The following is a 72,089-nucleotide window of genomic DNA, read 5'->3' as shown; positions in this document are numbered from 1 at the left end:
TCTAGGAAGACCATTTAAGTGCAACATTAGTTGCTATTATTCGAAAATTAGAGAACGAAACCTGATGGTTTTCTTTTATAATTTGTCACAATATCTTGTGGAATTCTTTCGAGTATCTCGCCTATATAAACTGTATCGTTTATTATAGTGTTGTAGGGTATTCAACGGTCGGCCCCGCTCGACTGTAGCCTTTGCTTACTTGTTTTTTTTTTGTTATTTTTTATTACTTTTTTTTTTTTTTTTTGAACCCACAATTATAGTATTGTCTGCTTTTGAGAAAATTCCATTTTAAAAAATCATCTATAATTTCAATTTTAAATACTAAACTTAACCCATTTCCCCCGCCAAGGAACTTGTTCACAAATGTTAATTTGTAAATATAGACATGCAAATCCAATGTTTTTTTTTAATATTAAATATATGTGCGTGTACATATTTGTTTTTATTATAAACTTAATCACATGTGTGATTTATAGTCAATATTACCGAAGCAGATGTTTTATAATTTTTGTTGGATTAAATTTTAATGAATTTCTATTTAGGAGAAAAATGTTATACGTTAATATATACATACTTTGTGAATTATTTAAAATATGTTTTGTTGCAGACTTATAATTTGTGTTTGTATTGGTTAAATATAGGCGCAAATCGATACACACACAGAATGACAAGAAAGAATTAAAAGCTAAACTAAATTAGATGTAAAATTGATTTAAGACAGTTTAACAGTTTAAAGAAAAAAAAAAAAAAGTAAAAAAGCTGCTAAGTGCGGTCAAGACGAACTTTTAATACTCTCTACCATTCGGAAGGAATTTAAAATTAAAAAAAAAGAAAGAAAGTCTTAAAGTCGGGCGGGGCCGACTTTATGATACCCTACACCACTTTTCTAATTTAGTAGAGCTGCCCATAAAAATTAAAAGTTTTTATGGGAGAATTCAATCATACAAGCTATGATTATAATTATAATTTAAAGTTCAAAGGACTAAATATGCCGAAGCATTTGTATCTATTCAATTAGGACTTGTATTGCTCATTTCGTGCACAATTAATTTGAAATCGGATAAAAATAAATATATAGGAGCTATATCCAAATCGGAACCGATCTCGATAAAATTTGGCTAAGATATTTCTGAGCTGTATTTTATATATTTCCCTGAATATCGTTGTTAGGGAGTGCATATTACGGCTGTGGGTAACAAATATGACAAATCGGATAAAGAGTTTATATGGGAGCTATAGCTGTATCTGAACCGATCTTCCGATCCAAATTTGACATACTAGCTTCTAGACTCAATTCGGCCGTAAATGCCAAATTTCATTCAATTTGGGCAAATATTAGACGTTTGGTGCACAATCAAAGGTAAATCGGACGAAGTTATATAGCTCACATCTATATCCAAATCTGAACCGATCTCGATAAAATTTAGCAAAGCTATTTCTGAGCTGCATTTGATATATTTCCCCAAATATTGTTGTTACAGAATGCATATTACGGCTGTGGAGGACAAAAATAACAAATCGGATGAACAATATATATGGGAGCTATAGCTATATCTGAACCGACTTCGATCAAATTTGGCATACTTATTTTCAGGTCCAATATGATCGTATGTGCAAAATTCCATACTATTCGGGCTGATATTACACGTTTGGTGCACAATAAAAGGCAAATCGGACGAAGATATATATGGGAGCTATATCTAAATTTTGACCGATTATCTCCAATTTCAATAGGTTTCGTCCTTGGGCCAAACAAATGATTTGTGCAAAATTTCATCTGGATAGGGCAATTATTGCGAACTGTACTTTGTTTACAAAAATACATGGACAGACGGACGAACGGACATGCATAAATCGACTCAGAATGTGATTCTATGCAGATCATCAAAAAGAACTATGGGTCTATCTCGTTTCCTTTTGCCTGTTACAAACAAATGCACAAAGACATAATACCCTGACCACCTTGTGGTGTAGGGTATAACAATTCTTTCGAAAAATACCGCATACCGTAGTACTGCATGACAACCCATACTTTCCGAGTATAGGGAAGTACGGTAATATGGGGGCTATACGGAAAGGTGGCCCTGCAAGGCCCATTTACGTACTGAACCTTCATACTGGCAAAATACATATATGTTAGCCTTCTATTTTAATATGAAGGAACCAAAAATACCGATCAAAGGAAAACCGTTATATGGGAGCTATACGAAGACGTCGTCCTGCATAAGTTATCGTTTGTCATTGGCTGTAGTTCCCATTACGAACCTTATATATACGAATTTTTAAACAATTCCAATGAAAATGTCGCTTATATTATCAAACTTGAAACAATTCCAATTAATAATGTCGCTAATATCATCAAAAAACCGAATTACGGGATGTTCCGTTATATGAGAACTATATAAAGACGCGGACCTACACCGACAATTTTCGGTCATAGGTTGTAAGTTTAAATAAGAAATTTTTTAACAATTTCGGTGAATAATAAAGTTAAAATCATCCAAATATCGAATATTTGAAAGGATCGTTAAATGTGGGCTTTACGAAGACGTGGACCCGCTTACGCATTTTTTTCATAGGCTGTAGTGCCTATTACGAATCTGATCTAGAATATATAAACTTTGTTAGGTCTAAAATTATTATTTCGATGAGTTCCAGACGGAATGACGAATTTGATATATCTTCCATATTGTGTATGGTGCAGGGTAGAAAAAGAAACAATTTTATCAAATTGTTAATTAAAACTGCAAAAGCCCCCTCGGGCGTATACGTAACATTGAAACAATCCAAATAAATCTTGAATATTGCTTATACGCACTATTGTTGGTTAAGGGTGAAAAAAGTCTGGTTGGGTTAAAAATAGAATGCATTAAAAATTAAAACAAGGTCTCATATATTAGAGTCAAAAATGGTACAACTGATCCAAATGTATTGTGATCCTAAAAAATGTTGAAAGTATTATAATTATTAATCTTTTTGCATATTATTAAAAAGTAATATAAGAAGTAAGAAATCACGAGAAGAACAAAACTATTACAAGGGAAGTGAAAGTTTAGAGATAGTTGTTTGTTGTACCTATCATTTGTTTTGCCTAGGTAACAATCTTCTCACTGAAAATGTGTTAGGGGCGTCAGGGTGTTGCAGTGTTATTCAAAAATCTGTGGCAATAATACACATACATCGCCAAAATCCTGCTGTGTTATTGAACAGATAAATGTTTGACTCCTGTTGTAAATGGATCTCCTGTGATGTGGAAAATGACTCTTTTTCTGTTTACACCTCTGAAGCATCAAAGCGTATCACAGGCTGGTCTTTAATCTTACAAAAACGCGATAAAGTTTTCCTTATTAAGAGATCTCGGAATTAGCATATTTTCCGATAAAATTTTAAATACAAAGCAAAAATATTTCAATCACAATTTTTTTTTAATAATATTTATTGGTCAACGTTAAGATTTTGCTACATTTAAGAATTTCGGATAAATTTTCCATTTAATTTAACCGTGGTTTGACGTTTTCAATTCTATGCGCTTAAGCCTACCTAAAAGAAACGTTCATTAAATGTTTTTAATTTGATACAGACTTTCTAATTATTCATTTTAAGTTCATGTTGATTGGAAATTCGTCCTACAAAATAATGTTAAAAAACCCAATGTAGGCTAAGGTTCCGGGGAAGCCTTAATAAATTATACAGGTTTTGGTATTTTCAAAAATCTTTCTGCATTTTGTAATTGAATGGCTACAATTGAAGTTTTGGCTTAGTACAGGAGTTTATACATTAAATCGTTTACAGGTTTTGACTAATCGCTTATGCAACGGATATTGAACAATTTTGGGCCTTGTAGCAGATCAATTTACCTATTATATACGTTTTGTAATGCAGGATCGTGCTTAAAATGTATATACACGCAGCCTAACCTACCAGAGTTTATAGACATACAGAAGAGAAATGTGCATCATTTGTTGAGCGAAGTCTTCAGGTCATTTTTACTCAGTTTGACTATATCCGTCCATCTATCTCTCTGGCTATTGGGTACTAAAGTTCGAAGCGAGTGTCTGATTTGGTCGAAACGTAATATTTTTGTTCAAAAGAGCTGATATTTATTTCAGTTACTTTTTTTTCTTATTTTCTCAAAAATGCTTTGTTTAAAACAAAAGATCTTGATTTGAATGGAATGTGGTTTCAAAAAAATGGGCCACATGCCATCCAGGGCGCCTGGATCGAGCGATTTAACGCTTTTGGAATATTTTATTTTTGGGAGTATGTTAAGGCTTACATATTTAAAAGCGACCCGGATTTAATTTCACATTGGAAGACAACATTGAAGCATTTATTCGTGAGATATCGGCCGAAATGTTTGAAGGAGTATGCCAAAAATTGGTCTAAGCTGATGGACTAGTTTAGGCGCTGTTGCGGTCAACATTTGCAAAAAATAATCAAATCACGCTAAATTATATGGACATTAAATTATATCAATTAAGTTGAAATAAAATAACTAAAAGAGCTGTAATTTCGGTCGGGCCGAACTTTGAATACCCTCCACGAAATTGGCAATTTCCAAAAAAAAAATTCGTTAAAATTCTGTTAAAAATCTTAAAAATACCGAATGTAGCCATTATATTAGGGTCTAAACGACGACGTGGACCTACATCATGAAAATCATCAAAATACCGAATATAGGGAGGTACTTTATATGGAGGCTATACCAAACCGTGGACATGCACCGACAATTTTTTGTCATAGGCTGTAGTATCCTTTACGAACTTCAAATACCAAGTTTGAAGCAATTCCGATAAATAATGTCGCCAAAATCATCAAAATACCAAATATCTGGAGGTACCGTTATATGGGGGCTATACGATGACGTGGACCTGCACAGACAATTTTCTGTCTTAGGCTGTAGTATCCATTACTAACTTCAAATACCATTCAAATTTGAAACAATTCTGGTGAATAATGTCTCTGAAATCATCAAAATACCGAATACGGGGAGGTGCCGTTATATGGGGGCTATAAGAAGACGTAAACCAATCTTCTGTCATAAAAACAAACTTCAAATACCAAATTTGACACAATTCCAGTGAATAATGTAGCTAAAATCATCAAAGACCGAATATCGGGAGGTACCACTATATGGGGGCTATACCAAAACGTGAACCTACATTACCCATTTTCAACACCTAAGTCCTGCTGAAATAATACACATTTGATAATACACATAATACTCCATAGTATGGTGGAGGGTATACAAATCTTAAAAATCACCCTTTTGCGTTTGGGTAAAACGCGAAGATGGAATGTTAGGTACCATAAACTGGAAAAGCTATTATAAATAATATATTTTTAGGGAATTATACCAATTGACTGTATTAGTCCCCTCTATTATCCGATGGCAATCCAGTGCTTCAGAAACTTTTCCATCACAAAGATTTCTGTAGAATTTTTCCTTTTTAAAATTTCCCCGTTTTTAAAGTCACCATCCTGGATGGTTATATTACCTTTGTTCTATCCTGTTACCTCTCACTGCTACGACTTTAGGTTGGAATTTTATGCTCGGCGTCAATTAAGACATCTTGTCCGGAATTTCGATAATTTTGATTTGACAATTTCCTTTCTCCAACTCGATGTCATGCACCTAACATTTTATTTAACTAAATGCCATTTGTTCGATAGAATTCAATCTTCAACATTATAATAAAAAAATTATAATTTTCTTCGCACATACCTCGTTATTGCACAATATTTTACATGATTGAGTACTCAATATTAAACTTGTTAAAATATAATTTATTTGTTGTTATCAATCGAGAACATAATGATTGTAGTTATAACTCCTCGCTGACAAATTGATGGTACTTTCGAATAATAACACAAAATCAAAATGTAAATTAACCTCATTCCCCGTACAGAACGATATACATAGTATAGAGAATATAAACATTACGACAATACCTGCATGTGTGTAAATGCGCCAGTGTGTGTTAATTTGTATTGTATCACATATACATTTATGCTAATTAAATGTGCCGCTTATACCATCAATTTATATACATTTCTGTCTCTCTCTCTCTCTCCACTAACCGCACACAATCAAATTAAACAACACATTTACACGATATCATATCACAATGGTGCACACACACTCACACAAAATATCAGATAATCATACAGACACACACACTTTCACATTCCTGTAGAAAATATGGTAACTGTTCTGTGTAGCTATCATATAATTTGCGAATACGATAATAACTACTGCGAGCGATACTTGGGTTTCTTTAGTTGTTGTTGTTGGTTGTGTCATATGAGCTTTTATCACCCACCAGGGTATAATATTCCATCGCTCTCGTTTGTTGGGGATGTGAATGTGTAGTGTGTTCTGTTTTTTTAGAGTTTGCTTGTATGTGAGCGTGTGTGTGTGTTTATGGTTAAGTGCTGTCTCGTTATGTGTTGTAGTAATTTAAAGTAAATATGGCATATGAGATTTAACATACACTTACATATGTATATGTGTGTGTGTCGTTGCAACTGCTCATGAATATCGTACATATTATATGTCAACCCATTTAATGTGCTCGTAATGGCATGTATCCGCAGAAATGATTATGGACAAAAATATAGCATCGTTATTTTTGGAAATTCTAATAAATCTTTGCAGCAATGGTATTAAAACTAGATTTCAAACGGCATACACTAGATCTCGAAGTTCAGACCACTAGCTTTTAAACCTTTTTTTGAAACGGTAATAAAGAGCCTTGAAAATTACGAAATTACGCTGCTCAATACAAAAAATGATGATAAGAAAAAATCAGTAGATTATTAAAGTAAAGCCAAATAGGGAAAGTGAAAATTTACATCGCAAAAAAACTCAAGTAGAGGGAACAAGTCACGCCCTTCCCTCACTCTACATTTTTGAAAATTTTCTTATTTAAATTGAAATTGAAAGTTTTCTTATAAAATTATTGAAAACAAAACCAGGATTATTATGGTCAAAAATGTTAACTATTTTACGAGAGATAAAAAGAGAGAGAGAAGGAGAGAAAAAGTCACTGGCTTATGAAAGAAGAGTTAAAAATAGAAGACACGGGTATTGACGTTTTAAAATTTAACATTGCAAATCAACCTAAATAGAGGGGACAAGTTCACCCCTTTTTCCCACTTTTGGAAAATTTCAGATTTTAACCCTCACGTGATTTACTAAAGGTGTCTTCTTCATCCTTTCTCAAAACAATATTAAAACTCCCTTAAAAAAGTCAAAACATTTTACTTATTCGTCCTAAAAGTTTACTATGGGTTGCAGAACACATCAAAAGTCAAAATCTTGTGCAAAAAAGCCAGGACTTAGAAAACATTTAATGGTTAAAACCGTACTTCAAGTCAATTTAGCAAAAGTCCTGTAGGAATTAGGATCAATCTTAGTGGAGTGTAGGATTGGATGAAGTTTTTGAAATATGTACTTATGTTCATGAAAAGTACTAAGCGGTACTAAATTTTGTACAATTTGGATTTGAGTGAGTTCTGAAATTTAGAAAAAAAGCTGGAATTCTGAAATTTAGAAAAAAGATTACTGTCGGAGTACAGAATTGACATATATAGGCAGATTTGGAAATTTGTACTTGTATGTACTAAAATATACTAAATTAAGTATAAAATTTGGAATTGAGATTACTGGATTTGGAAATTGGTAATAATGTGTACTAATAGTAAAAATTGGAATTGTTATAAACCGATGGAGCTGGAGTTCTGAAATTTGGAATGAAAGTCACGGGTGGAGTGCAGGATAGACGCACTAAAGGGAACATTAAAATATTATTATTAAAATATTGGGATTCGTAAGAAAGAGGTGATTTTAGAAATGTGTGCTACAAGTGCACGAAAAGTACTAAATAGTACTACGTTTGACACAATTATTTCTTTGGTTAAAAAATATAGTCTTTGAAATCTGAAATTTGGCATTAAGGTCATATGTAGCCTACACATATGGAAATGATTGCGGATATGTGTAATTTAATTGTAAGAAATGTACTGAATGGTACTACATTTGGTATTGATAAAATTTTTAAATTTAATATTTACATTACTGGTGGTAATTAAGTTTGAGATTTGGCGGTGGCTTGGAAATTCGTCATAAATTTGTACGAAAAATACTAAATCCTACCAATTGAGATATATAGGTAGTTTTGGAAATGTGTACTATTTTACGAAAATTACTAAACAGTACTATATTTGGTATTATGTGAAGGAATATAGCTGAAATGTGATAAAGATGTCATTGTTGGTGTGAATGGTTAATACATGGATATGGTTTGAGAAAAAAGTGTGCTATAATTGTCCGAAGAGTACTGAAATATACTATTTTTGGTATTGGGTGAAGAAATTGAGATACAATTCTGAAATTTGGTATTTAGATAATAATGGTATATTTGCTTTATATTTCGCTTTGGTTTGGAAATGCATCCTATATTTGTACTAAATGGTACTACATTTGGTATTGGGTGAAGGGATAGGGCTGAAATCCTCAAATTTGATTTTGAGGTCTTTGAAAACGAAATCGACGTTGTTTTGTAAATGTGTGTTCGTCTCTTTTTATACCCTACACCACAAGGTGGTCAGGGTATAATGTCTTTGTGCATTTGTTTGTAACAGGCAAAAGGAAACGAGATAGACCCATAGTTCCTTTTGATGATCTGTATAGAATCAATTTCTGAGTTGATTTATGCATGTCAGACCGTCTGTCCGTCCGTTCGTCTCTCCATGTATTTTTGTGAACAAAATGCAGGTCGCATTTATTATCCGATTGAGATGGAATTTTCCAAACAACATTTGTTTGGCCCAAAGTCGAACCCTATTGAAATTGGAGATAATAGGTAAAAATTTAGATATAGCTCCCATATATATCTTCGTCCGATTTGCCTTTTATTGTGCACCAAACGTCTAATATTTGCCCAAATGGGATGGAATTTGGCACATACAACCATATTAGGCCTGAAAATAAGTATGCCAAATCGAAATCGGTTCAGATGTGCTAAATGGTACTAAATTTAGTAATGTGGGAAATTAAACAGCTGAAATCTTAAAATTTGATGTTAAGGTCTCCGTTGGTATCTAACGTTGAGATAAGCAGATTGTTTTGAAAATTCATATTACAATTTTTCAAAAGTACTAAATGTTACTAAATTTGGTATTGGGTAAAGGGATAAAACTAAAATTCTGAAATTTGATATTTAGGTCACAACTTTCTAGGGTTTCCATATCACATAGTTTTAGAGAGAAAATTTGTATGTAGCCCCATGGGACTTTAGGTTATTTTCTTGTAATTATGTTTTGTATTGAGCAGCGTAATGTCGTCATTTTCAAGATTTTTTATTACATTTTCTAAAAAAAATTTGCTGCATTACTTTGTTTGGAAATGCGTCCACCTAGCAATCTTCTAGAATAATAATTTATACTTATTGAGTGCTAGCAAGTTCCAGCAACCGTCATAGATGAAAGGCCACCTTAAAATTTTAGTTTCGTGCCAACAGTTCGTGTTAGGCCTTTTTACTACCCAAAATGCTTAATTTGTTCAGTTTGTCAAAAATTTTTACTTAAAACTTTATACATCGTACCAACAGAACCCTCAATATCAAATTTCCAGCTATATCCCTTCACCCAATACCAAATATAGTACCATTGAGTACTTTTGGTGCAATTAATGGTACACATTTCCGAAACCACCTCCATATGTCCAGGCTACACATGAACAGCGGTCCTAATACGAAATTTCATCCAATATCAAATTGTACCAAATATAGTACTATTTAGTACTTTTCGTGTAGTTGTAGTAGACACTTCCAAAGCCACCTTCATATGCCAAATTTACTTTCCAACTTTGATTCTCATACAAAAATTCAAGTTTTTAGCTCTATCCCAGCTTTATCACGCACCTACGCGCTTATGCTAAGATCTTGAAATTTTAAACACATATATTTAGTCTTAAATCTCAAAATAATGAGATATGGGAGCTAAAACATTATTTTGACTCTAGAAAATCGTATATGTCCCTGTTTTGATTTAACTACTGCTCTAGCAATACCCATAAATGTTACACTATAGAACATATGGAATCCATATATATATGATATGAACCATTTAATTTTATCCTTTCACCACCCTCTCTCAATGGAGTGTGTATGCGATTGTGTGTTCGCACACAAGCTTATATGTCCATGGGTATGTAACGTTGTTTGAACATCTCCGTTTTTGTATTGATGTACTCCATTTAATGTTGGTGTGGTAAAATAGTTGGAGTGTTCGTGTATGCATGCATGTGTGGGTGGGTGTGTGTGTGTATTACTGTTTGTTGCTTTTTGCGGTAATGGTATTTGTACAAGCACGTGTTGTAATGTGTACTTTAATAATGAATAATGACGAGACAAGCAATTTAAATAATTTGCGGTTGCTGGATGCGTATGCGCAACATTTAATAATGTCGATATTAATAACAGTAAACGGAGGCAACAGAAAACAAAAAAAAAAAAAAACGAAGATGGCAGACAACATCAATGTCATTATGGTGACACATGTGCGTGTGTGTACGTAGTACACCTTGAGAAATAAAATAATGAAGGGATTTATTTAATGAGATAATTTGGGTAGAAGACTGGAACAAATAGTGCCTTGGGGAGTGTGATAAAAGGGATATATGAGAAATCAAGCGAATTTCCGGCTTAGGCTATGAGCTATAATAAATATTCGCCGCTGGTCAATGTTGATGATATTATAGATAAGACATTGTTCACGACAAGATATATTATTTTTAAGAATAACATAAAGGTTGACAAAGGGTGATTTTTAAGCTATTATCCTATTTCTAACGATGAATTATACAAACCTTTGTGTTTTGTTTACCTTTTTCACAAACACAAACATCTTCAGTTTTGTCTTGAAAACGAACAACGCTCATTTAATTTTAATACTAAGACTAGCAAATGCCCGCAACTTCGTCAGCGAAAAATCCACCTTAAAATGTCCAAACAAAACTTTCCACATCGTATTAAATGTTCAGCTGCACCAGTTCGATAACACTTTATTGATATTCAAGATTTTCTTTTATCGAAAAGGATATTCGTAAAACGATCACTTTTTGCACCAAAAAGTTTTCAACATCCTTCATTTTAAAGTTTTTGCATATTAGCAAATTGGTCTCAAATTTTCTCGCCAACACCATTTCAAGATTTTTTCATATAAAAAATTGGCCACCAAGACATCTAAATCCTATAAACAAACCGTGATCGAAAAATGAAATTTAAGGATTTACGCTCTATCCATTCACTCAACCGCAAATTTAGTACCACTTAGTTAGTTCGAAAAAAATCAATCAAATCCTCCTCCTTTTTTCAAAACAATGAACGAAAAGTGGCCTCTGTATCAAATTTATAATCCCAAATTTATTACTATAGGGTTGCCCATATCCGACGGACCCATCTGGCAACGCCAGAGATGTCACATCGCTTAATGACGTACCTCGTTGGAAGCGTCAGTCCAAGCAGATTTTTGCCATGAACCAATACACGCCACGCGAGCGCTCTGAAATAGTTGAAATTTACATTCAACAGAAGAAGTCAATTGTGAAAACTCAACGTGCTTTTAAAACATAAAAAAATTGAGAAGTGTGCCTTCTAAGAACACCATTAAGCATTTATACGAAAAATTTTCGACCGGTAAGGTTCTTTCTAATCCGAAGAGGCCATATAAACGTCGACCAAGGCGATCGGCCGAGAATATCGCTGCCGTACGAGACAGTGTTGAGAGGTCCCCAAGAACATCCCAAAAACGCCGTTCTCAGCAGTTGGGCATGGCTCGGTCCACTTTACAACGATTTATTCGCATTGATTTGCATTTGTTCCCTGCGGACAAGCCTCGTCGATTGGAATGGGCCCAAAGAGTCATCGAAATGGCCGAAAAAAACATGGGCCGTCGAATATGGGCATCCCTGTATACTTTTCGTACAGTTTATACATAACCAAAACCACCTCCTTCTCTACACCCTGGACACCAACCACCAGCGATCTCGATACCAAATTTCAGAATTCCATCTCTATCGCAAAAACCATTTTTATACCTTCCACCATTTAATGGAGTGTAAATTAACTTTGTCATTCCATTTGTAACTCCTCGAAATTCTCATGTCAGACCCAACGAAGTATATATATTCTTGATCAGCGTAAAATTCTAAGTCAATTTAGCGAAGTCTGTCTGTCTGTTGTAATCACACTATCTTTCGAACGAATTGAGATAGAAGGCTAAAATTAGGCAGGTAAGTAGATCAAATGGTTTATGTAGGTCCACGTTTTCATATAGCCCCCATAAAACGGTAACTCCCTATATTCGGAATTTTGATGATTTTGGTGACATTATTCACCGTTTGTTTCAAATTTGGATACTACAGCTTATAACAGAAAATTGTCTGTGCAGGTCCACGTCTTCGTATAGCCCCCCTATAAAAGTACATCCCAATATTCGGTATTTTGATGATTTTAGCGTCGTTATTCACCGGAGTAGTTTCTTATTACGTATTTAGAGTTCGTAATGGGAACTACAGTTTGTGATACAAAATTTGTTATGCTGATCCAAGTCTTCGTATAGACCCCATATATCAGTACCTCCCTAGATTCGGTATTTTGACGATTTTAGGTACAATACTCACTGAAGTTGTTTGAGATGTCGTATTTAAAGTTCGTAATAGATGCTACAGCCTGTGACAGAAAATTGTCTATGCAGGTCCAGGTCTTCGTATAGCCTGATATAACCGTACCAATTATAGTACCCTTCGTAGGACTATAGGACATATTTCCAAAACCACCTTCATATCTACATTCCAGTACCAAAAGAAACTCAATATCAAATTTGAGATTCTAGCTCCATCCCTTAGCCTAATACTAAAATTAGTACTATTTAGTACTTTTCGTCCAAATATAGAAAGCATTTCCAAACCAAGGCCAAATATTAAACACAGATACCATTAATAATCTAATAATCAAATTTTAGAATTATGTCTCTATCCATTAAACAGCACAATTCCGTACTTTTCGTACAATTATAGTACACATTTCCGAAAACACATCCATATGTCCAGACTACAAATGAACAGCGACCCGAATACCCAAATTCAGATTTCAAGCACAATACCAAAAATAGTACTATTTAGTACTTTTCGCGCACTTTCGTAGTACACATTTCCAAAATCACGTCCATAACAAACTCACTTTACCATCATATAATACCGATAAGTACGAATTTCCATAACTCACTACATAACCGAATCCTTAACTCCAACAGTAATATAAATTCTGAATTTCAGTTCTATCGGTTCACCAAACTCCAAATTGTACAAACTTTAGTGCATTTTAGTACAAATAAATACAAATTATCAAAACTACCTACATATCTCAATCCTACACTTCGAGAGTAATTTTATTTCTAATTTTGAGGATGCCAGCTCTATTGGTTTACCAAAATCTAAAATGTATCAAATTTAGAACCATTTAGTACTTTTCGTGGACATAAGTACACATTTGGAATACTTTCTCCATAATTCAATCCTACACTTCGCCAATTGTGGTAATTTCAGGATTCCAGCTCCATCCGTTCCTCCATATTCAAATTGTACTAAATTTAATAACGTTTAGTACTTTTCGTATACAAGAGTACATACTTCCGAATATACCTCTTTACATCGACTCTACTTCTCAACTTCGTCGTTCACACAGTACCAAGTATGGTACGAAATAGTACCAAATGTGGTACCAAATAGTACTAAATGTGGCACGAAATAGTACCAAATTTATTACGAAGTAGTAATTCATTTTGTTCAAAGTTTAAGAGTTTTAGCTCAACTGCTTCCTAAACTACAAAGGGTACACTTTTTAGAACAATTTAAAAGTTTTCGTAACTTTCGTATCTGACCCCTTCGGACCAAGAGTGAACCTCACCCTCACCGTTTCGTCTGGGCGTTAATGAATCATTAAGTCAGTCTGTCACTTACTTCACTCTTTTATTAATAATGATTATATCTTCAGCCTTATGACCACATAGGGTATCTATCATTTGATAGGACAACGAGAACACCCTCCAAACTCAAGAATTTTGAAATTTGATATCAGGTCGAATTGTGCAATGCTCTAAACAAAGCGTATAAAGTTAATTTGAGAACAAGCTTCAGCAAAACAGCAGTAGCAAAACAAACAACTTAAACAGCAGTAAGTTCGGCGGGACGAACTTTGAATACCCTCCACCACTTGAAACTAATTTGAAAATTTTCAAAAAATAAAATCTGTTAAAAATTCTTTTAAAATCTGAAAAATGACGAATATATCCGTTATATTTGGGTCTATACAACGTGGACCTGCATAGGCTTTGTTTGTCACAAGCCATATGGTAATGGCTTGAATGGCTTGAAACTTGAAACAAATGTTGAATAATGTAGCTAAAATCTTAAAAATACCGTATATAGGGAGGTACCGATATATCTGAGGTCTTCGTATACCTGGACTTGCATAGACATTTTTCTGTCACAGGCTGTAGCTTCCATTACGAACCTCAAATACGACATCTCAAACAAATTCGGTGAGTATTGTACCTAAAATCGTCAAAATACCGAATATATAGGGAGGTACTGATATACGGGGTCTATACGAAGACCTGGACCTGCATAGACAATTTTATGTCACAGACTGTAGTTCCCATTACGAACTCTGAAGACGTAATTTGAAACTACCTCGGTGAATAATGACGCTAAAATCACCAAAATACGGAATATTGGGAGGTACCGTTATATGGGGGTTACATGAAGACGTGGACCTGCACAGGCAATTTTTTGTGATAGGCTGTAGTATCCATTACGAACTTCAAATACCAAATTTGAAACAATTCCAGAGAATAATGTCGCTAAAATCATCAAAATACCGAATATAGGGAGGTAGCGTTATATGGGGGCTATACGAAGACGTGGACCTGAACAGACAATTTTCTGTCTCAGGCTGTATTATCCATTTCGAACTTCAAATACCAAATTTGAAACAATTGCGATAAATAATGTCGCTAAAATCATCAAAATACCGAATATCGGGATATACCGTTATATGGGGGCTATATGAAAACGTGGACCTTCATGACCAATTTACGAACTTAACCTGCCTACTGGCAAAATAAACATGTGTGCAAAATGTTAGCCTTCTATCTCAATTCGTTCGAAAGGTAGCTGATTACAACTGACTGACTGACAGACGGACATAACTAAATCGACTTAGAATTTTACGCTGATCAAGAATATATATACTTTGTTGGGTCTGACATGAGTATTTCGAGGAGTTACAAACGGAATGACAAAGTTAATATACCCTCCATAGTATGGTGGAGGGTATAAAAATGTTCAATTCTTCTTTCAATCTGTTCCGGTAACCTCAGCGACCTCTGTAGGACCTCTCATTTCATAGAAGGTGGAAGCTTGTATCATGTTTTTGAAAGAATTCAATTACATTTCCAACATGGCATACCATTATTATTTCAATAATATATTTTAATTTAGTTTCTAATTTCCCACTGTGTATTAATTTTGTATTCTTGATTGGAAATGCCTGTCATGGTAATCATTCATCAATAGAGACCAATTAAAATGAGTGCGACAGAATACAACAACCCAATGAAAACAAAGAAAACAAAACGCATTCCCCCACCGTCGTCCATGATGACGATGGGGAAGAACATCAATGAGTTGAGAGCAGTTGACGATGTCATGTATCTTTAAAACTAATTATACCAAAGAACAACAACACTCACTTCACCGAACGTCGAAGGACAGCAGAAGAAATCGGAACATTAATAATGTCTTTCCACTTAGTGGTTAATTATAGAAAAATAGGGTGGTGTCAACGCAACAAGAAGAATGAAATGAAAAAAAAAAATCAAGGAGAACAAGAAGTAAAATATGAAAAAGACATTTTTCCAAGGCAGCCAATTTGGCCGAATATGAAAAAAAATCATTGGCAGAGGAGAAAATATAAGTACTCAGTAATTTAATGGCAAACGAGCAAAAACACAAAAAAAGATTCACACACACACACACACACTCAGCCATATATTTTCATTTCTGCTAAACATTTAGCAAAACACTTAAGAGGGGCAAATGTTGCAGAGCATGAAAATTGGAAAGTTTCCGACCACCATGGTACGTAGACAAAAAAAAAAAGACTTTGCAACTACACACAGTTTCCCCTCTCGCTCTACACATTCACTCCATTTCTAGTTTCCATTTAGTGAAAGAGCAATCTATGGTTTTGTTGCTTCTATTACTGGTACTTTTTGTGTTGAGCAGATTTTTATATTAAGGATAAAGCAATCAACAAAGTCTGAGACCCAATGGGTGTTTTTGCTGGTGTGAGTGTGGGCTGCGACATGCTGATGATGACGATGGCGAGCTGCTGTTGGTACATAACTCAAAATGGCTGAGAAGTAGTCCATAGACAGAACAACCGACCGACCGACTGCTATACAACTTTTCGTTGTAGTTCATTAAACAAAGCAGACTTCAATTATCCTATGAAAATAGCCATGAATGTTCTTATGTACGTATATATGTACTGATTTCAGAGAAATGTCACATGGATTTTTTTCTAGAAAAGAATGGCTATGGTATGTTAAGGGTATAACATAAAAAGTTGCTGATGATATAGAATGCACTATGAGCCCTGCTTTAAATCTTTGTATTAACTCTAGTTTAGTAAAAATTGTCGGATTTTTCAAAGTTTTTTTTTTTTTCTAGAGGTAGGTAATTGTAGCCAATTGCAATATAGGCTGCAATGGCCTTGGGAGATTATCAATTTTTCGGACCCGGATTTTTTTTAAAAAAAATCCCTCCAATATGTCTCCATTATGGTAGTCCACGATATGTATATGTGCCAAAATACAGTATACAAAATACAATATTTCCAAAATACTACAATATTTGTTATTATCTCATTTGGATACAGAGAGATATGGGTCTTTGTACCCGGACGAGCTGACTCTGTTCAGTACATTGAAATGATGTTTTCAGTATCAAATAGTAAGGAAAAGTCAAAAGTCAGGCGGCGGCGACTATATGATACCCTACACCACTATGCCTATTTAGTAGAGCTCCCGTAACCAAATAATTTATTTGAAGTAGATCATACCACCTGTCAACATTTGGCTTTAGAGCAGTTATAATATATAGGCGGCTTATCCAATTCTGAATCGATTTTCACTAAATTTGACGGAGACATTTTAATCTGTTTTACCAAATAACATTGCTATAGTGTACATAAAATCATTTCGAGGAGGTTCATATTAAAAAAAATATATATATATTTTTTTTTCACAATAAACCTGAAATCGGATTAAGGATGTATATGGCAAATCTTAGTCGTTCTCGATAAAATTTGGCAAAGTATTTCTGAGCCCTATGAGATATCTTGTACCACATATCATTTTTGTCGAATGCATATTACGAATATGAGGGATTTAAAACGCCAAAACAGAAGAAACATATATATGGGAGCTATAACTATATATGAGCCAATTTTTTTATGTACTTGCTTCTAGACTGAATTCGGTTAGATGTACCAAAATTCAGGTCATTACGACTTATATTCTCCATTTGGTGCACAATTATCCCGAAATCGGTTGTAGATATATGGGAGCTATATCTAAATCTCATCCAATTTCAATAGGGTTTGTCCTTGGGCCAAACAAAACTTCATCTCAATCGGATAATAAATGCGACATGCATTTTGTTCACAAAAATACATGGACGGACGGACTGATATTCATAAATCGACTCAGAAAGTGATTCTTTTAAGATCTTCAAATGTAACTATGGGTCTATCTCACTTCCTTCTCCATGTCACAAAGAAATGCACAAAGGCATAATACCCTTACCACTATGTGGAGTAGGGTATAAAAAACTTTACTTCGCGTAGCAGGTGTTGGACATACACAGAGGGAAAACGTCATATTTAGAAAAACTTTGATTCGATGTACTGAACTGAATCGGGTTGCCCGGATATGGTTAGATTGTAAGCTAAAATTTGGTATGTATTTTGTGGATTCATATAATAGGCCCTATTTATCGATGCCCGCCTGCCTGTCTTTCCATTGAGGTACAAGTCTTAAATTATGCACATTTTGCCAGTTGGCAGGTTTAGTTCGAAAATGGGCCATGTCGGTTCATATTTTCGTTTAGCCTCCATATAACGGTACTTCCCTTTATCCGCTATTTAGATGATATAAGCGACATTATTCACCGAAATTGTTTTAAATTTCGTATGTGGAGATCTTATTGGGTACTACAGCCTATGTCAAAAAAAAAAAAAATAAATAAATAAATATGCAGGCCCACTTCTTCGTATAGCCCCCATATTACAGTTTTCATTTAGCGGAATTTTCGACTTTATTTTTTTTTTTTGAAAATTTCCCAAATTCATGTATAAAAACTTCACCCCGACCATTTAAAATAATCTTTTTTTTTATTTAAATACAACTACAGTGTGGATATTTTTTTATACCCTACAACACTATGTGTTATTGGTCTCCGACATAGGAAACTATATATGGATCTCCCTATATCAGCGAACTGAGTCGATCATGCTATGTATGTCCGTCATCCGTCTGTCCATGTTAATTTGTAATCAATCTACAGGTGGCAATTATGGCCCCATTCTGTATGTGGGTCAAGAGTCAGAATAGAAGCCTACTGTTTTTGGAGATGATCGCACAATATTTAGGTGTTGAAATGGAAAATTGCTTGATTTTGCAATTGCTGTATAGGTCGCAATTATAGATCAATCGAATTTAGCATTGGGCTAGATTTTAGAGCGGGTAAAATACACCAAAACTTTTATGTAAAAAACGAAAATTTCCACTAAACCGCGGATATTTAAAAAAAAAAAATAGATAAACAAGTCCATGTTTAAATACACAGCCGTTGATTATATTTGCATTTATATATGTTGATATCTCTATTCGATATTTTATAATTACCAACAATTCATTGATTGAGTCCACAAATTAAGCATAACAATTCAACACATGAGCTATTTCCGCAAAAAAATAATCTGTCATAGTTTTGATCGAAAAAGATCCATAAAAATGTCGTCCATAAAAACGTCCCTTTTTTTGAGCCTCACATGAAAATTGGCCTCCATAAGCAAAACACAACAGTTCCCAATATTATTTGGAAAAAATAAAAATATGGACCCAATCTTTATGAAGTGATGCAGTCAGTATTTATCCCCATCTCATATCTTCAAGCTCACACAATCGTAATGACACTAGACGCAGTGCACACTCACACGCACACACACTGACGTTTACTCGTTCCCAAATCCTGGACACTGAATGAATGACGACAAAAAAAAGCAAAACATTTATGGTATCAAAAACGATATCAAGCATATAAACCGCAAATTGGAAGCGATATTAAATTGTTCGTGCAACACAAGACAACAACAACAGCAACAACGACAAGAAGACGACGAAGAAAAAACAACACCGAAAAGAGAACAGTTGGGTTGTACAACGATTTGATGCTACTTGTGTCTCTCTGCTGCCATTAGTAATAAATTTTCGTCAAGTTAAATGATTTTCCGCAACAACAACGGCAACAATAATAAAACGAAAAAGAAATGAGAAATCTCAGCATCAGGCAACTCAGTGAGTAGAAACGATAAGGAGCATGAATGGCGCCTGCGCTCCAATTCTCTGCTCCCCCAAATTAGATTGAGTGGTTACTGTACAGTTTTCCTAATGTGGAAAAAGGATGCACTACGTCTGTTTGCCTCACTCACTTGAATTGACTCTCCGTTTTTGTTTTTCTTGATTTTTTCCCTGTTAACTGTCTGTGTGATAATGTGTGTGAGTGCTGCCTCTATAAATGGTGTGAGAGCCATACGATTCATAATTGTAATGTATCTTTGGGATTAAAACGCTTGAATCATTGTGTTCATATTTATATGTATGTGTGTACGTATGTTGGCATGAGTACTTGTTCATACATCTTTAGGTTTATTTGTGTGCTCTTGCGGGGAAGTGGGGAAAGGAATTTATGCCAAGCAATTTTATAAAATTGTTCTCCCCATTTTCTGCAATGGAGTTCAAGCATTGTTCGTTACTCTTTAGTAATTCTTGGTTTCCGTTTTTTTTTTTTCTTTTCTGTCCTGTCTTACTGATGTGTACACTAGGTCGCATGAATTTGTGAAATATTAAGCAAGATAACGAAAAATGTAATAGGGTTGAAAAAGAGAGTTTAAAAAATATTTTTTTATTTTTCTACCATCCATATAAGATGGATTGTACATTTAATTTGTCAAAAATGTCCAATAACTGGCTAGGACTCCAATTCGGTGAATCAGAATTAAAGGCATCCTGCATAATTTTTTGATATAAGTTCTCTATTTGTTATAGCATCCATAGGCAACGAAGTGTTAGCTGATCTGCAATTTTGTATGCTCGAAAAAAGTTCATGAATGCTCATGTATGCTCGAAAAAAGTTCAGGACAATACATGAATATTTTTGAGGAGTTCCTCTCGCAACTTGATGAACGTTTTTTAAACTCCACACGGTACTCTAAGTCCGCTAAGAGGGAGAAAAAATATGTTAATATGAAAGCGATGTCAACCATTAATCCAAAAAGTGGGATTGTCACGTATTACCGCACTTGTTATAGACATAGCTAAAACAATGCCGAAAACTCAGTTAACCAAGAAACCCAGATAAAATACCTATCATAGAATGGATCGGCTCAAAAATATTAAAATATTTGAAATTAATACTTAAATTAAATCTATAATTTTACTATATGTTCAAAGTTTGTTCCAAAGAATGAAAATGTATTTTTCCAAAGAATGAATAATTTAAAATTTCAAAGGTCAAGCCTACTCCTCCCGATACCTCCACCCCTAATGGTGAACATATTGAACAATTTCAGAAAAGGGAAAATAGTCCCTGATCTTCCCAATTTTCACGCATTCAAATAGTTATCCTTCTAGTACCTCCACAAAAAATGACAAAATAATTAGAATACCACCAAATTTCTAATCGACTATACGGATCATCGTGTAACGAATTTCTTAAATTTTTACACATCTTTATATATTTGTCATCTTTTGACCACTTTGTTATTTGTTATTTATTTTTATTTTAAGACATTCCCTACCAAAAATCGCGGATTCATAAAAACATGAAAAATTTTTAGCAAAAAATCATACTTTTTATATCCTCCACCATAATATGGAGGGTATATTAAGTTTGTCATTCCGTTTGTAACTCCTCGAAATACTCATGTCAGACCCAACAAAGTATATATATTCTTGATCAGCGTAAAATTCTAAGTCGATTTAGCGATGTCCGTCTGTCTGTCTGTCTGTCCGTCTGTCTGTCTGTCTGTCTGTCTGTCCGTCTGTCTGTCTGTTGTAATCACGCTATATTTCGAATAAATTGAGATAGATGGCTAAAATTTTGCACACATGTTTATTTTTCCAGTAGGCAGGTTAAGCTCGTAAATGGGCCATGTAGGTCCACGTTTTCATATAGCTCCCATATAACGGTACCTCCGGATTTTCGGTATTTTGATGATTTTAGCGACGTTATTCACCGGAATTGATTCAAATTTGGTATTTTAAGTTCCAAATGGATACTACACCCTAAGATAGAAAATTATCTGTGCAAGTCTATGTCTTCGTATAGCCCCCATATAACGGTACCTCCCGATATTCGGTATTTTGATGATTTTAGCGACATTATTCACGGGAATTGTTTCAAATCTGGTATTTGAAGTTCCAAATGGATACTACACCCTAAGACAGAAAATTGTCTTTGCAGGTCCACGTCTTCGTATAGCCCCAATATAACGGTACCTCCCTATATTCGGTATTTTGATGATTTTAGCGACGTTATTCACCGGAATTGTTTCAAATTTGGTATTTGAAGTTCCAAATGGATACTACACCCTAAGATAGAAATTTGTCTGTGCAAGTCTATGTCTTCGTATAGCCCCCATATAACGGTACCTCCCGATATTCGGTATTTCGATGATTTTAGCGACATTATTCACGGGAATCGTTTCAAATCTGGTATTTGAAGTTCCAAATGGATACTACACCCTAAGACAGAAAATTGTCTTTGCAGGTCCACGTCCTCGTATAGCCCCAATATAACATTACCTCCCTATATTCGGTATTTTGATGATTTTAGCGACATTATTCACTGGAATTGTTTCAAATTTGGTATTTTAAGTTCCAAATGGATTCTACACCCTAAGACTGAAAATTGTCTGTGCAGGTCCACGTCTTCGTATTGCCCCCATATAACGGCACCTCGCTATGTTCGGTATTTTGATGATTTTAGCGACATTATTAACCGGAATTGTTTAAAATTTGATATTTGAAGTTCGTTATGGGAACTACAGTCTGTGACAGAAAATTGTCGGTGCGGGTCCAGTTTCGAATTTGAATATGGTAATGGCTTATGACAAACAATGCATATGTATGTCCACGTCGTATAGACCCCAACATAACGGCTATATTCGGTATTTTTAAAATTTTAACAGAATTTTTTAAGGATTTTATTTTTTGAAAATTTCCAAATTCGTTGTAAATGGTGGAGGGTATTAAAAGTTCGGCCCGGCCGAACTTACTGCTTTTTAACTTGTTAATATTTTCAAATATTTCATGTTTATATAAATTGTTAAAATACATAGTGTAAAGGACTTCCAAGCTCTGTAAATTTTGCTTATTTTTAATTATTTGTTAGGTACATCCTGGCTATATTAATTGTTGATTTTTAGTATTACTTTTAGGTACTTTTTGTAAATCGTGGATTTAAAAAAAATCGAGTGTTACCTTGATTACTGGCAATTTTGATTTGATCCTATACTAAAATCGTCCATTGTTCCAGAAATTCTTGTTAAAAAATGAATAGTTTTTAAACATTTGTTTGTCCTCCTCGACAAAAATTGTGGATTTTAATTTAAAATGATGTTCTGACTTTATAAATCCGTTTTTTTTTTTCAAAATTTTCAATGAATTTACGGCTATACAAAGCGTATATTTTTCAAAGCATATTTAAATGACTTCCTCGACAAAAATGGTAGCTTTTTCTAGGAAATTCAGATGAAAAATCGTGAATTTTATAAAAATTCGATGACATTCTCAATAAAAACCATTAATTCTTTTAAAATGTTTTTAACTAAATTACTTGCTGTATAGATGGTGAGTTTTTGATATTTTTTGTGATATTTTTCAAAGGTACTGAAATTGTACTGGGTACTGAAATAGAAAATTTTAATACTTTTTAAGTTTTATCGAGTTTTTTTTTAAATATTTTTAAAGACTTTCATATCAAAAATCCTGGATTTTCTCAGCACATCCTGGTAAGATAGGATTACCGGCTGTAAAAACTGCTGATTTTTTAATTTTGGCGTATAAATAACTCCTGGGAAATATCCCGGACAAAAAGCAAGGGAACTGATGAGGATTGATGGCTCTTTCCGAAACCTAGATATTCCCTGGCTTACCCCATGGTAAACATTACCTACTTTCTCCACTGATAAAAAAACGTTGTTTAAAAAAAAACACCAATAATGAAATTAAGCCTAACTCTTTAGCAACAACAAAATACTACGGTATCCCGAACAAACATGCCAAAACTGTTCTAAGCACATTTTGTTAAAAATTAAGCATTTTTTATTTCGACAAAAATTGTTGATTTTTTAAGAACTTTCTGATAAAAAAACATTCACTTTTAAACAATTTTTTCTTTGCTATGTAGCAGTATTTTCAATGGGTTTGATGATTTTTTTTCCAAGAATTTCCCGTCTACGTGAATATATTTCATAACTACTTTTAAGTAGTTCCTGGATATCGTGGGTTCCTAAAATATATTTTGAAGGATTTTCGGCTGCATAAATCCTGGACATAAGGGACTTTTTTGACACAAAATCATGGAATTTTCCAAGGGATTTTGTTAAATTTATTGGGTTTTTAAACATATATTTAAGGACTTTCTTTACAAAAGATTTTCCGATAGAAAAAAATCATGCACACTTCAAAATATTTTTGCAACGAATTCTTGACTACTTAAATCGTGGATTATTTCAAATATCGTTTAAAGGAATTCTTGGTAAAAACATTAAAAATGTTTTGCAATGACTTTCTAGTATTGGAACCATGACAAAACAATTTTTTAAGGACAAAATTATTTTTTTCGCGTAGCCAAAAATCTTTGATGTTTTCCAAGGATTTGATGGTAAAAAGTCATACATTTTTTGAGAATGTTTTTTAAAAGGGTCTCACTGGTGTTCATTTTTTAATGTTTACAGGACTATCAAAAATATGCGCAATTCCTCAAGTATCTCCCTCTTTAAAGTGCAGATTAAAAAAGTAACAATAAATTTTAAATTTGTCTCGATTTGCAAATCCCTATATTCCTTCTGATGCTCCTAGCATAGAAGCTCAATATTTTCTGAAAAGTGCATATATTTAATTTAAAACGTATTGAGTGCCGGACATGGTACAAACTAAGCAAACCGAAAGATTTCGATCACGTTAAAGGTTGAAATTTCTTTCTAATTTTCTTCAATCTTCGCACTTTCTTCGGTTTTCTTCGGAGATAATGCATCCATCCAGCTTTTTTACAAATATCAGAGCAAGTGCATTTTTTCTTAAAGAAGAGCCCCATTGAAATTAGTGGCTATTGTACATATGTTTTATCCGATTTGATGTAAAAGTCTTTCAAAGTTGTAATATGCACTTCATAGCAATGATATTCGATGGAAATATCAGATACAGCCTACAAATATTTTATATAAGCTCACATATATTTTCCTCTGATTTGATGTAAGCTATGTACGAACGATCAAGTTCCGATTATATATAGATTTAGCTCTGTTAGAAGATAGAAGACCCCTTGTAAAAAGTTGTGCATTTTAAATAAGTTATTTCAAAAAATCATAGATTTTATTTTAAATGGAGCCGCTTTCAAAAGGCCGTGGTTCCGATGGTATAAAAAACACACTTTTCACAGACTTAGTTGACTGCTTGAGACTTTCATAAAAAATAAAAGCCACTTCATGTTTATACCCCCCACCATTCTTTAGGCTTTATTAACATTGTCATTCCGTTTGTAGCTCCTTGAAATATTCATAATAGACCCTACAAAGTACATATATTGTGGATCAGCGTAAAATTCTATGATCTAGCGATGTCCATCTGTCTGTCTGTCTGTTGTAATCACGCTATCTTTCGAACGAATTGAGATAGAAGGATACAATTTTGCATACACGCACAGTTTACCATATCGGCCCTCGTTTTCGTATAGCCCCCATATAAAGGTACCTCCTGATCTTTGGAATTTCCATGATTTTAGCGTCATTATTAACCGGAATTTTTTCGAATTTCGTATTTGAAGTTCGTTATGGGCAGGTCAACGTCTTCACATAGCCCCTATATAACGGTACCTCACGATAGTCGGTATTTGGACGATTTCAACAACATTATTCACCAGAATCGTTTCAAATTCCGTATTAAAAGATCTTAATGAGTACTACAACTCATGGCAAAAATTCGTATGCAGGCGAACGTCTTCCTACAGCCTCTATATGACGGTACCTCCCGATACTCCGTATTTTCATAATTTTTGCAACATTTTTCACCGTAACTGTAACAAATTTCGTATTTGAAGTTCGTAATGGGCACTACAGCCTATGACAAAAAACTTCGTATGCAGGTACACGTCTTCGTATAGTCCCCATATAACCGTTTTCATTGAAATTTTCGGTTTTTTTTTCTTTGAAAATTTTCAATTTCCTTCGAAATGGTGGAGGGTATTAAAAGTTTAAAAGTTCGACCGGGCCGTTTGATTTTCTAAAGTTATTTCTGGAACTATTCTTGGCTCTTAGTACTAGGTTCCCATCAGTAAAAAAAAGAAAGAATTGTATAAAAATTCATAACTGCTTTGTCTAAAAATAATTCTAAATTCCTAGAACACATAAAACACTCGCCTATTGACGAGCCATCGTTCATCAACATAATTCACAGAATGAATGCACGCGGCCACAGCTAGTTGAGCTCCATGAAAGCAGAACATTTTAATGGCATCTAATTAGCAAACAAATGCAAATGGTCCTGCTAGCTGTGCAGGCAGCGGAGGTTGGATCAACAGGCCAACAGAAACGAGAAAAAGTAAAAAAAAAAAAAAAACACAAACAAAAATAAATTGCATAATAATTAATTAACATAGTATGCGACATGTTATATACCCACACACACACGCACTACATCATTCATTAAAAGAAAATTAGAAAACAACAAGATTTGGGAGATGAGAGGAAATAGTCGCTACTGCAGTCAGGAATGCATTGATGCATATATGACTAATAACAAACGAACCATTAAGGACATGACCAACAGAGATTTCCACGCACAAAACCAGCTCTCATTTGGATATTCCTTTGCAAAATGGGCGATAGAAGGGGAAAGGGGGAGAGGAGGAGATGTTGACTGAACAGCCACATTGTTGAGACAGTCGTTTGAGCAAAGAATGAAATGAAGCAATTTTCATTTTCGTTGCAACCAAGCGTATAAACAAACAAATTTTGCGCTAAATAATTTGACAATTACTCACATTCTCTCTGGGGAGGCTGGGCGGCGTGTAGGAGCATCAGGATAACAAGAATATAATAACAAAAGCAAGGCAAAAAAAAAAAAATTTGGTGATGATAATACCGTGGGGTGATTGGTATTGAGTTGTGTAGGAGTTGGTTGTAGGAGCCAACATAACGATTTTTTTTTTGCTGAATGCCGTTCCTAGAATCCACCGGGTAGGCGGGGTGCTGGATATTAAATCATTTAGATTGTGTTATAGATCCTTTTAAGATAAAGTGTAAGTAACGTTGGAGGGATTTTGTCTTTTGCATTGTTTGCTTTCTGTTCGTTTCATTTTTTTTTCATGCAGAGAAAAATAAACTCGGAATAAGGCAATAGAGTGAGTGATAAAGCTGGGGGAAGGAGGGAGAGAGGGGGAGGGGAGTGGGAGTGGTCGCCCAAGCCAGAGTTGGCTGCTGGCTAACGAGAACGTTTAAAAGGAAATGGAGTGCTAAGGATTTTATTACAAGCCGAAAAAAGCGTTTCTAACCACAAACAAAAACAAGCAGCTGAAAAAGCTAATGGAGCTGGAAGATTAAATCGTTTGGGTTACTTTTTTGTGTTTTGTGACACACACACGTGTGAACACATACACACAGCAAGAGAGGAGATACCAAAGTGAACAAAACACTCAGTTTGTTGGCCACATAAGGGAGGAGCCACACTACCCATTTTGTTGTGGGAAAAAGAAAAGGAGAGAAATACCCAAAGAAGTGAGTAAAAATTAGGGGCGGGAAATGTGGAAGTAATGAGTGTGTTTAAAAATACAAAGAGAGGGAGAGAGAACAATTCATCCCCCAATGTGGATAGGTGGCGAGAGAGTGAAAACCACTCAAACAGGGATGCTGTGATGAGCATGGCCCAGACTACAACTTGTCTGTTGCACTTGTGCTGGACAACCTCACAGTGCTTGGTCGCGTGTCACAAGAGAGTGTTGACTTTCAAATTGGATTTTTTCACTCTCATCACTTGAAATCTGAGTAGTTATCGAAAAGAACAAAAAGGGGCAGCAGCATCTCGACAACAACCCTTAGTTGTAGATTAGTTTTAAACAGGATTATCACCGCAGCAGTTATCCGCAAACGGATGTTTATGGTGTAAACAGTCGATTGGTTGACTTTGAAGTGAACACAACAATCGGAACGGCAAAAACACAAAGTAAACCAAAAAAAAATCAGAGACGCGTGTCAAAGATATTTTTGAAAATAGTCAAACGTGAAATATTGAAAACAAATCAAATAAAATTTATTAACATGAAGTGAATGAAAATAATTTGGCAAAAAATTCGACAAAATATCAAAGGACGAAAATTCCAGAAAAAAAAATAATAAAACTGTGAATAAAAAAAATTAAAATTTAAAATTTTAAAGAAAATTATATTCAAAACTGTGAAAAAATTGGAAATTATAAAAAAAGTCAAAATATAAAAACTGTCGAAAAAAAAATTAAAATTTTGAAAAATTAAAAAAACTGTGAAAAATTTTAAAATTAACTTCGAATTCGGAAATTTCAAAGAAGAAAACTTTACCAAAAAATCACCCACCAAAATGGTGATGTTACAATCACCAACAAAACCCTCGGATACTGCAGCGCAGACCGCCATAAACGGCTCACAAATGAGTCCCAACTCCCAACCCGACTCACCCAAATCGAATTCGTCGCCAGAGGTGACCACTAAGTCCACAGCCGCCGCTACAAACAACGACAACAACAGCATGTCAACACCTAGTACACCATCATCGGGATTACCATCGCCAACGGGAAAAATACCCAAATTTATTATTACCCCACAAAATAATCAACAGGCTGTGAACAACAACAACAACAATAATAATAACAACAACAATGCGAATAACAATAACACCAACAACATGAAGAACAACGAAGAATGTTTACGTTACTCCATGGAAAGGTTAAAACAAATGACCGAACAACAGCTTCGGCGTTCTGCATCGCCCAAAAATGAGGATTCCGAAACTGAAAATGGCCAGGAGAACAATAGACGTTCCCAGACACCTCCGAGTGGACAACAACAACATCCACAACAACCTTTACCGCCACCACCACATCAACAATTGCAATTTATCAATGCCACACCACCCAGGAAAATGTTGGATCTAAATTCCGTGCGACAATTAGCCCGGCCGGAGCCACTGCAACATCCCCATGCAGCTCTGTTGCAGCAACATCCTCATCTCTTGCAAAATCCACAATTTTTGGCAGCTGCAGCCCATCATGCCCAGCATGGTCATGGGCATCCCCATCATCACCCGGGTCACCCAGTGTTTCATCCACATTTACCGACGGCTGCAGCTGTGGCAGCCACAGCATTTCATTTGCGTGGTCCACCATTACCTCCAACGGCCACTTCCACGCTGAGTTTGCCCGGTCACACACATGCCCCCTCACCGGCCCATTCGCCATTGTCGCCACCCAACTCGCCGCCACATTCCGAACCGCAACAAACAAATGGACTACAAATGCCTTTACCCATATCAACGGCAACATCTTCCTCCGCCAGCATTGTTCCTTTGACCCCCCACAACAACAATCCCCAACTGTCAACAATTTCCTTACAACCCTCGTCACAACAGCCCAGTGTTCCAGCCGTAACATCAGTCCATTTATCTTTAAGTCCCTCATCGTCATCGACCACAATCTCATCAAGTTCGTCCAGTTCACATCTTCATCATCAGCAGTCACATCCACATTCTCATCCTCACCAGCAACATCATCATCATGACATGGATTTGGAAAAATTGAAATTGGTTGCCCAAGCCCAGGCAGCAGTGGCTGCCCGTTCCGCCGTGGCAGGTGGCCCAAATGTTGTATCCAATCGTCCTGATTTAAGTGATTATGGGTTTAGAATACAATTGGGTGGCTTGGCGGCGGCTGCAGCAGCAGCGGCAGCCACTTCAAGACAAATTGCCGCCGCCAATTATGCTCGCAGTGATACCAGCGAAGAACTGAATGTCGATGGCAACGATGAGGAGAGCAATGATGAGGGATCACAAGGGACACCGTCGGTAAGTTGAGGCATTTTATTTTCATTTATTATTGGAACCGATATTGCCCCGAATGTTGTAATTAAGGGAAATTTCATTTTTTTTAAATTTGGTTAGCAATGAATATTGAAAATATTCAGATTTTTTCCGGGTACTCAAGCAAGTAACATGGAATAATTAATATAATAAAATAGAAGTTGTTCACTATACTAAAAGTTCGAAAAATTGAACTTCAGTAGGGAAAAATTTTTGGTGCATTTTTGTTTTTCGAAATCTTGCATTTCCGCAGGATTATACAGACTACACATATTTTAATGACGGTCCAGTTTCTACTTTTATTTGATATTCGAAACATTTATGTACTGAAACTAAATTGTTGATAACTTTAAATGAATACTTTAATGATTTTCGATGAAATTTAATAAATCAAAATATTTTTAAGGTGGGAAATTAAGAAGATGGACTATATCGGTCCACGATATCGTAAAGCCCCCATATAACGGTACGTCCCATATTTGGTATTTTGTTGATTTTAACCACATTTTTCAATGGAATAGTCTGAAATTCTACATAAGGAGTTCACTCTGAGTACTTTACCCCCTGAAAGAGAATTGTCTATATAGGAGTATATGTAGAGAATATTAAATGGTGAATTGTCTATAATTTTAGTATAGCACCCATATAACGCTATCCCGAGATATTCGGTAATTTCAGAATTTTCGCGACATTATTTACCGGAATCGTGTCAAATTTCGTATTTGAAGTTCGTAATGGGTATAATAACCTATGCAGAAAATTACCTATGCAGGTCTACGTCTAAGTATAGACTCCATACAACGGTACCTCCCTTTATTCGGTATTGTGATGATATTAGCGATAATGTTTACCAGAATTGTGTCAAATTTCGTATTTGAAGTTCGGATTCGTTACTACAGCCTATCACAACGTCTTCGTATAGCCCCCATATAAAGGTTCATTTGTGCCGTATTTTTCGACGGATTTTTTTTTTTTTTTTTCAAGTTCCTTCCAAATGGTAGAGGGTATAAAAAGTTCAGCCCGGCCGAACTTAGCTGCTTTTTTACATGTTTATTCATTTTTGGATCTTGAATTAATGCCTGACTTTTGATGTCACATTTTAACAAAAATTTTGCCAAACCCTACACCACATAGTGGTACAGGATATTATGTCTTTGTGTATTTGTTTTTAACATGAAGAAGGAAACGAATTATACACATAATACCTTTTGATGAACTCCATACAATCAAATTCTGAGTCGATCTATGCCTGTCCGTTCGCCTGTGTGTCCATATATTTTTCTAAATAATGTATAAGTCACATTTATTATTCGATTATGATGAATTTCGAAATTTGTGAAAATTGGTCCAAATTTAGATATAGCTTTCATATATTCCTTAGTCAGATTTAAATTTTATTATATGTGTAGTATTGGTCCAAATCGAAAATCGAGTCAAATTTGGTGAAAATAGATTCAAAAAAGTCTTAGGTCATGTGTCAATATGGGCAGTGTCAACCTACTGCTCCTTTCTCACAAAGGGTCAAAATATGTGAACAAAAGTGGAGAACCATTGTCCCATTTTTTTTCAAATGTTACATATCCCAATATTATGGTCCATATTAGAACAAGTGTGAAAATCGAATATATATGTGAAGAAATAGAACAAGTGTGAAAATCGAATATATGGGTCAACCCATTTGAGTTACTTCCCAAGAAAAGTAAAAAATTTCAATAAAAGGATCAAACTCTCAAAGGGAGTGCATGATGAAGTTCAAATTTAGTGCATCATAATATTTAGATGAATATTTAGGTCAGGATCTAAATGACAATTATTTCCTGTACCTACCCTACGGAAGCCCAACATTTTTATACCCTCAGCCATATGGCTACAGACGGTATATATCATTTGGTGCGGTCAAAACGTGCCTCATCGAAAAAACGATTTTAGACCCTAGGTCGCTTTGGACTAAATCGGTTTCAGGACATTTGTAGTCAATCTAGCGATGTTCGTCCGTCCGTCTGGCTGGCTGGTGCGCACGATAACTCTCGAAGGGAGTATCCGATTTGATCCAAACTTGGTACATCGTAATATTATTGTCAAACTTAGATCGAGTTCGGAGATGGGCAATATCAGATCATTCCTTTTGGTACCTCCCCCACAAAATGTCAATATGTTCAAAGAAAATAATTTACTGCACAGAAAGAGAAAGGATAATCTGATTTTGCTCCAACTTTGCATATCCTAATATTTGCATCAATGCAAGGTCTGGTGCGTAAATAAACAATTTCGGTCCACTTCATCAAGTACCTCCACCACAAACGGTCAAAATACTCATATAAATTTGATGTAAGAGTGCGATTGTCTTCAAATTTCACACATCCCTATATTTTTATCAACACAACGTCTGGTGGTAAGATGGAATATACTGGTCCGCTCCTTCTGGTACCTCCGCCACAAAAGGCCGAAATTAGAAAAAAAAAACAAACAAAAAATATTTTCTGCACAGAAAGAGTAGATATAATCCGATTTTACTCCAACTTTGCAAATCCTAATACCTGCTGCAGTTCTAAGTCAGGTGCAAAAATGGATAATATCGGTCCACTCCAAGTGTCTCCCCCACAAAGGGTAAACATTTTGAATAATTATAACCCTTATAAAATATGATGTAAGAGTGCGATTGTCCTCAAATTTCACACATCCCAATATTTTTATCAACCCAAGATCTGGTGTTAAGATGGAATATATCGGTCCACTCCTTCTATTTTGGGTCTAAAGAAAGTTGTGTCGGTTACTAGGCTTATAACTCAAGAACCGCTGATCTGATTTTAACGACGCAGATCAGAACCCAAAAAAATTTTTTTCGGAGTAGAGCCCATCTTGGTCTTCACCACATTCATATCAATTGATGGCTTAAAAATTGTATTAAGGATATTGTGGTGTAGAGAAACATCTTACGTGTAATTGTCCACATAGGCATTTCTTTAAGTATAGTCCCCACATTATGTGTACCCCCAAGTTCACTTTCCTAGCCAATGTATGGTTAGAAAGAACAATTTTGTATTCTAATGAATTTGCAACCCTCAAGAGAATAATGGTTGGTAACGAAGATTTGGGATGTACGTCTATATGAAATAAGCTCCGAAATGTCAAACTAGGATTCATTCAGTCGTAAATTGTGGCAAAAACATGAAAAAATTACGAATATTAGAAAGTAGCACGGGACCGAACATTTGTTTAATCGTCATTGAATTATACTGTGATGAAAAAAATATGGACTTTATGGGATCTCCAACGCACAATTTAAATGAGTAAAAAATAACTCCCATTTTATGGTAATGGGTTTAAAAGACTAATTTTCAAAACAAAAAAAAAAAAAGCAGAAATAATTCCGCCCTGAATTATGAGGTGGCCAAAAATATCACGCAGCACGGTATTCTAAGCATTGGAAATGCAAACTCCAAATTACAGCTCATTTGAATGGAAAGTGTTGCTAAGCTCTTTACAATACCAAAAATTGAACTAAGTTTTCAAATGGGGCTATTATAGATGTTCTTCATCATATAGATTTTTAGCAATGCCTATGGCTGAAAAATTATATCAGGCTATTCGAAATATCTAAAAACGATGGTGGGTGAAAATATATTATAACAGTTTATATTTAGAAATTACTATGGAGTCATTACTCATAATAAAAATTGTGACTTATAGTCAGATCTGTGATTTATTGTGCTTCAAAAAATATGCATTAAAGACTAAAAGTAGGGGCCGGCAACGAGGACCGGTCTAGCTAATATAAATATACTTTTTAGTAGTTGGGAGTTTTACAGCAAATACTTATTTTTTAATTAATTTTTTTAATACTTTATATTTTTAAGTCTCAATACAAAATCACATTCCCCTTCTTTTTTCCCTGCAGGTCTGTCCGGTTGATTTAACCCGTTCGGTGCCGAATGGACATGTTACCTCAACAACCAACTCACCGACATCGACCTCCTCAGGACCAACATCAGCAGCGGCGACGACAACAACAACCACCACCAGCGAAAAAGAGACAACAAAACGTTTAGCATTTTCCGTAGAAAATATTTTGGATCCAACAAAATTTACGGGAAAAATGCAACAACAACACTATGCAAATCAACGTCAATGGAGTTGTAGTGGCAGCAGCAACTACGACCGAGACGAGGAAATGCACGATGATGAACACAGTGAAGATATGTCGGGTAAGTAAAGAAACAAAAACAATAAAAAAAAATATCAGCAACAACAAAATATATTCCTATATATCAAAGAAAGAGTAAATTTTATTCTTTGGAAAAAAATATTTATAATCCCTTTTTCCAATTTTCACCTGACTGCCATTGAAATTGAGTTTTTTTTTTCTATTGCGTTGTGCATTTTTTAAGTCCTTGTACAAATTTCTCTGTGCCTGCAAAAATCAATTAAAATATTTTTTGGGCGGGTGGGAATATATATGTGTGTGTGTTTAGCGATTTGTCCAAAACAAGATTTGTAAAATTTCTAATATACATACAAGTACACATACAAACCTATTTCTGAGTTTGTTTGTGTGCATGTTATTCTGTGAGTCGTTTTTTATTTTCTGCTTTCCACCCAGTGAAATATAGAAATCCGTAAAAAATACGAATATTTCAATCAAAATTCTATTTGTTTTATACTCTATGCATAGATGTGTTGTTGCACCATACCATACATACATATCTACATGTATTCGTTGGGGTGTGCGTGTGTGTACATATGTATGTGTGTATACTTTGCTATATTTGCATGAATGCCCAAACATATGAAATACAAATACCTACAACATTCAATCAAATTGAAAACTTTTACTTGCAATATTTGAATGCAATCTTTTCAAAACAAAAAAAAAAAAAACGATGATGTTAAATAGCATTTTCAAATAGTGGTGGTGGTATGTAGCCTACTCCCCTTCCTCCACCGTCCCACCCAGAAATTGGAATTTTGCAATAATTAAATAACAACTACTATGTAGGTTGTTATAGATTTATTGAATTATTTGATTTTGGTATTTGTTAAAAAAAAAACTGTAGTTTTGAAATAAATTTGAATTTGTTTTCCATATTAAAAAGAGCTGCCACACATACAACATGAAGAACATTCCTAAGTGTTGTAAGCTTTATGAATGATGATATTTTTTCTGATCGACTTTTTTTCGAATAATATGAATCTTATATGGGTAGGAATGAGGAGTGGTGCATGAAAAATAGTTTTAATTTAAAATGTATTGAATTGAGAGAATTCTTATGCCTAAGAGACCAAAGACAATCCTTAGAAATGTTTATTTAAAACAAGTAAGCAAAGGCTACAGTCGAGCGGGGCCGACCGTTGAATACCCTACAACACTATAATAAACGATACAGTTTATATAGGCGAGATACTCGAAAGAATTCCACAAGATATTGTGACAAATAATAAAAGAAAACCATCAGGTTTCGTTCTCTAATTTTTGAATAATAGCAACTTAAACTAATTTGCTCATTTACAATTTATTGGAAGATGTTGCACATAAATGGTCTTCCTAAAGTTGGCAAACTATTTCACACATTGAATATTTTTGGGTGGCCATCCAAAACTGCTTGGCTTTTGCAATGCCCGTAACCCCCATTCAAATGTGCGTGAAGATCGGGCAATAATTACGACATGCTAACAATTTTGCAGTTTTTTTGGTCCATTTCAACCCCTAAATATATGGCGATCATCTCCAACAAGAGTAAGCTTCTATTCTGACCCTCATCTGATCCCCATGCAAAATTTCGTTAGGATCGGGCCATAAATGCGATCTGTATATGATATCCTGATATCCTAACTACTTAGTTTTGTTAGCTGTAGAAATATTACCAAATGTTTACTTTAAAATTAAAATATGCCAAAAATATGACAAAATTGAAAAAATATGAGAAAATTTTAAAAAATCAATATTTTCATCTTTAGAGAGATGTTTTTATGCGATTTTTTTAGACGTTTTTTCTTTCCTGCCAAGAGGCCATTCTGAATTAATGAGAACTGTCGAAATCAGTTCAGCCGTTCTCGACATATAAGACATCTTTCAAGCATATCTTCTTTGGTAGACATATATATCGCACATATTTTGCTATATATCCGTTTTGTTGGATGTTAACATCAATGTAAAGATCAGGAGTAACCTTGTCATGGCTTTGTGATTTCGCCGCGATTAAAAATATTCGCGGTTTAATGAAAAATTTTGAATTTTTTCAACAAAAAAGATATGGTCTATTTTACCCGCTAAATATTATGACCACCCAAATTGGTAGGCTTCTTCCCCGCCCTAAACTCTAGCTACATGCGAAATTCCGCGTCGATTGGTCTATAATTGTGACCTGTAGAGCAACTGCAAAATTAGCAAATTTTTCAGTTTTTGGTCCATTTCAACACCTAAATATTATGCAATCCTCTCCAAAAGAAATAAGTTCTATTCTGACCTTAACCCCACCTACATTTTAAATTTCGTGAAGATCGGGCCATAATTGCGACCTGTAGAGTGATTACAAATTAACATGGACAGACGGACAGACGGACAGACGGACGGACGGACATACATAGCTAGATCGACTCAGCTCGGCGAGATAGGAAGATCCATATATACTTTCCTATGTGGGAAATCAATATTTCGTGGTGTTACATAATTTTTGGCCCAATCAAACTTATAATACCCTCAACACATAGTGTTGTAGGGTATAAAAATGGTAGTATTTAAAAAAGGGTTAAAATATATAAGAATACTTTTAATGATTTTTTTTTTTTTTTTTGTGGAAAAAGCAGACATACTGACAATGACTCCGAATTTTAAGGTCAAATTTAGATTTCCTCTTTACTATGAGAAAAAAACACGTGAAGCGTTTTAAAAAGTGTCACTCACTTTGCCTACTATCACGTTATTAAAATGTATATATTGCTCAAGCCACATCTAAGTTTCAAAATACATTAAATCGGAAATATATTTATAACAAAAATAAATTGAATGTACCCTGCCAGGAGTTACAACTCGATTATAGTCAATTTTGAGATTCGTATAAAAGATAGAAATTTCTCAGTCAAATAATCTTTTATATACCCTCCACCATAGTATGGAGGGTATATTGAGTTTGTCATTCCGTTTGTAACACCTCGACATATACATTTCGGACCCCACAAAGAATATATATTCTTGATCAGGATAACATTTTATGTCGATTCATGGTTGTCCGTCCGTCCGTCTGCGGAAATCACTCTAGCTTCCGAACGAAATGAAGTAGGTTGACAAAATTTTACTCAAGTGTATATTATGTCTGCAGGACTTTTGGTATTGAAAATGGGTCATTTAGTTCCACGTTTTGGTATAGCCCCCATATAATGGTATTTTCGTGCTTTTAGCGACATTACAGGGTGAGATAAAAAAAATGCAACAAACTCAAACGCCTTAATTATTACATTTCTTTTTTAATTTTAATGAATGAAAGCAAAAAATGTCGGAAATAGGATCAAATTTAAAAATAAGTTTAAATTTGTTCGAATTGGTCACCTTTTGCACGAATTTTTGCCTTCAAATGGCCAATGAATCCATCACACGCTACCCGAATGTTGTATTTTGGCCCATTCCCGGCGAAGCGCTCGCTTGAGGTGATCGACACTATGGTATTTTTTGTGTCAACCTTGCTTTCCAAAATACTCCAGACACAATAGTCTAACGCATTGGTGGCCATTGTGCGCTGGAAATGAAGTGAGGAACATCATTTTGTAAACATTCTTGGGTGGCGTGTGCTGAGTGCGATGGCGCGGACTCCTGTTGGAATGCCCAAGATCTGCGGCCAAAATGTTTGAGTGCCCAAGGCTTAATACACCCTCCAGAATATTTTCGCAATAATATTCGGCATTTATTCTGATGCCACGGTCGATTTATACGAGCGGAGCGATCATCGGCTGCTATGGCGGCCCACACTGTAGCCGGCGCTTGAGTTCTGGTGGCCAACCGGAGGTGCACATTTTCAGCTGACTTCTTTTCAGCTGACCATTTTGTTTGTTTACAAACTGCTGGACAACGAATGTTGTCGGAGAAAACCAAATTCGACAGTTCACCACTTTCGCTCAAGCGAAGCAACGCTTTAGCTCTTTTGAGACTATTTTCTTTTCTTTCTTTGTTGCGGTGTAAGTTCTTGCACTTTTTGGAATTTCAATGGCTTTACCCCAAGCACATTTTTCAATATTTGCCGAATAGAATATTGCGATATGTTCAGCCCACGAGCCATTTTCGGCCATTATGACGCGGGTTTCGATCAAGTAGCTTCTTTACTTTTCGAACCATTTCTGCTGATGTTGCTGTTTTCTTCCGTCCACTTTCTTGGCGTCAGGCTACGCTACCAGTATCACGGAAACGAGGTAACGAACGATGGTACGAGACACGAACGATTTATTCACATTTAAATACTGGAGTGCTCTAACGATAGCCACTTGTGGTTTTCCAGCCAAATATAAAGAAATCATACCATTACGCCTGAATTCCATCACGAATAACTTTTTTGTGGAAAATTCTCACCAAAATCCTATGGTACGCTTGTAAACAATATAATGATCTGTCACTGAAATAATTTTAACAGCTGTCGGATGAGAGTCTTTTAAATGACAGCAGTTTGAAGTTGTTTGCAGTTTTTTCATCTCATCCTGTATATGGGAACAATAATAATATATATAAGTATAAAATATAGCAGGGGTATTTCTATACTGTATCTGATAGTTAGTGATTGTTATGGAGATTATTTTACGGATCTGAGGGATACCCTTTGATACACTTTCTTCCAGGCTAAATTCGTTCGTGTATGCCAAAATCCATTCAATTCGGGTTTATATTAACCATTTGGTGCATAATACACTTTAAATCGGGAAAGATATATATGGAAGCTATATGCTGAACCGATCGAGATATATCTGAACCGATCTCGATAAAGTTTGGTATAAATATTTCTGCGGTTTATATGATATGTTTCTCAAAGCATTGTTGTTACGGAGTTCATATTACGGATATAGAGGAGGAATTTAACAAATCGGATGAAGAATACACATGGGAGTTATAGCAATATTTGAACCGATTACTACGAAATTTGACACACTTGTTTGTAGGCTCAATTTGGATATATGTGCCAAATTTTGTCCTATTTGGACTAATATTACACATTTGCATAAATCGATTCAGAATGTGATTCTATGTAGATCATCAAAAGGAACTATGGTTCAAACTTGCTTCCTTCTCTTTGTTACAAATAAATGCACAAATACATAATACCGTAAAAACAGTGTGGTGTAGCATATCAAAAGTGACACAGTCACTATATAGGGATGCCACACAAATTTAAGCCTCCTACCTCCACCCCTTATAATAAATTATCTCCAAATAGCAAAAAATAAAAATTTTCCCCAAAAAGTATTCCCAAACTTTTTTAATGAAAATTTTGAGATTTCGTCATGTCAAAAACATCGCTTTTTCATAAATAGGTTGTTCATAAATAGGTTGCATTTAAAATTTAATGATGTAATTAAAACTTATGTCATTATGGAGGCCCATTGTTAACTACCCCCAAAAGGTACTTTGTTCATTGTTGGCAAGTATTAAACATGACTGCTTTTCATACTCCCCCTCTCTCCCTACATTCCACAACGCTTTTTGGCCTGAGACAATTTTAATGAATGGGATGTTTATCACAAAGTGCCAATTATGTAAAATTATGGTAGAGGCAACAACAGCAGCAACAGCAACACCAACAACAACACCCCACAATTAACGAACAGTGTTGGCGGTGATGACTTCGTAATTCCCGCTCCCGTCATCTTTAGCTTTTTCATCATCATAACAACAATCATCGACAACGTCATCAGCTTTTCAGCTGTTCCACGCTTTCGGGGAACATGTTAACGCCATTGTTTGTGTTAATAAAACACAATTAACTTCATCAATGGCTGGTTTAAATACACAGCCACACACAAACACACTCACACTCTCTTACATTGACAAGTTGTGAACACCTCATTCCTGGGAAACATCACGTACATACATCTACAAGTATAACAGTTACGCACAGATATACATACATACACAGTGTCGTACAGCAGATTGATGTTGGTGGTTCTCTGTTGCGGACAAATCCATAAATTGGCGTTAAGTATACGCCACACTGAACTTTGATAATAAACCATGGCCCAACTTAATTGTGTGATTGTATAATGGTGTGTGTGGGTGTGTGTGTGGTGTTCGTTGGCAAGTTTGTTGAAAATGTGTGCGGGATCATATTGTTTGAGTAGTCTTCGTCGTTGTTTTTTGTTTTTTTTTTTTTTTTTTTGGTTGCTCTGAGCAGCTCTTTTCGTGAGAGTTTGTTTGGCAGAGTTGGCTTCCAACCATTCGTTGTAGAAGTTTGCGGGACGAGATTTTGTTGCATCCCCGTTGCAGAGGTTTTGTGTAAAATTCATGGAATTTATGAACTTTAAATGACTTTTTGAACGGAAGGAAACATTTCGATAGGAAATTTGAAGTGAAAATATTATATATTATTGAGGGTGGGTTTTCCTTAAATTTCCTTTGAGGGGTAAATTTTCTTAAATATATATCACTGAAAAATAGAAAATATAAATTTTTAAATACATTTAAAATAAGAAATAAAATTTGAATTCTGAAAGTAAACTCTGATTTTTTCCAAAATACTCGATTGGGAAAAAAATTGTCTAAAAGATGATAAAGATAAGTATTCCAAGGACTAATCTATAAATATAAAAGAGTAGTGAAATAACAGATTGACTGACTTAGAATCAACGCTCGGGCGAAACGTCTGAAACTATAATCTTGAAATTTTGTACGAGGTGTGTAGGCGTGAGATAATGCTGGGATTTTTGGAAATTCGTATTTAAAGGCATACGAAATGTAATAAAGTGTATGTACTTAAAATTGAATAACTGGCTTTGGGCAAACGGAATGAGCCAGAATTCTGAAATTTGGAATGAGAGTCACGGATGGAGTACAAGACAGATGTACCAAATGGTTTTTGGAAATACGAACTTTAGGTTCACGAAAAGTTATAAAATGTTACTAAACTTCTAAAATGGTACCATTTGGTATGATGTGAATGGATTGATCTTAAATCTTGAATTTCGGTACGAGAATGAAGGTTGGAAACCAAGTTTGATATATGAAGATGGTTTTGAAAATGTGTACTTAGGGTGACAACTGTACTAAATGGTACTAAAATTGAAACAGTTTAGTTTAGGGTGAACGGATGAAAGTGGAATATTGAAATTTTCTATTGGGGTCCCTATTCTGTGATAAAGATATGGTTTTGGAGATGTGTACTACAAGTGCACGAAAAGTACTAAATCGTACTATATTTGGTACAATATGGTATTGGGCGAACAGGTAGAACTCGAAGCTTGAAATTGTGTATTAGAGCCGCTGTTCGTGTGAAGTCTGGATATATGAAGGTGGATTCGGAAATGTGTGCTATAATTGTACGAAAAGTACTAAATTTGGTATTGGGTGAAGGGATAGAGATAACATTCTGTATTTTGATATTTAAGTAACTGATGTTATATGTGTTTGAGATTTGACGATGGTTTGGCAATGCGTCCTAATTTTTATACAAAAAAAGTACTAAATGGTACTAAATTTGGTATTGTGGACGGGATAGGGCTAGAAACTTACATTTGATATTGAGGTATCCTTGGTATCTGCAATTGAGTTATGGAGGCGGCTTTGGAAATGCGTCCTATAAATGTACAAAAAGGTACTAAATTTGATATTGGGTGAAAGGATACAGCTCTATTGGCTCTATTGGTAGCTGAAATTGAGATATTAATGTAGTTTTAAAAATATGTACAATAATTGTACGAAAAGTACTAAATAGTACGAAATTTGGTATTAGATAAAGGGATATAAATAAAATTCTGAAATTTAATTATTAGAATGCTTATGGTATCTGTGTTTGAGATTTGGAGGTGGTTTTGAAATGCGTTCTATATTTGTACGAAAAGTACTAAATTTAGTATTGGGTGAAGGGATAGAACTGGAAATCGTCAAATTTGATATTGAGGTCTCTGATGGTATGTGGAATCGGATATGCAGGTGGTTTTGAAACTGTGTACTATAATTGTACGAGAAGTACGAAATGGTACTACATTTGGTATTGATTGAAGCTATAAGGCTATAATTTGATATTGAGGTCTCTGTTTGTATCTCGAATTGAGATATGGAGATGGTTTTGGAAATGTATACTACAATTGTACGAGAAGTACTAAGTGATACAAAATTTGATATTTGGTTAAGGGATATAACTGGAATCCTGGAATTTGATATGCATACCACTGTTGGTGTCTGTAGTTGAGAAAAGGATGTGGTTTGCAACGTACCTACGTACGTACGAAAAGTGCAAAATGTACGTTTGGATGTTGTGATAGAGATGGAATTATTGGTACATAGTTTTGAGAGAGACATTTGGATTAGGGAATGCTTACTAGGATTGTTCGAAAAGTATTAAATGGTACTCAATTTGCCGTTGAGTGCATAGGTATAGCCTAAATGGGGAAATTTGGATATGGAGCCAACTGTTGGTTTCTAGGATATAGATATGGTGGTGGCCAAGTTTTATTATGAAAAGACGATGAAATCATTTTGGCCAGAAAAATTGAATGTGGAATAACTGTGCAAGGGTTTAACTGATATGCTCTTAGTTAAAGATTTTGAAGGCTTTTTGGTGCAAAAAGTAATCATTTTTCGAATATCCTTTTCGAAAAAGAAAAAACTTAAAAATTAATGTAATAATGGATTTTTTTTGGGATGCTAAAAACTACTATGTTACTTATTTCGAGACTTTACCTACTCTTACCAAAATTACTCGTTTCCCAAACACTGTGCAACACATATTCACCTAATAAACCCAGGCAGCAGAATATTTTCGTAATTTCACATTAATTGAGAAATTTGTTAATTATGACATGGCTTCATAATCAAACACTACAAAGACCATGCAATGGCCTCCTAGACTTGCACGTGAGGAGAACACGGAGGATATTATAGTCAATGTCTCTGCATTTGCTAATAAGTTTGTTGTGTAAACTTCCACACAAAGCATAAACCCCAAATGTATACTTAAAACCCATACACTCTCACACACACACATATATACATTGTAAACTCGATGGTGGAACTTGGGGACTCCTCGAACGCACACACACATACACCGGTATACATATATCCCCCCAATGTGAATACATCTGCATCATAGAGTCATGGTTGTAATGACAACAGGATGTCTCCCCTCCACCTTCCCTCTTTCGCTCTTTGTGGATCCCTTCAAATCTCTGCAGCCATGATGTGGTATGTATAACAAGTGAAGTGGTTGTTGGTGGCTGGCTTGTTTTTGGGCACATGCGCACTGCAATTTGTCACTTTCTGCCACCATGGCAGACTTAATGACGTTAAAACGATAAATTACGTTTTATTATGTTTTTAAGGTGTTAAGTGCTTATATGATGGTCGGCCATAATTAGCAATTTGGGGCAATTGGATGAATGTTTACCAGGCGGCATGGCTGGCTGACTGGTTGATTGGTTGCCCAGGTCGATGCTGGGGGGATTAGGGGTCGTTGCTGCTGATTAGATGATGCTTGTTGTTGTTGTTGTTATTGTCGGCCAAATGAAATGCCAGACAAGGAGATGGAGATGGATGGAGCCAAGAATCCCATTGTTTTGGTCTGAATTTATTGTGGCCAATACCCTGGGCAAATTACGTGTCGCATTAAGGAAGCACAGGAGGCATTGTTATTATTAGATTTTGTATTCCATACTGAGGGGGTTACGGCGTGCAAGGGTTCGATGTTGAGAGTGTGTAGGTGTGTGAGTAGTTGACAGGATTTTATGCTGTAGCGTATAATCAAATCATAATTATTATTGTTCGACGACGACACAAAATATCCGTCGAGTTCTATTGTTCTTCGCACATAAGACCATAATGACAATAGGCAGAGGCAAAACACAATGAGAGATCCTAACCGATTTGGGGCGTCAAAATTTGAATTTAAATGAATGTTTTAGTGTTAATTGTTAAACAAATGATAAGAACCGACAATCACCTCCCCTCATCCTTCCTTCCGCTCCACATCATAATGGAAAGTAAACAAAAATGTGGCGGCTAATAACTAAATAAATATTTGCATATAGATAACATTGTTTGTTGTGGGCCTATTTGGTTGATTGATGTGCGTACGTCGAATGTGTGTGTGTACAGATGTCTGTTTGTTTGTATATAATAGCTATTGCCTATGGTAGTTTTAATCATATTTATAAAAGGTGCCATAAATATATTTATGAAAGCAAATTAGCAAAGTGTCGGGCAGTGTAATTAGTATTTATTGTTTAAGGACATAATAGAGTTTAATTTGAGAAAAATGTTTGTTGAGAGAAATAGATATTTTACGAAAATATGATGGAAGTTTTAGTGAGCTGACCCGGACTGATAAGAATGTAATGAGATGATCCTCTTTTCCAAAATAAATTCTGAAAAAATGAAGAATATAGATAACTTAAATCTTTCCCATAAATTTTACATGGAAATGTGTTATTCAGAAGGCATAAGGGATTATAATTGGAAAAATAATTGCAAAGAATTACATGCATTCAAATTTATTTGGAAAATCTATACATAAAAGAGAAGGGAAATCACTGACTAGCTGCCTGAGAATCAATGCCCAGACGAAAAGACTAAAGCTTGAATCTTCAAATTTTGCAAGAAGGTCAGCCTTGGTAGGCGTCAGGCTGGGTTTTCGGAAATTCTTTCTACAGACCCCTTTATCGACACTTTGGTAGTTTTTAATGCCAACCTTGCCTTCCAAAATACTCCAGACACAACGGATTGGAAACCGGAGATTTTGGTGGCCATTGTAAGCTGGAATGAGAATGAAGTGAGGAATATCATTTTGTAACCGTTCTTAGGTGGCGGGTGCTGAGTGCGATGGAATGTCCAAAATCTGCGGCCAAAATGTTTGCGTACCCAAGGCTTTAATACACCCTCCAGAATATTTCCGCGATAATATTCTGATGCCACGATCGATAAATAAGAGCGGAGAGCGACCATCGGCTGTTATGGCGGCCCACACCATCACTGTGGCCGGCTCTTGACCTATTTGACAAGTACCCCCGATCATTTTGTTTGTTTACAAACTGCTGGACAAAAAATGTTTTCTCATCGGAGGAACCCATATTCGGCAGTTCACCACTTTCGGCCAAGCGATGCAACTCTTTAGCTCTTTTGATTCTATTTTCTTTCTGTTGCGGTGAAACTTCTTGTGCTTTTCGGAATTTCAATGTCTTTACCCCGAACTCATTTTTCTATATTTGCTGAATGGAATATTGCGATATGTCCGGTAACGAGCGATGGTACGAGAAAATTTCCTCTATTTTGTATTGGCTAAAAGACAATAAAACGATTTTGAAGACTCTTTGGTGTAGAAGATAAACATTTTCCTATTATTCTTCCAAAAAAAGGAACGAATCTTAAATTGTAAGATGGACTTTTCGTTGACGAAATAGCGGACACTTCTTAGTATTCCAAATTTTTGTATTGAAACATTTGCCCTATAGCTTTCTAAAAATACTTAAAAGTACCTAAATTTCAATTATACTTCAGTTGGGGCAAAAAATTAAAATGTTTGTTTACTTTAAAAAAAGATGTAAGTTCGGCCGGCCCGATCTTTGAATACCCTCCACCATTATGAAAGAATTTGAAAATTTCCAAAAAAAAGCCGTTATAAATGTTGTTAAAATCTTAAAAATACCAAATGTGGGCATTATATTAGGGTCTATACGACGAAGTGGACCTGTAGTGGCAACTTTACAACGAAACTTAAAAAAATTCGGTGAATAATGTCGCTAAAATCATCAAAATGCCGAATATGGGGATATAACATAATTTGAAACAATTCCGGTGAATAATGTCGCTTAAATCACCAAAATACCGAATATCGGGAAGAACTGTTATATGGGGACTATACGAAGACGTACACCTGCACAGACAATTTTCTGTCTTAGTCTGTACTATCCATTACGAACTTCAAATCCGCTTAAATCACCAAAATACCGAATATCGGGAGGTACCATTATATGGGGGCTATACCAAAACGAGGACCTACATGGCCCACTTTCAGACATAATATGTATTTGAGTAAAATTTTATCAACCAACTTCTTTACGTTCAGAAGCTAGAGTGATTTTCACAGACGGAGGGACATATCTAGATCGACATAGAATTTTATGCTGATCAAGAATTGTATATATACTTTGTGGGGTCTAAAATTTATTTTTCGAGGTGTTACAAACTTATTCATATACAAACCAATTAATATATTAGTTTTTTTCTCGATTATAATAATTATGATTGATGTAAACATTTTTAAAATAAATTAAATATTTTTTCTCATTTATTTTCAAAGCTCTTCCATGAGATCTCCTTATTTCAAAATCATAATTTTCAAATTTGGATTATCTTTACAAATTATTATTTCATTTATTCGGCATTTGTTACTCCATTCCATAATTCCACATTGCATGTCGTCTTTTTGATGTTATTTATAATTCCATATATACCATTCAACACCAATGCGATAGAGGAGCAGGGAGATTGAGTTTCATAAAATAATTGAAGTCATATTAAAAACCACAAAGTGCCATAGCCAACAGCTACAACAACAACTTTACAGAAAATTTAAATGACAATAAGAGTACAGAATGTACAACGGTACAGCTCAAACAAACATAGACGACAAAATTATGTTTCTCCGACATCTATAAACTTTTGCTGCTGCCTTATGGTGTTTTTTTATGGATGTCCAGGATAATTAACACTCTCTGATTTTATAATTAAGTTTATGACTTTACAGAAAATATAACAAAAAATGTTATACCTTTATATCTTGGAGTACAGTATTAGATCTCTCCCTCATCCCCCACACATACACACACAGATGCAAGCCCAATCTGTAAACTCTTGGTTAGACAAAGTTTTCCTCTTCAATTATGCTTGTCAACTTGTGTGCAGAGAAGTAAGGGGAGACTGAATGAAATAGGAGCTACTTTCATTATTTTCATGACTAAAGTTGATTGTCCTTGGGTGGTTATTTGCCTTTAAATGGAGATAGTGTGTGTGTGTGTGTGTAAATGTGGGCGGAAGTATGCCTAGGTTGCTGGGGTATAGATTTCTGGTAGCTTTTTTTTGGCTGTGTGAATGGATGAGAACAACCGCCATTCATGGTGTTTTTATTATTCTCTCTCTCTCTCTCTCTGCTGATTTTTCATAAATGCCATTTCACAAAACGGTTTGTTTAATGACTGTGGAAGAGCTTTTAAGTTAATTATCGTTATAAACTAATGGAATTACTTCCAACATGTTTAATTAAGTGAAGGTCTATTACGCTGCGGTGTGTAAAATGTGTAGACATATATATTAGTAGCAATTAAATATAACTCAAATATTATAATGATATTGCAAATTAGTTAAATTAGAGAGAAATTTCTCGAGAACTATTATTGATAAAGAGTTAATGAGTTTGATAGGTAGTAGCATCTACGAAAGGGTAAAATAAGTCACTCTAGTGTTAACACGTGACTAGATATTTTATTCATTCTCAGGTACAATAATACACTGGACTTGAATATTTGAGTTCCGCTAAGGAAAACTGTTTTAACTACGCAGACAGACAGGAGAGGGGCCCTCTTGCAGCCTAACTTGGCCTTTCTTCTTAATCAGGGTTCCTAATTTGGAAATTTGTAATATCTCGAAATATTGGTCTTAGTACAGTGTGAGATGAATAAACTGCAACCAATTTCAGACTGCTGTCATTTCTAAGCCACTCGTCCGATAGCTTTTAAAATTATTCCAGTGACAGCTTATTATATTGTTTACAAGCATACAAAAGCATTTTGGTGAGAATTTTCCAGAAAAAAAGTTATTTGTGTTTTTTCTTTATATTTGGCTGCAAAACCACAAGTGGCTATCGTTGGATCACTCCAGCATTTAAATGTGAATAACTCTTTTGTGTCTCATGACATCGCTCGTTACCGTGATACTGGTAGCGTAGCCCAAAGTCAAGGAAGTGGAGGGAAGAAAACAACAACATCAGCAGAAATGGTTCGAAAAGTAAAGAAGCGACTGATGGAACCACGCATGGCAGTGGCCGCAAAATGGCTCGTGAGCTGAATATATCGCAATATTCCATTCGGCAAATATTGAAAAATGAGCTCGGGGTAAAGCCATCGAAATTCCAAAAAGAGCAAGAACTTACACCGCAACAGAAAGAAAATAGACTCAAAAGATCTAAAGAGTTGCTTCGCTTGGCCGAAAGTGGTGAACTGCCGAATTTGCTTTTTTCCGATGAGAAAACATTCGGTGTCAAGTAGTTTGTAAACAAAAACAAACAAAAAGATCGTGTTTACTTGCCAAAGAGGTCAGCTGAAAATGTGCACCTTCGGTTGGACACCAGAACTCAAGCGCCTGCCATGGTGATGGTGTGGGCCGCCATAACAGCCGATGGTCGCTCTCCGTTCGTATTAATCGACCGTAGCATCAGAAAATTTGTCGAATATTATCGCGAAAATATTCTGGAGGGTGCATTAAAGCCTTAGGCACGCAAACAAGACTCAGCACGGGCCACCCAAGAATGGTTACAAAATGAGGTTGCTCGCTTCATTTCTAGCGCACAATGGCCACCAAAATCTCCGGATACCAATCCGTTGGACTATTGTGTATGGAGTATTTTGGAAAGCAAGGTTGGCACTAAAAAATGTCAAAGTGTCGATCACCTCTAGCAAGCGCTTCGCCGGGAATGGGCGGCCAAAATACCGCAGAGCAACATTCGGGCAGCGTGAGACGGTTTCATTCCGTTTGAATGTCATAATTTGTGCCAAAGGTGACCAATTCGCAATCAAATCTAAACTTATTCTAAAATTTATTGCTATGTCCGACATTTCTTGCTTTCATTCAGTAAAATTTAAAAAAGTCAAATTATGGCGTTTGACTTTGTTGCAGTTTTTTATCTCACCCTGTATTCTTGATCATCATTAAATTCTATGTCGATTTAGCGCTGCCCTTCTGTCTGTGGAAATCACTCCAGCTTCCGATCGAAATGAAGTAGGTTGATAAAATGTTTACTCAAATGTGTATTATATCTGCAGGACTTTTGGTATTGAAAATGAGCAATGTAGGTCCACGTTTAGGTATAGCACCCATATAGTGCACCCTCCCTATTTTCGGCATTTTGATGATTTTAGCGACATTATTCACCGGAATTGTTTCAAATTTGGTATTTGAAGTTTGTAATGGATGCTTCAGCCTATGACAGAAAATTGTCTGTGCAGGTCCACGTCTTCGTATAGCCCCCATATAATGGTACCTCCCTACTTTCGGTATTTTGGTGATTTAAGCGACATTATTCAACGGAAATGTTTCAAATTTGGTATTTGAAGTTCACACTGGATACTACAGCCTAAGACAGAAAATTGTCTGTGCAGGTCCACGTTTTGGTATTGCCTCTATATAATGATACCTCCCGTTGTTGGGAGCTACATTTTCAAAGATTTTTTTCAAGTTTCGCATTTGAATATTGTAATGGCTGAAGACCATCGCAGGTCCACGTCGTCGTATAGACCCTAATATAAAGGCTAAATTCGGCATTTTTAAGAAATTTAATAGAATTTTTAGCGGATTTTATTATTATTATAATTTTTTTTTTTTTGAAAATTGCCAACTTTGATCCCAATGGTTGAGGATATTCAAAGTTCGGCCCGGCCGAACTTAAAGCTCTTTTACTTGTTTTTTATTTATTTCCTTTTTTCTGCGCGAGCTGATGGCTTAACGACTGGTTTAATGAGAAGAAGTTCCCATTCCAATATATTTGAACTAAAAATATAATAGTGCTGCATGATGCACTTTTCCCTCCAATCTCCTTGGATAATCAGAAAACTAACATTACTTTCTTCTCATGATAGTCCTTTACTCTGGAGATTCGTATATTTTCCCTATATTTAATACCATTCTTTAAAATTCAAATATTTAAGAAATGGAAATTTATTATTTCATTTCAAATATTCAAAAAAAATTAGAATTTAAATTTCCCTTCCATTAGCATGTTAACAAAAAATGGTCAATGGCCTTCAAGAAGCAATCATGCGTTAACTCACACATACATACACATCGTATGAAAACTTTAAGAGTCCCTTAGCTGAAAAAATATAACACATAAAAACAAAAACCAAAGAAAATTTCATGCATAAATGATGATCTGCATTCAAGAAACAAACGTAGAAGAAGAGTAAACGAAAGAAAGAAAGAAAAAATAAAAACCAAAATATATAAATAAATGTAGCAATTTGAAGAAAATCAAGGAAAATTGTGAAAACATGAAAATAAAAGCCGTGAACAGAAAGCAACAACAACAAAACCAAATGAATGACTTGGCTAAAAAATAAAAACTCAACAAGCAAGGAAACCAACCCCTTAAAACATGCATACACACATACACTCGTCTCCCCAAACACCCACACACACAATATTACAGCGATGCCATCATCGTAGAGCAAAGAACTTAGGGGTTGCTTGCAGCCATTACAGTACCCGCTGTAATTTAAACAAACAACAAACATGTCGACGAGGAATGGGGGAGTATGAGCTAGTTGGATGTTCGCTCGCCCCACACTGTATACATATTTATTGTATATGTGACGCCATTTGATGCGGGGGGAGTTTGTTCACAGATTTGTAACAAAGAAAGATCGTTTGGTGGAGGATTTCCCATTTTCGCTTCCTTCCCCTTGGCTGGATGGTAGACGTTAAAGCTGCAATGACAACAACCAGCCTGTCTGTGTTGCTAACACTTGGTGCGTGTGTGTGTGTTTGCGTGGGAGTGTGTTGTGAGTAGCTGTTTTACTAGACCAGAAAATCGTCGTAACCATAGAACCATGGAATATGTTTTCTTTTCTTTGTTGTTTTTGTATTGCAGCACGAGTTGGTGGTTATGACGATATTTTCTTTAGTTTCTCCCCTATTTTTAATGTTGTGGGGAGAGAAAAAGTTAAGGGACAGGGGGAGAAAATATGTATGAGTAAAAATGGCTGAATAAAATATGAATGGCCAATGGGTGCGAGGGTGTCAGGGGCATTGTGGGGCTTTGGGGAAATAGTGGTTATAAAATTGAATTGAGAAGGAAATTGTCATTTGACTCCAAGTATTCAAGGAAGCCTGGTGTAAAATATCACAGAATTTATTGATTTGAAATTTAAGACTTATTCGAAATTAAATCTTCATATACTAACTATGCATTTTTTCTTATTTTTGGAAATTCTCATCATCAACAAAATAAAGTAAAATAAAGGGAATTTAAATTTTATATTTCCGTCTACCACACCTTGGCACACTCGTCAAAGACTCCGTAAGATACTTATACATATTCAAAGTCAGAGTTAAGTTCTATCTTCCGTCTTTCGTTCATCTGCTGAAATCTGGAGAAAACTTTTTTAAGATAGAGGTTTGCACAGGCATTGATACCGTTCCTAAGATGTTTGATATTGAAAATATATCGGTTAACTTTAAGATATAACTTCCATTTCACATCTTCTAGATTTGGACATTTCTCTGCGGGTTGATTTTCTTATCGTCCAGTTTTAGACATTACCGTCCATGTAACGATATTTCGGATTTTTTTAGATATTTGCCAAAATTTCCACATAAATCAGCTGAAATTTAACATTTAGGGTTCTCTATGGGAAGATTAACTTCACAAGAATGAAGCAAGTTTGGTCTACTTTTAGGAAAAGCCCCCATATAACGTCACCTACTAATGTTGGATATTTTGGAGGTTTTAGTATTTTGTGGTAAGGGTATTATGTCTTTGTGCATTTGTTTGTAACATGGAAAAGACCCATAGTTACTTTTGAGGATCTTCATAGAATCATATTCTGAGTCGATTTATGCATGTCAGTCTGTCTGTCCGTTAGTCTGTTCATGCATTCTTGTGAACAAAATGCAGGTCGAATTTATTATACGATTGAGATGATGATTTTCCAAACAATATTTGTTTGGCACAAGGACGAACCCTGTTGAAATTGGAATCGGTTCAATATCAGTTCAAACGACCTGAATTTTGCCACATCCGACCGAATTCAGTCTAGAAACAAGTACATCAAATTTGGAGAAAATGGGTTTGGATATGGCTATAGCTCCCATATATATGTTTCATCGGGTTTGGGGTTTAAAGTCTATCAAAAATGATATTAGGTACCAGATAACTTATCAAGCTCAAAAATACCTATGTCAAATAATATTGAGATCGGTTCAGATTATGATATAGCTCCCATACATATCTTTATCCGATATCAGGATTATTGTGCACCAAATGGACAATATCAACCCAAATGGACTGAATTTTGGCAATTCCGACTGAATTCATCCTAGAAACAACTACTTCAAATCGGTTGGGATATAGCTATAGCTGCTATATATGCCATATATTTGGTGTTTAAGTCACTCGCATACGTTATCCACAAAAATGATATTTGGCACCAGATATCAAATACAGCTCAGAAATAAGTGTTTAAAATGTTGTCAAGATCGGTTCAGATTTGGATATAGCTCCCGTATATATCTTTATACGATTTCAGGTTTTTCGGGCACCAAATGGCTAATATCAGCCCAAATGAACTGAGTTTTGGCACTTCCGACGGAATACAGCCTAAAAGCAAGTGCTTCCAATTTTGGGTGAAGAAGTTCGTTACATGCGTAATATGCACTCCACAACAATGATATTTGTTACCGGCATCAGATACAGCTCGAAAATATCTCTACCATACTTTATGGAGATCTTCTCTGATATAGCTATATAATGCTTCGATATACATATTCATCCGATTTTACGGTTATCGCTCACCATATATGTAATATTTGTCCAAATTAAACAGATTTTTTCATATTTAACCGTATTTTGCCTATTTGGTGAAATTCGATCTATTGTTCCAATAAATATTCCTTAATATAATCCTTATCGAAGTCATACCAAGCACTATGCAGCAATGTTATTTGGTTCATAGTTGGTATGATCTACTTTACATACATTCCCAGTATAAACTTTTTTGCTACGGAAGCTCTACCAAATACGCACAGTAGTGTAGAGTATCGGCCCGCCCGACTTTTGACCTACCCTTACTGATTTTTACTTTATGTTGTACAACATGTATTCTTTTTGGCACTTTTAGAGGATATTCTACATGAGGATTTTTTATGTACTTATGTATGATACAAGTTAGGTCAACATTTTTATAATGGTACAATTGGTACTAAAGATATCCCATTTAGAAAAAAAAAAACTTAAGAAAATTATAGATTTTTTAAATAAGCCGTTTCGTTTCAAAAAAATTACAGGTTGTGCCAAAAATGGTAGGACGATTTCAAAATTTATTCTTGTAAGAAATTTTACATCTCCATCATTTAAATAACTTTCATCTTACCAAACTCATCACAACAATGCCGCACAGTTTCCATGATCCCACACCTTAATCCCATCCAAATGTTAACTGCAGTGTCCAAATCATACCCCTCTCCATGCCACTGTAAAGTTCAATTAAACAGCCTTCCCCCAACATATCGATTGCCATTTTGCGTATTTCGCGAAGCAAATAAAATCCAAACAAAAAGGGTTGTCCAGATATTATGACCATCAACAAATCCGCCGTCTCCCCTCATCCTAGACTGTGTGGGTGTCTGTTTTATTTTGCAACACCATTCGCAACCAGTCAACATAAACACATCGAGAAAAATGGGTATCTGTTTTAAGCCATTCGTTTTTGCTCGATCTGGATATTTGTGGTCATGTAGCTGTGTGCCACTCTGTCTATCTCCTTTCCTTCCTGTGTGTACCCTGTTAGCGAGGTGCAAATTTCCACCGTGTCGCTGGTGGCATGCTACTGATGATGATGATGTGGTTCAATTACAACACGTCGCAGACACTTTCATTCGCCCGTTCGCCACAAAATCAAATTAAATGCGGCCGGAAATTAGTACTGTTTATCGTTTTAAATTGAGTGTTTGGTGGTCGCGCCGTTACCGATCCAATGAAATGGAATGACCAACTCTTTTTCTCACTCCTCGGCCTTCCTCTCTCACTCTTTTTGGGTATTAATGCGATGGGAATTAATGCAAATTGTTAAAAGAGTGAGATGAAAATTGATTGATTTTTTGCTTGGAGTAGTGGGATTTCAGGTGAAGGGAAAAACAAGGAAATTTAAAAAGGGAAAAATGGAAATGAATTATTATTGTTGTGAAAAATGATTGTTTGTAGGAACTATGTTACATTGATTGCAGAAAGGTATTTTACATACTCACACAACAAAAATTATTACTATTTTAAATTGTGGCATTTTGTGGTGGAGTTACGAGAAGGAAGAACCGATATTGTCCACTTTCGAACCAGGCAGCGCGATAAGATATCAAAATGAACGAACTACGTCAAACCCGCTTCTCAGCAAGTCCGTCTGTCCATGTATTTTTGTAAACAAAGTACAGTTCGCATTTATTGCCCTATCCAGATGAAATTTTGCACAAATCATTTGTGCAAAATTTCAAGGACGAACCCTATTGAAATTGGAGATAATCGGTCAAAATTTAGATGTAGCTCCCATATATATCTTCGTCCGATTTGCCTTTTATTGTGCACCAAACGTGTAATATCAGTCCGCATAGTATGGAATTTTGCACGTACGATCAGATTGGACCTCAAAATAAATATGCCAAATTTGATCGAAATCGGTTCAGATATAGCTATAGCTCCCATATATATTGTTCATCCGATTTGTTATTTTTGTCCTCCGCAGCCGTAATATGCACTCTGTAACAACAATATTTGGGGAAATATATCAAATACAACTCAGAAATACATTTGCTAAATTTTATCGAGATCAGTTCAGATTTGGATATAGCTCTTATATATATCTTCGTCCGATTTACCTTTTATTGTGCACCAAACGTCTAATATTTGCCCATATGGGATGGAATTTGGCACTTACGACCGAATTGAGTCTAGAAGCTAGTATGCCAAATTTAGTGAAGATCGGTTCAGATATAGCTATAGCTCCCATATATATTGTTCATCCGATTTGTTGTATTTGTTACCCACAGCCGTAATATGCACTCCGTATCTTTGCCAAATTTTATTGAGATCGGTTCCGATTTGGATATAGCTCCCATATATATTTTTATCCGATTTCAAATTAATTGTGCACCAAATGGGCAATACAAGTCCGAATTGAAAAGATACAAATGCTTCGGCATATTTAGTCGTTTGAACTTTAAATTATAATTATAATCATAGCGTGTATGATTGAATTCTCCCATTAAAACTTTTAATTGTTATGTGGAGCTCAACTAAATTAGCAAAGTGGTGTAGGGTATCATAAAGTCGGCCCGCCCGACTTTAAGACTTTCTTTACTGGTTCAATTGTAGGGCCCTTTCTGTGGATTGTAACAAAAGGTATCTCCAGTTTGATCAAAATTGATTTCTCTCTATGATGTTTTTGAGATTTCAATTTTATTGAAAATATTGGATTTTGGGTATTTCTAAAATTTAAGCGTTCATTATATGGGAGAAATCATCCATCTACCAGAAACCTAAAATGTCCAATTACAACTGATAGATAAGGTTTGAAATTGGGATAGAAACCATTAAAATGCCGAGAGTCGGAAGGTATAGTCATATGGGGACTAGATAAAAAATAGGTTGAACATCGAATAAATTTTGCTAGGAGAAAATCAGAGAGAATATAACTCAAAATATTACAGCTGATTTGATAGGAAATTGGGAACGAAACCCAAAAGAAATACCGATACTTGGAATGTGCCTTTCCATGGGGACTATATCCAAAATTGGGTCTATGTTGAATATTTTTGACGAGAAGTAAATCTATCCAAAGGCAACTTAAAATCTAAGATTACGTCAGATTTGGATAGTATTTGAGGCAGAAACCTCAATAACTCTGAAAATCCGGCAATATCACTAGATGGGGGCTATAAAAAATTGGATATTTCCTGCAATTTCTTTACGACGATTTTAACTACCTTTTACGAACCCAATAATGTCAAATTACAATCGATTTTTATAGAAATAGAAATAATATAGAAAAAACCTTCAAAATTCCGAAAATCATGATGTACCGTTCTAAGAGGGCTATATATAAAATCCCATTATCATTTTCAATTCCAAACATCCTAGGAACATTACCAATTCCTGTGAAAGGTTTCAAATCTTTACTGTTATTAGTTCGACATATAACTTGCATTCAAAAGACGAAAAGATAGATGGAAAGACGAACTGATTTTTATGTGGGATATAAAATTACTTTTATCCACAGATGGGGAAGAGTTATCTTTTTTCTACTCTCACTTCGAACCCGGCTAAATTTTTCTGCCGTCCTGCTTCAAAATATCTAAAAAAATATTATATAGAAATTGGAGGTAACCAGACATATTTTTCCTGACAATGGGAATTCATGTCTTTTAATATTTTTTTTTTTTTTTTTTTTTTTCAAAAAAAAAATGGAAAGACGGACGGATTTTTATGTGGGATATAAAATTACTTTTATCCGTAGATGGGGAAGAGTTGTCTTTTTTCTTCTCTCACTTCGAACCCGCCTGAACTGTACTGCAGTCCTGCTTCAAAATATCTAAAAAATTATCAATTAGAAATTCGAGGTGATCAGACATATTTTTCCTGACAATGGGAATTAATGTCTTTTAATATTTTTTTAAACAAATGGGAAGACGGACTTATTTTTATGTGGGATATAAGATTACTTTTGTCCACAGATGGGAAAGAGTTGTCTTTTTTCTACTCTCACTTCGAACCCGGCTAAATTGTTCTGCTGTTCTGCTTCAAAATATCTAAGAATTTATTAATTAGAAATTGGAGGTAACCAGACATATTTTTCCTGACAATGGGAATTCATGTATTTTAATATTTAAAAAAAAATCTCAGAAATGAGAAACAGAAAGTGCCCAATATATTTCCACTATTTGGGGGCATTCTCTAATGTTTCGTATTTTAAAGATTTTGACAACTAACACATTGAAAATACGCAATGAAAAGAGTTCAATATTTCAATATAAATTTCGACATAGGCCTCATAGAACGGATGTAGTCTATTCTGGCTGATACAAATACCCTAGAAGTTTTATTACCAGATGTGACAGTAATTTGATATTTCAAAATCTTAATAAGTAGAATCCTAGAAGATAACGTTTAATGGAGGCACTGGAAGAAATGAAAAACGAACGTTCAGCCTTGGAACCAAGAATGCTCAGCCATACACCATTATTTGGAATTTCCCATTCCAGAATGACTTTCGATCAAATTCATGTTTCTGATGATACTAAATCATGTTTCTGATGATACAGATATTTGCAATTTACTGCAAAGAGGTTTTTTACCCGCTCAAAATCCAAAATGGTGTTCTTAATTTTGCCTAGTATTCCCTGTCACTTTCATTATCTTTTCCTGAATGCGAATTTATTTGCATTATTTTACTTATTTCAGTTTATATTCCTCGAAAAAATTCTACTAAATTTTATCTGAAAATCTCTCTTGCTATCTGTGGTCGCCATTTTTTTGACATCATTCCCATTATCCATTTAATTGCCTAATTTTAGGCAAACAGATAGGCAAGCATCATTAGCCATTATTTTTCTTTCCATTAAACACCGGATTCACATCAACAACGATAACGACAACAATAGCAACAACAACAACATCGTCAAATGTATAACGCCCACTCTCTGTAATTGTAACCCCATTTTATTTACCACTAATTAGTTTAGGTGTAATTCTACTTTAGCCTAAAAGTAGGCAAATAATCGTCAATTTTAATTGCACCTAAACCACATGCACTTACAGCTTTTCCTCTCACGCCCTCCCGCAGTTTAATTCGTTGGAGCCATTACAACTGATGGTGTATGTGTGTGTGTGTTTATATGGTATATATAGAGTGAAAGACAGAGACAGATAGACAGGCAGTCAGACACTCGGTGGCCATTAAAAGCGTTGGACTCTCAACGTAAACAGTGCGGTAATTAATCAGTTAATTAACAGCAATGCTTCATTTAATATTGAACATTTATTGACCGACAGTCGTTGCTGGTAATAACACACAATTATAGGTGAAATTGCATGCACATACACACACATATACACATACTTGAGCATTTGCAATATCGTATGGACATGGACGTAGGAAAAAAAGACAATGTAAGGGAATGGAAAATATTTCTCCCATTTAAATATGGAGTTAAAGAATTTTAAAGGAAAAAGAGACATCTAACCATTTTGGGAATTGGAAAAAAGAGTAAATTTTTGTTGACACTTTAAAACTCGAATATTTCTTATTGTTAGAGCCTCTTTACAGGGTGAGATAAAAAATCTGCAACAAAGTCAAACACCATAATTTTTAATTTATTGAATGAAAGCAAAAAATGTCGGAAATATCATCAAATTTTAGAATGAGTTTAGATTTGTTCGAATTGGTCACCTTTGGCACGAATTATGGCCTTCAAACGGCCAATGAAACCGTCACACGCTGCCCGAATATTGCTCTACGGCATTCCGACGAAGCGCTTGAGGTGATCAACACTTTGGTATTTTTTAGTACCAACCTTGCCAAAATACTCCAGACACAATAGTCCAACGGATTGGTTTCCGGAGATTTTTGTGGCCATGGTGTGCTAGAAACGAAGCGAGGAACCTTATTTTGTAACCATTCCGCGGGTGCCCGTGCTATGGTGCTAAGTCCTGTAGAAATGTCCAAGGTTACAATTTCTGCGGATGTTGATGTTTTCTTCCGTCCACCTCCTTGACGTCGGGCTACGCTACCAGTATCACGGTAACGAGTGATGGTACTAGACACAAAAGATTTATTCACATTTAAATGCTGGAGTGCTCTAACGATAGCCACTTGTGGTTTTCCAACCAAATATAAAGAAATCACGCTATCACGCTTGAATTCCATCGCGAATAACATTTTTTTCTGGAAAATCCACACCAAAATGCTTTTGTACCCTTGTAAACAATACAATGAGCTGTCAATGGAATAATTTTAACAGCTGTCGGACTAGTGGCTTAAAAATGACAGCAGTCTGAAGTTGATTGCAGTTTTTTCATATGACGACAGAAAATTAATGAGAGAGAAAAGCACCAATTCTCTGTTGGGATTTTAAAATTTTGAATTTGTTTATATTGATTAGAAATCAAACATTTGGAAAAATGAAAATTTTTTCGTATTCATTTTCTTTTCGACCTACATAAACAGGTCGTTATCCCTTTACTTTATAATTTTATCCCCCCCCCCCCTTTTTTTCCATTACTTTCACCTACGCCTCTGTTGGTGTTTATCTAAGGCCACTGCATGACGATAGTGTACGTACGCGTAATGGCGGTTACAGAGCAAACAACATTTATAAATAGGTTTACTTTTGTAATGGATGTCTGTTTAAATGAATGAACAAACAACAGATTGCTGGCTGGTCGGTCGGTCGGTTGATACGCTGGTTGAATGCGACTCGCAAACTAAAACAACCTGCAGTCAATTTCCATTTCCGGAAGACACACACCGTCATTTGCCAACCTAAACGTCGCACTACACTCTCCCAGCCCCGCTGCTAAGCGCAATGTCTCCCATTCAAATGCTGATGATGGATGCTACTGGTCGTATGTTCCTCCTTTTGTTATTTAACTGGAAGCTGAACCAGAACTTTTGTTTGAGGTGTTTCTTGTTTTTGTTGGTGTTCGGTCTGCTATGCTATTTTTAGACAGCCAAGGGAAAGTAAGAGCGGATTTCATGCTTGTGTAGCCGTGTAAAGAAAAATGATTTAGTCGAATGCCAAAGGATATGACAGCATTCATACACAAACATCCGTGCATATGTATGAATGTCCTAAAGAGAGGGTAAGATAAACACACCATAGAATGGGGTATTAATTGGAAATCTAATCAAGCTTTTGGCAACTTCGTTGTATTTGGTTGAGGGGTATATATCCTTTGAGAACAAGGAGTTATTATAACCTACACTATAAATGGAGGGTATATCATATTAAAATATTCGTCGGGGACCACATAGTTTTATTCAAAGATGTCTAAGTTAAAGCGAATCACAGCGAATGCAATAGCAATAGGGTTAAGACCGAATATTTTAAAAGCCTTTAAAATAAATATTATTTTTGTTAAAAAGTACGACAAAGTCAAGCCGAACATATTATTTTTAACAAAAAGATCTATTAAGATTGGGCTGTCAATTAAATTGATAAAGTTTGATCAAGTTTTAGTTATAGCCCCCATAAAACATTAGGTCCACTATTAAGTGAAGTCCAGATATAACCGCCCCTCTCGAATTAAAAATTTCTTCAATTTGATTTTTAGGTTCATAACTGAGAATATTATCGCTCTCTATGGAAAATGCCCATATTGAGGTTTACTATTCGGTATGGTTCCACATACGTATAGGTTCCACGTTCTGTCATGAAGTAGATGGGAGGTCTCACAGGCAGTTTTAACCTCTCATATGGTATAAACTATAAGCTGCATATCACAGTACCTCCGGATTTTTTATTTTAGTATAATATTTAGGACTACAGCTTTCAGCGTTTTTAAAATTTAATTTTATGTTTTTGTGCTTAAATAAAAAAAGATTCATTAAAAAAATAAATTGAAATGCTACAGCTAGTTTCAATCTCTACTCGAATTTGAGCAGCAGCACCCATGCGAGAAAAGATAAATAAATCGAAAAAACTCTAGTTTTCTATGTCACTCGAAAAAGAGAGTGGATTTTTTGTACCTTTTCGAGTGGAAGTAAAATTCGCTCGAAATCGAGCAGATTCAACTCTTGTCGAGTACTTTATAAGATTTTGTCATACTGTGGTTTTATTTGTACGTTTGAGTATTTTCCCAACCCACAGCAGTAAATGAAAGCAGCACAAATGCCTTGAAGGTCATTGTCATTTGCATTTTTTTTTGCCTTTTTTTTGGTACCCAAAATCCACTGACTGCTACTACTCTCCTCGTGACTTTAGCTGCCAAAAGTTCACAAAAACATTAAAACCTGTTTGCTAATACACACATAAACACAATAAATAACAAATTATTTTGTACATTTGATTGCACTCTTAGAGTAAACTCTTACTCTAACTCGAGCGCTTCGACTACCACTCTTAGTGTAAACTCCTACTCGAATTCAAGTACTACCACTCTTATTTTCCTTACGGAAAATTAAATAATATAGAGTAAGCTTTTTGTAAAACTTATACTCTTCAAACACTCCTGCTCGCGAGTAAAAATTAGCAAGTATGATCTCCGTTTTCGACAAAACACCCACATAACGATTCCGATCGATTTCGGATGATTTGAAAGCTTAAGCCGCATTTTTCGCCCAAATTGTCTGACTTTTAATTTTTTGAAATTTTAATACTCATTGTAAATCCAGGTTTTTGAGATTGCCTACCAAATACCGATATCCCTTAATTACACTATGCGACAAAATTTATTTTTTCCATAATTATAGGAAAAAACTATGGGTTAGGAAATTTGAGCCAAAAAAAATGAAGACATTTGTATGAGGGGTTCCAATGTTGATATCACAAAGAGAGGGCAAGTTCCACCTTTTAAAATTTCAAATTTTCGGATTATGAGCCCTTCAAAAATATTTACATACGTTAATAATTTGGTTTAAATTTCAACGCTCAAGCGAGTATGGAAAGGGTATATTTTGGTCCATTTTCCAAAAAAAAAAAAAAAAAATTGTCTTAAATAAACACCGTATTTTTGTTTAAAATACTGTCTAGAAATACAAAAATGTGGCACAGGGGGAATTTGCCACTCCATATAGGTTACTTTGCGAGGTTAACTTTCACAACCCCCGAAACGTATGACTTCAAATTTAGCTGAACTTTCATAATCTACTGAGGGTTTGTTGCAATAATATTTTGTGTTATAAGAATTTTAAGGAGTCTTTTCACCCCAAGGGCGACTTCTTGGTGTTCAAAATTCGTATCCGGTAGAAAACTATCTTGAAAAATTTATATTTCAAATTTTTACAAAGTTTAAGATTTAAAATTAGTCCTAGTTACGGTTCCACAAAAAAGTTTGTCAAGGTCCATTCTAAAACCGAATTTTCCATTCCTTATTTCACCATTGGTTCGCAAGCGATAGAACACTTTGAGGACTTCTTTTTGAAGAAAGCCTTCCTTTCTTGAAATTCGAAAAGGGTTTCCTAATAAGAGATGGTCTTTTCATACAAAAAACAGTAAGTAAGGATCACAAAATAATAAGTTTCCCTTATGAAAAGCAAATCAGGAGGCTTTTTCTTAGAGAAGTCTAGTTGGTATTTCCATAGAAGATGAAAAGGTTCTCCAGGAAAGTAACAGAGGAAAGTAATTCTAGATAATATAATAGAAGATCAGTTCATCCTCTTCAATGGGTAGTCTTTCCCATTTTCCATAAGATGACGTTCTGCTCTTCTATTGAATTACCTTCTGGTCTTCTATAAGTTTATTATTATCTAAGTTTATATTTTATCATTTTTCATTCTGATTTTCATTAAAAAATAAAAAAGTTATATTCTTAGATCAATTTCGTCATTTTATCATTTTCAAAGTAATGTAAAAATGTCTATTAATTATTTAAAAATACCCTAACCCTCTGTAAAATTTTCTCAGTAACCAACTAAAATCCCTTTCGTTAAACTTTCAAAAAAAACAAAAATGAGTGAAAATCTCTTCAACCAAAACTTTCCCTTGATTAAGTCTTTCGTGGTAATACCTTGAATTTACACATTTCAAGCAACAACTCCTTGGCGACATTTACAAATGTTAGCAACTTTCTTTCCTCAAACGCCAGTCAATGAAAAAATCCTCCTTCCTTATCTTCTAGCGAAAAGGTAGTCATGTCTTGTCGTTTTTGAAAAGGGTTTGACAGGTTTGCCTTCACCCTCTCCACAAGCAAACACTTGGAATTATTTAAATCTCAACCCTTTTGTTGCTGTTGTTACGAAGACGACAATTTGATTCCAATTTATTTGCAACTAATATCCTTAACAATGAGAAATTGTTGGTGGTGTTGTTGTTAATCTTGTTTCGCCGCTTAATGCTTGAGTGCATTTTGAACGCTACTTAAATGGCATTTTAAAGAATCCAACAAGCATTCGCACCCCATCCGCCACATCGGTGAACGTTGTTCGTACAAGCCATGCCGAAAGGGTTTCAAAAACGATTTGATTGTTTGGTTTGGTTTTAGCTACGACGGGGTAAGCATTCGTTTTATAGTGTTGTTGCTGCTTCGTCTTGCCATGAAAATGTTTAACCTTGCCTGAGGTTTCTAAATTGTTTTGTTGTGTAGTTAATTTGTTAACAAGTAAACTTTTACTTAATTGTCCTTACTTTCTTGTTTTGGATTTTCGTTTTTTGTTTTTGGTGGAGCAAATGACGGATTAAACGTAAGAAGGGAGTTTTCTTGGAGGTTACGGTGAAAAAATGTTGATTTTTTGATGGGATTGTTTGGTAGTTGATTTCCTAGAAATTTTCCACAAAGCCAAAATGGTTTGAAGGAAAATCGGACATGTTGTGAAACAGTCAAATAATGTTCTTAGACCTTCGCTACCATTTCGCAACATTTAATTATGAAGGAGTCCTAAATTAAATAATTCATATTAAAGTCTGCTTAGGTTAAGCCGGCTTCATTGGTTTTATACAACGTTAGAACAAAAAAATGTATTTTCCAAGTAAAGGGGTTAATTAAAAACCTTTTGGAAAAATAAACTACTTACAAAACTGCATCCGAATTATTTTGAGGGTGACATATCATACGAAGTGACCATACCAACTTTCCCCATGAGTCAATGAATTTGTAATTTTTTTTTTTTTTTTTGTTTCTAACTTGCAACCAAAGGTTTTGTAGTCAACCATTCCTGGTAAAGAATAGTGAATATTAAAAAATTAAGACACTTCTGTGTGCAGAAACTCAAACAAAAAATGCTTCTGGGATTTAAAAAAGAGATTATTTTTTGGGAAACTACCAAGCCAAGAATAGAAGACTTTTTACAAATGCTCTTCAATGTCTTCCCATCTTATTTTTCACAATGCTTTTATAAAATAAAACATCGCAGTAAAAACCTATCATGGATTTTTCAAGGACTAACGCGGATTAAAAAAAAAATATAATAATATTTTAAAAAAATTCCTGGCCAAAAGTCATGTTTTTTTTATAAAAAAAATATTTTATAAGGATTAATTGGCTTTGAAAAAAAATTCTTTCGACAGCTTCCCGCTATATAAGTGGTGGATTCTTGAGGATTACTTTTCAGGAACTTCTCCTGTTTTTTGTTTAACATTTTTCAAGAATATATAATCTTTGAACTCCACACTTTACTTAACCATGGGAAAGCTCTCTGGCAAGATTTTGGATATTGGGGTTGTAAGAAAGATTTTTCCGAGACCTAATCAAAGCTTCTGCCGCATGTACCTGTTGGTCGAATATTCGAAGTAATATCAAATTTCCCAGTAGAGGCTGAAGGAGTAGCAATTGAGCGTGATTATGTCCGTCGTTCCAACACTATTGATCCCAGAACAAGTGAATTAGCAGTGGACACTCTTTACCATATGCTCTGCGAAGATAAGCACTCAGCTGAATATACAGTTACAGGGAAATTTAATTCACAACACGAACTACCCGAAGATTCTAGGGGACAGCATGTTTTAGTCGTTCGTGCCAGCCACAGCTATCTGCGAAAAAATGAAAAGTAGGAAAAAGGTGCTTATAATAAGACCCTTCAGACCTCGTATAACGCGATAGGTCGATCTGTGTTCAGCTATGCGGTACTAGTGAGGTTTGTGAAAAGAAGTGCTGCGCAGTGGCAAATAATATATAATATGACATGCAAAATATATTTCAAACTATTTTATGCAGGGTTGCCCATATTCGACGGACCCATGATTCTTTGGGCCCATTTCAATCGACGAGGCTTGTCCGCAGGCAACATTCTTTGCGTCAATTGAATTTTGTACGGGAACAAATACAAATCAATGCGAATAATCCGTTGTAAAGTGGACCGGGCCATGCCCAACTGCTGAGAACGGCGTTTTTGGGATGTTCTTGGGGACCTCTCAACACTGGCTCGTACGGCAGCGATATTCTCGGCCGATCGCCTTGGTCGACTTTTATATGGCCTCTTCGGATTAGAAAGAGCCTTACCTATCGAAAATTTTTCGTATAATGGTATTCTTAGAAGACGCATTTCTCACATTTTTTAATGTTTTAAAAGCACGTTGAGTTTTCACAATTGACTTCTTCTGTTGAATGTAAATTTCAACTATTTCAGAGCGCTCGCGTGGCGTGTATTGGTTCATGGTAAAAATCTGCTTGGACTGACGCTTCAAACGCGGTATGTCTGTAAGCGATGTGAAATCTCTGTCAAAAGTTATGGCGTTATCAGATGGGTCCGTCGAATATGGACAACCCTGTAGATCTCATGTATATCCTCAACCGATTTCGGGTTAGTCGTGCACCAAATAGCCAATATCAGACCATAAGTCCTGAATTTTGATACATCCGACAGAATTCAATCTAGAAGCAAGTACTTCATATAGCTCCCATATACTATGTGTTTCATCCGATTTGGTGTTAAAGTCTCCAGCATTCGTTACATGCACCCCGCCAAAATGATGTTTGGTATCAGATACAGCTCAGAAATACCTCTGCCTGATTTTAGCAAGATTGGTTCAGATTTGGATATAGTTCCCATATATATCTTCAGATATAGCTATAGCTCCCATATGTATATTTCATCAGATTTGGTGTTTAAGTCCCCCATTTCGTAATATGCATTCGACAGCAATGATATTTGGTACCAGATATCTTATAAAGCACGGAAATACCTTTGCCTAATTTTATCGATATCGGCTAAGATTTGGATATATGGCTAAGATTTGAATAATGGCTAATATCAGCTCAAATGGAGTGAATTTCGGGACGTATGATCTACTACCAAATATGCATAGTGGTGTTTATTTATTCTTTACGTAAGATTTAGACTCATGACTTATGGCTTCTAGGGCCTACACAGAATTACATGACAAATAATTTTGTAGAATATTTTGACTTTGCTACGATTCAGTTTAATGGAAGTTTTTCAGCATATTTAAAAAGGGACCAGAAAGGCCTCTTTCTTGACTCGCCTGAGGTTTAATATTTTTGATAAAAAAAAAATAGTCCTTGTATTTTAATTTGCAATATCGCGCGAAGACTTTATATATATAAAATGCATGGATTCCGAAGAATCGTAATCCGAAAATTTTGAAAGGTGTAGAAGTGTGGAAGAAGCACGCACTATCTAAATTGCTTACTTTCAAAACGCCGATACACGTTTCTTCTTTTTTTTTTTTGCTCTACTTTCATATTCTGCTGGATTTTTCCCGTAATTATTGAGAAAATGAATTTTGTAGAACAGTGTAATTATTCACATTTTTCATATATCCTAAGTGGTGAAAGGTCATTTCACAGTCGGTCAGTTGTATTTTCCCCTTCCAATCGAAGGCCTTCGAAAAATATAAAACAACTATTTTCCGATTCCATTTAATAACTCGCCAACGAATTATGCGGAGATCAAAGTGAATAAAATCGCTATGGCATAAATTGTTGTAACATCACAAATAATTGGTTGTCACAACTACACCCGCACAACTATACATGTATGTATATGGGTGTGTGCAAAACAACTGTGACAACAACGGCGTAGCAGCCAGCCATAATCTATTTTAATTGAATTGAATGGTAACATCAATTCTCAAATGTGTATGTATGTATGTCTGTGGATATGAGTCCCCAGGCCCACCAAGGCCCAACACAGATTTATTTCCAATTAATTTTGTCATTTTTTTTTTGCCTTTTCATGCCATGGCGTGAATGATGTGAGGTTGGTGGTGTGGGAGAGCGACCATCAAATATTGATTGCATTTTTGTGGGAGGGTGTTACCTTTTTTTCTTTTTTTTTTTTTTGATGGCCCATTCTGACGACTCCGATGATGACTGTGGCAACAGGGGTGGGTGGGGTAGCGCAAAGTGAAAGTGATTGATTTCAATTTATATTTTGAAAGATAGACAATTGTCCTTTTTATTGCATTGGTGGTCACCATCATCAAACCAACTCATGCATGTGGTGACATCGTTTGGAATGATGTGCTGACCATTTGCCTTTGAGTGATTGATGATAATTTCCAGAGATATATTCCACTATTAGTTTAGTTTTAACATCAATAATTGCTAATTTATTTCTATTTATCTAATATTTACAATTCTTCTTTGTTCTCTCGTTTCTTCCCTTTTCCGTCTTTAGCCCAAGACCTTAATGACATGGACCAGGATGACATGTGTGATGATGGCATGAGTGATATTGATGATCATACGAGTGAGACAGATTCGAAAAAGGGTGATGGCCGTTCCGGTGATGGAAAATCGAATAGCAGTGGTGGTGGTGGTTCAAAGCCCCGGCGAGCCCGCACCGCATTTACATATGAACAATTGGTGTCCTTGGAGAATAAATTTAAGACAACCCGGTATCTGAGTGTGTGCGAACGTTTGAATTTGGCATTGAGTCTGTCGCTGACTGAAACACAGGTAAATATTTGAAAATAAAGGAAAACAAATATAGGCATTTCCAAAAGGACTTCTTTCAAAGACTACTTCAAAGAATATTTCTTGAAGGACTATTCCAAATATGGATTATTTAAAAAATATTTTTTAAGAACAATAACAGACTAGCCACTTTTAACAGATTTTTAAAAGCAATATGAGGGGTATTTTTTAAACATTTATCAAGGACTATTACAAGTGGGGATTTTGTAAAGAATATTTTTTCAAGGACCCTTCTAAACGTGGATTTTTTAAAAAATATTTTTTCAAGGGCCATAGCAAACGTGCATTTTTTAAGGAATATGTTTTCAAGGACCATAGCAAACAAGGATTTTTTAAAAAAAAATTTTTTTCAAGGATCAAAGCAAATGTGGATTATTAAAGAATATTTTTTCAAACACTATAGCAAACGTAGATTTTGTAAAGAATATTTTTTCATGGACCATAGCAAACGTGGATTTTTTAAAGAATATTTTTTTTTCAAGGACCATAGCAAACGTGGATTTTGTAAAGAATATATTTTTAAGGACCCTTCTAAAAGTGGATTTTTTAAAGAATATTTTTTCAAAGACCATAGTAAACGTGAATTTTGAAAAGAATATATTTTTAAGGACCCTTCTAAAAGTGGATTTTTTAAAGAATATTTTTTCAAGGACCCTTCTAAACGTGGGTTTTTTAAAGAATATTTTTTTAAGGACCACAGAAAACGTGGATTTTTTAAAGAATATTTTTTTCAAGGACCATAGAAAACGTGGATTTTTTAAAGAATATTTTTTTCAAGGACCATAGAAAACGCGGATTTTTTTTAAGAATATTTTTTCCAAGGACCATAGAAAACGTGGATTTTTTTAAGAATATTTTTTTCAAGGACCATAGAAAACGTGGATTTTTTAAAGAATATTTTTTCAAGGACCATAAAAACGTGGATTTTTTAAAGAATATTTTTTCAAGGACCATAAAAACGTGGATTTTTTAAAGAATATTTTTTCAAGGACCATAAAAACGTGGATTTTTTAAAGAATATTTTTTCAAGGACCATAGCAAACGTGGATATTTTAAAGAATATTTTTTTCAAGGACCATAGCAAACTTGGATTTTTTAAAGAATATTTTTTTCAATGACCATAGAAAACGTGGATTTTTTAAAGAATATTTTTTTCAAGGACCATAAAAACGTGGATAATTTAAAGAATATTTTTTTCAAGGACCATAGAAAACGTTGATTTTTTAAAGAATATTTTTTCAAAGACTATAGCAAACGTGGATTTTTTAAAGAATATTTTTTCAAAGACTATAGCAAACGTGGATTTTTTAAAGAATATTTTTTCAAAGACCATAGCAAACGTGGATTTTTTAAAGAATATTTTTTCAAAGACTATAGCAAACGTGGATTTTTTAAAGAATATTTTTTCAAAGACTATAGCAAACGTGGATTTTTTAAAGAATATTTTTTCAAAGACTATAGCAAACGTGGATTTTTTAAAGAATATTTTTTCAAAGACCATAGCAAACGTGGATTTTTTAAAGAATATTTTTTCAAAGACTATAGCAAACGTGGATTTTTTAAAGAACATTTTTTCAAAGACCATAGCAAACGTGGATTTTTTAAAGAACATTTTTTCAAAGACCATAGCAAACGTGGATTTTTTAAAGAATATTTTTTCAAAGACTATAGCAAACGTGGATTTTTTAAAGAATATTTTTTCAAGGACCAAACGTGGATTTTTTTAAAGAATATTTTTTCAAGGACCAAACGTAGATTTTTTAAAGAATATTTTTTCAAGGACCAAACGTGGATTTTTTTAAAGAATATTATTTCAAGGACCAAAGCAAACGTGGATTTTTAAAGAATATTTTTTCAAGGACCATAGCAAACGTGGATTTTTTTAAAGAATATTTTTTCAAGGACCATAGCAAACGTGGATTTTTTTAAAGAATATTTCTTCAAGGACCAAACGTGGATTTTTTTAAAGAATATTTTTTCAAGGACCAAACGTGGATTTTTTTAAAGAATATTTTTTCAAGGACCAAACGTGGATTTTTTTAAAGAATATTTTTTCAAGGACCAAACGTGGATTTTTTTAAAGAATATTTTTTCAAGGACCAAACGTGGATTTTTTTAAAGAATATTTTTTTAAGGACCATAGGAAACGTGGATTTTTTTAAAGAATATTTTTTTAAGGACCACAGCAAACGTGGATTTTTAAAGAATATTTTTTTTTTTTCAAAGACTATAGCAAACGTGGATTTTTTAAAGAATGTTTTTTCAAGGATGTGGATTTTTTAAAGAATATTTTTACAAGGATGTGGATTTTTTAAAGAATATCTTTTCAAGGACCATAGCAAACGTGGATTTTTAAAGAATATTTCTTCAAGGACTCCACGCTTCTGAATTTTTTAAAGAATCTTTTTAAAGACCGTATCAAACGTGGAAGTTTTAAATAATATTTTTTAAGGACCATTTTAAACGTGGATTTTTCTAAGAATATTTTTTCAAGGACCATAACAAACGTGGTTTTTTTTAAGAATATTTTTTCAAGAACCATCCAAACGTGGATTTTTAAAAGTATTTTTAGACTTTTTAAATAATTTTTTTCCAAGGACAATTACAAATGGATTTGGATTTTTAAAAGAAAAAAAATTAAGGACTACAACCTTTTTAAATAATACTTTTTTAAGGACTACAACCATTTTGAACAATCTTTTTTAATGTCAAATTTAAGTTATTTAAATTTCATGGATTTTTTTGAGAATTATTAGGATAAAATTTGTGTATTTTTAAAGTATTTTCCTAAATTTGAGACTTTTACAAATTAGATTTCAAGACAGACCTACAATTAATGATTTTAGGAATTTATTCTAAGGGCTATCAAACCCGTTCTTATTTTGCTATAATTAACTATTATTTTATCTTCATTTTTAATAATCCTCAATTATTTTCCCTTCTATTTCCAGGTTAAAATCTGGTTCCAAAATCGTCGCACCAAATGGAAGAAACAAAATCCTGGCATGGATGTGAATAGCCCGACAATTCCACCACCCACCGGTTCCTTTGGACCTGGTGCCTATGCCAGTAGTTTGCTGTACTCACACACCATGCCCTACTCACCCTACGGCCCATATTTCCATCCCTTGGGTGCGGCACATCATTTGAGTCATTCGCATTCATAAAATTGTAAGATGCAACATAAATTGTTGCAAATAATGGAAATGCGTAAATATCAAGGCCTGAGGAAGGATTAGACTAATCAACAACAAAAATGTAAAGAAAATCCTTTCTTTGATGCTCGAGACAACAAAAACCAAACAAATGTGATGATAATTGTATAGGAATAAAAGAAAACAAAGATGATTATGAATTATAAAATTCCATGAAATTTAAAAATCATTTCAAATCTCCAAAACAAAAATTCGCTCTGTTCCCGAAACTGCAAGAATGTAAAACATTTTACTGAAATAATCGATTTTTTCTTTATGATATCACAAACATTTCTGGATTCCTGCAGGTTCTGGAACAGAACAAATAACAAAAGAAAACCAAGATAGGGTCAGTGCAATTTAATTTTTGTTAATTCCGAAAAAAATTGAAAAATAAAACATTGTTCAAACACTGCTCTCCCTCTGCTCTATACAGTTTAAATGTTCTGTCAATTACCAGAGTTCTACAAACAGAAATCTACTTGAATTTAAAATTTCCGATGTAAATAAAAGCTATTTATCTTTCGCCTCATTATCGTATAATTATTATTATTTCGATTATTTATTCAATTTGTTATAAATTATTTGATATTGTATTATTAACTATGAAGACATGCAACTATTTTAAAATTAGAATTTATAATTTCATAATGTTTGTGAAAATTATGATTGTACATGTTTGCCATTATTGTTTAGATTCTTAATGATAAGTTTGTAAATTAGCATTACGTACACACACACCTAAACATCTAAAGCCAAAGAAAATCAAAAATAATTAATTTAATAAATTAACTAAATAATAATTATAATGAAATACATTTTAAGCATTATTGACAAAAAAAATAATTCCAACATTAAATTGTTCGTTTTCTTTAAAGGGGTGGGATGTTTCAGATATTTATTCGAAAGAAGAATATCGGAAAAACCAAGTACTTAGCAAATTAGATATGAGGCTGGGTTTTTAACCATTTCGTATATCACAACAAATGTTGAGGATGAATTTTTGGAGTTTTTGAGGGACAATAACAGCCATACCATTGCTGCAATCACAGATTTTATATAGAGCTATCTGAGACAAAATGAAATATTTTTGACATTTTTAAGGGCTATCAGCTATTAGCTACAATCTGGAAGTAAATGACAGTCTTTATTAATTGCGACTAAAAATCAAGAGCGTGTTAACTAAAGACGTTTCAAGGAGTATCTGATATTGCATTTGTATACCCTACTCCACATTTTGCTCGGGGTATTATGTCTTTGTGCATTTGTTTGTAACAGGCAAAAAGAAACGAGATAGACCCAAAGTTCCTTTTGATGATCTGCATATAATCACTTTCTGAGTTGATTTATGCATGTCAGTCCGTCCGTCTGTCCATGTATTCCTGTGAACAAAATGCAGGTCGCATTTATTA

At 34.7% G+C, this 72,089-nt stretch overlaps 1 protein-coding gene across 1 annotated transcript; it reads left to right on the top strand.

Annotated features, from left to right (window-relative positions):
- Positions 1 to 28,189: 28,189 nt before the first annotated feature.
- On the top strand, positions 28,190 to 71,243 carry LOC101895624 (homeobox protein slou). Its single transcript, XM_059121212.1, has 4 exons — positions 28,190 to 29,723; positions 33,637 to 33,943; positions 67,185 to 67,465; positions 70,435 to 71,243. Exons 1-4 carry the CDS (start codon positions 28,245 to 28,247, stop codon positions 70,648 to 70,650), a joined length of 2,283 nt encoding a protein of 760 aa, XP_058977195.1. The 5' UTR covers positions 28,190 to 28,244; the 3' UTR covers positions 70,651 to 71,243.
- The last annotated feature ends 846 nt before the right edge of the window (positions 71,244 to 72,089 follow it).

Source organism: Musca domestica, unplaced genomic scaffold (assembly GCF_030504385.1).
Source record: "Musca domestica strain aabys unplaced genomic scaffold, Musca_domestica.polishedcontigs.V.1.1 1, whole genome shotgun sequence".
Classification (NCBI taxonomy): Eukaryota; Metazoa; Arthropoda; class Insecta; order Diptera; family Muscidae; genus Musca; species Musca domestica.
Note: the sequence above shows the minus strand (reverse complement) of the source record. Positions and strands in the feature narration are given on the sequence as shown.

Coding starts and splice junctions, on each gene's coding strand:
- LOC101895624 (XM_059121212.1), top strand. CDS start 28,245: ATGGTGATGTTACAATCACCAACAAAACCCTCGGATACTGCAGCGCAG. Junction 33,944..67,184: donor ACACAGTGAAGATATGTCGG/GTAAGTAAAGAA, acceptor TTCCGTCTTTAG/CCCAAGACCTTAATGACATG. Junction 67,466..70,434: donor TGTCGCTGACTGAAACACAG/GTAAATATTTGA, acceptor TTCTATTTCCAG/GTTAAAATCTGGTTCCAAAA.